This window comes from Bos mutus, chromosome 16, assembly GCF_027580195.1.
Source record: "Bos mutus isolate GX-2022 chromosome 16, NWIPB_WYAK_1.1, whole genome shotgun sequence".
Classification (NCBI taxonomy): domain Eukaryota; kingdom Metazoa; phylum Chordata; class Mammalia; order Artiodactyla; family Bovidae; genus Bos; species Bos mutus.
This window is the reverse complement of record NC_091632.1, coordinates 5,551,362-5,611,041: the sequence shown is the minus strand read 5'-3', so window position 1 is coordinate 5,611,041 and position 59,680 is coordinate 5,551,362. Positions and strand designations below refer to the sequence as shown.

The window sequence follows — 59,680 nt, the reverse complement described above, 5'->3', positions numbered from 1 at the left end:
GCATCTCTTGAGCCCTGGTAACTCAACCGGGGCTCCAGCCTGTGGCCCTTCGTCCTTCCGACAAGAGGTGGCTGTGAGGCTGGTGGGCCGTGTGTCCCCTCTCCTGTGCGGGAGAGCTCGCCGCGCCGGTGACCCTCCCAGGAGCCCAGCTGTGACTAGGAGCCGCTCATTAGCTGTGCTGGAAACTATACCAAGTCGTGTCCGACTCTTTGCGACCTCACTGACTGTAGCCCGTCAGGCTCCTCTGTCCGTGGGATTCTTCAGGCAAGAATCCTGGAGTGGGTTGCCATGCCCTCTTTCAGGGGATCTTTCCGACCCAGAGATTGGACCCAAGTCTCTTACTTCTCCTGCATTGGTGGGGGGGTTCCTTTTGGTGGTGGTGGTGGTGGTGATGGTGGTTTAGTCACTAAGTTGTGTCTGACCCTTGTGACCCCATGGACTGTACCTCCCCAAGCTCCTCTGTTCATGGGCTTTTCCAGGCAAGAATGCTGGAGTGGGTTGTCATTTCTTCCTCCAGGGGATCTTCCCGATTAGGAAATGAAATTTTAAGACACAATGTAGAGAGTTTCCCATAAAGGAAATATGATCCTAGTATGTGCTTCCTAGTTTTACAGTATTAAATACATCTTATTTTTTGAAATGCTTATGGTAGATATTTTGAAATTCCATATATGATCAAAGTTAGTTTTCTTCCTTTTTTTCTCTTTCTTTTCTAACTTACTGGCTAGTGAAATCCAAAAACTTCAGAAAACCACTCTTCTGTGGCGCTGAGGATAGTCATTCAGCACATCTACCTTCAACTTACTCATTCCATTATACGATGCATTTTTGTTGAGCACCTGCATATACCAGCCACTGTATCCTGCATGCTGCATGAGGCAACCAAAGTTTTTTTTTTCTTAATTAAATGTATGCAAGAGGGTAAAAAAAAAAAAGAAGAGGGTGACTGACGTTGAAGCTCCTTGGATTATTAGGAGGAGAGTAGATTTAGGAATAAATAAGATTTTTTTTCTTTTTTGGCTGCAGTGCATGGCATGTAGGGATCTTAAAAGTTCACTGACCAGAGATCACACCTGTGCCCCCTGCATTAGAAGCTCAGTATCTTAACTACTGGACTATCAGAGAAGTCCTGAAATTTCTTTCTTAGGTATATTTTCAAGAAAACCACCTAAAGAATATAGAATTAGTGTAACTCACAAACCCACCAATGGGAAAACATGTGAAAGTGAAAGTGTTGTCAGTCGCACAGGCATGTCCAACTCTTTGCAGCCCCCTGGACTGTAGCCCGTCAGGCTCCTCTCCTTGGGATTCCCCAGGCAAGAGGACTGGAGTGGGTAGCCATTTCCTTCTCCAGGGGATCTTTCTGACCCAGAATCAAACCTGGGTCTCCCGGATTGCAGGCAGATTCTTTACTGTCTGAGCCACCAGGGAAGCAAGGGGAGAAAAAGAAACAAGCTGCACAGGCTGGTAGTCACCCCAAGCTGGGGGAGGCAGAAGTTTGGGATGGGGCAGAGTTCATAAATACCCAGGTGTAGATTACTTATCAGTTTCTAGCTCACACACCGGGAGATGTACCTTATAGCCTCAAAATACAGAAAGCAAAAATTAACAGAATTACAAGGGAAATGGGCAAATCTGCCAAATCTGCCAGTGAGACATTTATACATCCTGCCCAGTAATGAACAGATCAGACAAAAGTTACACTGACATAAAATACCTGCACAAAGATGTCACAGTCTTGGGACTCCCCTGGTGGTCCAGCGGTTAAGAATCCACCTTCCAAAGCAGGGTTTGATCAAAGCAGGTTTGATCCCTGTCTGGGGAACTAGAACCCCACAGGCCTCAGGACAACTAGGCCTGCGTGCCCTCACTGCTGAGGATGGGAGCCCCGGCAGGGCAGCCTGTGTGCTGCAGCGAAGAGCCTGCATGCCACGGTGAAGACCGGACATGCCGCAACAAGGACGTGAGGCAGAAGGATTCAGTAAAAACTTTTTAAAAGTCACCATCTTTACCTAATCAACACACCCCTAACTTTGCATTTAACCATTAGAGAAAACACACAAAATTTACCACAGACAGGCCATGAAAAGCTCCCAACAAATAAAAGACTCAAGGGCACACAGAACATTCCTGGAACCACAGAGCATTCAAGTTAAAACCAACACTGGGACCCAGTTCTCCGTGGCTCACGCGCGCGTCTGCACAGCTGCACAACGAGGTGCCGAACACCGTTTGTTCTGGACCGTCTGGTGATGATGCTTGTAGACACAGCACCTCGTCTGGAGCAGAGGGTGAGTCAGCTCATCGTAATGGTCTGATGGCGTGCAGGATGGGGTGCACAACTCAAGTCCCCAGGGGCCAGGCTGGCACCCTCTGGCTGACGCCTGCCACGACAGAGACAGGGTCTCGCTTTGGAATAAAGGGAGTCATGCTGCCCGTGCAGTGTAGTCTGCGTGATGCCTCTCTCAGGGCAAAGAGAAGGGTCCTACTGCCCACTGCAAAAGCTCAGGGTCCTCTCCTCCAATGCCACCCAGGTCCACCCATGTATCCTACCGTGTAAGACATGTTCAAGCAAGTTCTCAAGACAGAAAGAAGATGAGGCCAGAGAGGAACTTCAGTTCAGTTCACTCAGTCAGTCGTTTCTGACTCTTCGACCACATGGACTGCAGCACGGCAACGCCCAGAGTTTACTCAAACTCATGTCCATTGAGTCGGTGATGCCACCCAGCCATCTCATCTTCTGTCGTCCCCTTTTCCTCCTGCCTTCAATCTTTCCCAGCATCCGGGTCTTTTCAAATGAGTCAGTTCTTCACATCAGGTGGCCAAAGTATTGGAATTTCAGCTTCAGCATCAGTCCTTCCAAGTCAGGACTGAATTCCTTTAGGATGGACTGGTTGGATCTCCTTGCAGTCCAAGGGATCCTCAAGAGTCTTCTCCAACACCACAGTTCAAAAGCATCAGTTCTTTGGCGCTCAGCTTTATAGTCCAACTCTCACATCCATACATGACAACTGGAAAAACCACAGCTTTGACTAGACAGACCTTTGTTGGCAAAGTAATGTCTCTGCTTTTTAATATGCTGTCTGCTGCTGCTGCTAAGTCACTTCAGTCGTGTTCGACTCTGTGCGACCCGAGACGGCAGCCCACCAGGCTCCCCTGTCCCTAGGATTCTCCAGGCAAGAACACTGGAGTGGGTTGCCATTTCCTTCTCCAATGCATGAAAGTGAAAAGTGAAAGTGAAGTCGTTCAGTCATGTCCAGCTAGGTTGGTCATAACTTCTTCCAAGGAGTGTCTTTTAATTTCATGGCTGCAATCACCATCTGCAGTGATTTTGAAGCCCAAAAGAATAAAGTCTGTCACTGTTTCCATTGTTTCCCCATCTATTTGCCATGAAGTGATGGGACCAGATCCCATGATCTGTTTTCTGAGCGTTGAGTTTTAAGCCAACTTTCTCACTTTCTTCTTTCACTTTCATCAACAGGCTCTTTCGTTCTCTTCTCTTTCTGCCATAAGGGTGGTGTCATCTGCATATCTGAGGTTATTGATATTTCTCCCAGCAATCTTGATTCCAGCTTGTGCTTCATCCAGCCCAGCATCTCATGATGTACTCTGCATATTAAGTTAAATAAGCAGGGTGACAATATACAGCCTTGACGAACTCCTTTCCCGATTTGGAGCCAGTCTGTTGTTCCATGTCCAGTTCTAACTGTTGCTTCCTGACCTGCATACAGATTTCTCAAGAGGCAGGTCAGGTGGTCTGGTATTCCCATCTCTTTCAGAATTTTCCAGAGTTTGTGGTGATCCACACAGTCAAAGGCTTTGGCATAGTCAATAAAGCAGATGTTTTTCTGGTACTGTTGCTTTTTCGATGATCCAGTGGATATTGGCAATTTGATCTCTGGTTTCTCTGCCTTTTCTAAATCCAGCTTGAACATCTGGAATTTCATGGTTCATGTACTGTTGAAGTCTGGCTTGGAGAATTTTGAGCATTACTTTGCTAGCATGTGAGATAAGTACAATTGTGAAGCTGTTTGAACATTCTTTGGCATTGCCTTTCTTTGGTATTGGAATGAAAACTGACCTTTTCCAGTCTTGTGGCCACTGCTGAGTTTTCCACATTTGCTGGCATATTAAGCACAGCACTTTCATAGCATCATCTTTCAGGATTTGAAATAGCTCAACTGGAATTCCATCACCTCCACTAGCTTTGGTCATAGTGATGCTTCCTAAGGCCCACTTGACTTCACATTCCAGGATGTCTGGCTCTAGGTGAGTGATCACACCATCCTGGTTATCTGGGTCATGAAGATCTTTTTTGTATAGTTCTTCTGTGTATTCTTGCCACCTCTTCTTAATATCTTCTGCTTCTGTTAGATCCATACCATTTCCGTCCTTTATTGAGCCCATCTTTGCATGAAATGTTCCCTTGGTATCTCTAATTTTCTTGAAGAGATCTCTAGTCTTTCCCATTCTGTTGTTTTCCTCTATTTCTTTGCATTGATCACTGAGGAAGGCTTTCTTATCTCTCCTTGCTGTTCTTTGGAACTCTGCATTCAAATGGGTATATCTTTCCTTTTCTCCTTTGCCTTTTGCTTCTCTTCTATTGAACTTCCCTGGTGGCTCAGATGGTAAAGCATCTGCCTACAATGCGAGAGACCCGGGTTCGATCCCTGGGTCGGGAAGATCCTCTGGAGAAGGAAATGGCAACCCACTCCAGTACTCTTGGCAGGAAAATCCCATGGACGGAGGAGTATGGTACATTACAGTCCATGGGGTCGCAGAGAGTCGGACACGACTGAGCGACTTCACTTCATTTCACTTCTCTTCCATTCACAGCTATTTGTAAGGCCTCCTCAGACAATCATTTTGCCTTTTTGCATTTCTTTTCCTTGTCGATGGTCTTGATCCCTGCCTCTTGCACAATGTCATGAACCTTTGTCCATAGTTCTTCAGATGCTCTATCAGATCTAATCCCTTGAATGTACGTCACTTCCACTGTATAATCATCTGTGCCATAGTCAGCTCCCGGTCTTGTTTTTGCTGACTGTGTAGAGCTTCTCCACCTTTGGCTACAAAGAATATAATCAACCTGATTTCGGTGTTGACCGTCTGGTGATGTCCATGTGTAGAGTCTTCTCTTTTGTTGTTGGAAGAGGGTGCTTGCTATGACCAGTGCATTCTCTTGGCAAAACATTATTAGCCTTTGCCCTGGTTCATTCTGTACTCCAAGGCCAAATTTGCCTGTTACTTCAGCTATTTCTTGACTTCCTGCTTTTGCATTCCAGTCCCCTATAATGAAAAGGACCTCCTTTTTGGGTGTTAGTTCTAGAAGGTCTTGTAAGTCTTCATAGAATCGTTCAACTTCAGCTTCTTCAGCATTACTGGTCGGGGCATAGTCTTGGATTACTACGATATTAAATGATTTGCCTTGGAAACAAACATAGATCATTCTGTCATTTTTGAGACTGCATCTAAGTACTGCATTTCGGACTCTTTTGTTGACTATTATGGCTACTCCATTTCCTCTAAGAGATTCCTGCCCGCAGTAGTAGATATAATGGTCATCTGAGTTAAATGCACCCATTCCAGTCCATTTTAGTTTGCTGATTCCTAGAATGTCTATGTTCACTCTTGGCATCTCCTGCCTGACCACTTTCAATTTGGGTCCATACAAAGAAAAGGTGTGCTAGAAATGTAATCAGTATAGACAAAAAAAAAATCAATCTCACTTTTAATTGCTCTGACAGAAGTTGACACCTTTTTTTCCTGTAAAGGGCTAATATGGACTTCCCTGGCTGTCCAGGGGTTAAGACTCTGAGATCCTGCATGCCCAGAGGCCCCCCCCCAAAAAAAAAAGAAAGCAAACATTTCCTGGCTCGTGCGTCTCTGATGCCGTCACTTAATGCACTGCTCGTCTGGGCTCAGTCACTGGCCACGTGAAGGGGCAGTGCGATCGTGCTCCCGCAGGGCCCTCTATGGACCTGGGACCCTCATGTCATTTTGACGCATCATGAAAGTGTTGTTTTCTTTCAATGATTATAAAACTTTAAATCCATTATTTGCTCACAGATCACACAGAAAGAGGCAGCAGGGTGAATCTGGCCCACGGGCCTCGGTGGCTGCCTTTTGCTCTAAGACAACTGGCCGCTCGAGGCACAAGCAGCTGCTGGCACCGTGCACTACAGCCAAGCACCGCAGGGTGGCGCAGCGGCCGCGCTGGCCGATGGATAGCAGGTCCGCGCGTGGAAACAAGATGGGCTTCACTCAGCTGTACCCACGTGTTCCAGCCTGACTCAGAAATTCACTATTTCATGCCAATTTCACACACAGTGGAAGATACTAAGGAAAAATGAGAGAAGCAGATGGGATCTTTCTGATGGGCGTTTTAACCTTGAAACTGAGGAACTGACTCCATTATTCCAGAAAAACACCTAGAGAAAAATTCCTTCCTTTCTGTATGTTTCCGCGTTTATCTTGGTAATTAGAACAAATTTGGTGATTTTACCTTTTATTCTGGGCTCTTGTACACCAAAATTAGTTTCAGAATATTTATTAAACATTTCAAGTCAGTATTTTAAGATATTAGAATCTATAACCTACCTGGTTTCTACTATTCTCTAAACTTTAAAATAATCACATCTTACAATGCTTATCAATGGATTTCATAAACTTCAATTTTATTAGAAAGCAGGGGACAGGTGACCAGGCAGGCAATGGTAAAGTGTTGTAAAGTCAGTCATAGAATCTAGGTGCTGGGTACACACGTGTTCACTGTGAACCCCAACTTTACAGGTTTGCTATTTTCATTGAAAACATGTTGGGGGAAAGGAGGAGGGGGAATCCGAATCACCAGGAAGCAGCCAGCAGGGTACACGGGCGGGGGTCAGGGGCGGGCACGGGCGTGTCCACCGATGGATGGCCGGAGGACACGCTCCCCTGCCTGGAAATGACGGCACCAGCCTTCCAGGAGGAGACTGAGGGGTGACGCTTGCCTTCCCCCTTGCCCTCCCTCCTCACCCCCCTATCTCTGCACTGGACATGTGAGAGAGGGACCCACTGCCCTCGGGGCCAGCTCCAGCGGGGGAAGGGACGGGCAGGGGGCAGCCAGGCTTTCTGAGAACAGAAGTCCTTCTAAGCCTGGGGCAGACAGAGGTATCCACGGGAAGCAAGAAGCTGGGAAACAACTAGGAAGGTTTCCGGGTTCCCACCTGCCATCCTGCGTGTGGTGGAATCAAAAAGAACTGGTCTTTCATCCTTTTCAAGACTCTTCTCTTCCACCCCACCCCTCATTCTAGAAAATTCATCTGTACCCAAGGATCAGTTCAGAGATGCTGAGATGACCAGTAAAATGGAAAAACATGCCAGCATCACACACACATACCCCAGAGACTCTGAATTCACAAGCAAGGAACTTGCTTTCCAAACCGATGCCCCATTTAAGAGGAATTTTGAGGACCTTAAGAAACATAAAGCATCTTCCCTACATGCTCTCAGCTTTGAACTGTTCTTGTAATAAAGCCTCCTTACATTTACGCCTGGAAGTTAAACCAGCTACAGATTGAAAGACAAACCCCGGATACTCACAAATGGCTAAAAAGTACAGCATCGTCAGTCACCAGGAGAACGCAAGTCAGAACCACAATGAGAGACACGTCACAGGCACTGGCCTGGCTGTAGAGGAAAAACGCTGGCGAGAGTGTAGGAAAGCCGGAGCCCTGCGTACTGCTGGTGGAAATGCCGCGTGGTGCAGCAACTACGGGAGAGCGTGGCGCTTCCTCAGAAGCTGAACAGAGTTACCACACCCACGGCAGTTCCACTCCTAGGAATGTGCCCCGAAGAAAAAGGAGCAGGGGCTCAGGGAGCCGTATGCCCATGTCCACAGCAGCATCATTCAAATGTCCGTCAATGGAAGAATGGAGAAATAAAACGTGGTCTCTGCCTACAATGCAGTATTGTTACTCAACCGTCAGAAAGCATGAATGAAGTCCTAAATGAAGAGCAACACAGAAAGAAAATCCCACAGGTCCTGCTGACATGAGGTCCCCAGAAGAGGCGGACTCGCAGACGGAGCGCAGTCCTGTGCTACCAGAAGCTGGGGAGTGGGGCGGTGGTTACCATCCCTCAGTTTTTGCTCCTGCTTCTGCAGAAGTTCTGGGACACTAAAGGCGGTTGATACACTGTATTTATATTCCACCAAATTGTACACTTAATGGTTAAAAGAAACATGACTTCCTGTGTATTTTACCACACAAACAAAGCTCAACCCAGGATGAGTAAATTAAATGCTTGCTACGTATGTAGCACTGAGCTCACCACACAAGGCAGTCACACCAGGCAGGCAACGGGGAGAGAGCCACAGCCTGCCTTCTGGAAGGCCACGTGGCATTTCCACCACCAGTAAAGTGGCCGATTCTGAACAGCCCATCTGTCTTCTAGTCCCAGCCAGACCCCAAAGGACACCCTTACAAAGATCAGCTTCAAGGACTTGTAACACACTAAAAACCACCTGGACTTTATAAACTTTCCAGCAACAAACATCAGACTTCTCCAGCGCTGTCAGCTGCTCCGTGAACCTCTGACACAGAGCTGGATTTACGGGAAGGAAGCTTTGCTGATGATTAAGAATCGAGACCCAGCAGCCTCGAAGGCGAAGAGTTCGCGTCTTGCCGCCAACACCCATGAACCAGGACGCAGCTGCACCCGCAGAGGGAAGGCCGAGCGGCGCCAGCCGGGCGGTGCGCGCTGTGCACCGACCCACAGGCCACTGCGCCGCGTGCCGTCTTCAGTGGACTCTGCCTTGTCGGAATTTGAGGATGAAAAGTAGAAGTCTACAACTCATCCTAAAAGAGAGAGCAACCTCCAGGCATTTTTTATTATTTGACTAACAGAGCAAAGCCAGGCCGAGAAGCCCCCGAGGAAAGTCACGCTTTGTGGCTGTCTGCCGTGCGGTCCTTCATCTTCTAAGCACTCACTGTATTTCCTTCTAAGGATTTTAGACATTTATTTTGATCACAAATGCAATCCAAGTGTGAATAAATAAATGTAATATCTTTTAAGATTCCCACCCCACCCCACCCGCCACCCCGACCACGTTCCTTTAAATAGAAAAAGGTGCTGAAAGTCTCTTCACAGCCTGTTTGGCCACAGCTGTCCCCCCTGCGGTTTTAGAACCAGACTGAACCTGGTCTTCTGACACCCTTCCTTAGACTGAGCTCACTCTGTAGAAGTCCGGGAGGGAAGTCCTACTGGTACTGCCGATACTCCCCGAAGGGCGAGGCTGGTAACTGGGCGGAAGGCAACTGGGAGGGGTCTTCAGCAAACGGAGGACCTGCAGTTCAGAGAGAATTTAAACGCCACCTAAATACTATGTAGTTTGAAGGAACAAGTCTCTGTAGCGAGCAAATCAATCAACTCAAAAAGAAATCCTGCTACGTTCGAGCTGTAATCGAACGTTTGTGGGGCTGCTCGACTCCCACGAGACCGCCTCCTTGGTGTCAGCATAGGCAGCCCCCCACCCCACACCCGATAGACGGCCCTACACGCTCCGCACAGTCAGATGGACTAACGACAGCAAGGGCAGCACGCCAGCTTTAAAGCAACTGCTGAGCGAGCCGCCGCATCAAGACCGCACCAATCTCTCACCTCCTGACATACTTTTCAGTAGCTATTTAAAATTATTTTCACGAAGTTTAAGTACCTCAGTCATTTTTCAAGAGAACTCAGTAATACAATCTATACAATGACGAATGTAAGAAGCAGGTTCTGCAATGGGAAGACAGGCCCGCCCCGAGCTTACACAGATGCCAAGCACAGCAGCTGGTGCTGCCTCCCTGACCCGAGGAAGAACATGGCTCATTAAAAGAAAGCCTGTAGCAGTGGCCATCACCCCACTTCCCCTGGGAAACGAGAGCAAACTGAAGGGCGGGAGGAAGAGGCCAGGGGGAAAGAGGGCTCTTTCCAGAGCTCCGTTCACTCCAGTGATTGCTTTTCTTCACTCTAAAATATCTGTTCATTCCAGAAAGCTGAAGGAGACACTGGGTGAAAAAGATAAACCCCAAATAATCCTTGTTACCATTTGGATAGTTTTATTTTTTAAGAATTTTTTCATGTAAGTTAATTGGAAACACACAATTAACTTTCCTAATACTTCCGCCCCCACAAAGCTTTTTGGAAACATCTGGGTCTAAGATCAAAAGCATTTCCTTCAGCTATTCCTTCTGAGGACAGAAGCCTAAAGCCAAGGAAACAAGGCTAGATCCCACAAGATGGTGTGACTGACATCTCCTTATGTCAATTTCCAAATTCCTGAAAACATGCAACTTTTCTGATGTTTTATGTGAAATCTTTCACACTAAAGCGTCAAACTGAAAAGCAAAAGCAAAATCACAGTAGAGTATTTAGAAGCGATGGTGAAAACAGAAGGGAGGCGCGAAGCCAGGGCCGCCTGGGTCACCCACTGGCGCGCTGAGCAGGCCTCTGGGAGCAACGCTGCCCCAGAAGACCCCGCATCAGGGAAACCGAACCGAGGAAGCTGTGACCAGCTCTGAGCTCTGTGCCAAATATTTTCTGAGCTCCAAAAATAACTTTCAACTCCCACCCCCACCCAATGATCCTGTGTCTTTCTGCTGCCTTACGACGTCAAGGAATATTCCTGTTTAGACTGCTCGAGTTTTCTAATTCCCAAGAACCTGCGCATGTTGACTGCAGAGCAGACCCTGCCTGGCCACGTCATGGGTGCTGGTGGCCCAGCTGACTGCCCAGCCTTCCACGGTCCCCGGCGCTGGACAGGAGAGGCAGGCAGTAGCATGCCACACTGCCAACTTCAACAGCTCTCCCTGCCGGCTCCAGAGCGAGCCCCCAACCAGGGGTCACCTGCCCTCGAGAAGCACCACCCCCAGGTCTCGCCTCACTCATCTGAGCATGTGCCAGACCCTCGTGCCCACTGCCGCTGGTGGCCAGCACACACGGGCACGCACACACACAGCACAGGACACAGACTGACCACCGTGCCCCTCCCACAGCTGAAGGACCTCCTCCACGCAGCTCTAAAATGAGCAGCAATTTCTTACAAGAAGCAGACGAGCGCTGACAAGGCCCAGGAACTATGAACAGGATCAGGGCAGGCCATCCGCCATCTCGGCGAGCACCGTGCTCCTCTGAACACAAACAGCCCACTGCGCCCACACTGACCTTTGCAAACAGAACTGCCCCTGCGCCCACAATCCTCGCCAAACTCAGCACACGCAACGTAATGTGTGGAGCTCAACCGGCCACATTTTAGCAGGCAGAATCTGTGTCATTCCAAATGCCTGAGCTGTGTGCTAACAGAGAGATGACTCACCGTTGGGAAACTGTGCAGACGCAAAGCGTGTCAACAAGATGCCAGCCCCTTCGATGAGAGCCAGGAGAACGCCACCCACGGCAGCCGACCCGACCATGGCCACTGGTCCGTCTGAGGGCATTGGTGAGGGGAGAGACAGAGATCCAGGTTAACATCAGGCACACTGATGGACAGACCTGTCCACAGGCGAAACCCAGCTCGCGGCCTGCTTATACAAATAGAGTTTTACTGGGACAACGTGCACGTGCGCTCACGTGTGGTCTGCAGTGGCTCTTGGGTGGGACGGTAGAGTTGAGGCTTGTGACAGAGGCGTCACAACCCACGATGTGCACACACTCGCCACCTGGTGACCCCGCCCACCCCCCAGGCCCAGAGGAGTTCCGGGTTGCTCTAACCCCAGGGACCCGGAAGGTTCTGTGCTCTACGCTCCTAACAATGCTGTGCGGCAGGTCCATGACTCATTGCAGACTGAGGAGGGAGAGGCCCGGTCACAGCTGGTCAGTGGGGAACTAGACCGTGAGCAGCTCTGACCACGGCGGTTACTGGTCGGAGCCCCAGGTGCTCGCACGCTCAGCATTCCAAGTAACAGATCCTTCCACTTTCCCCAGCTCACACTTGCACCCACACTAAACCGACTGACACAAGGCTCGGTTCAGCTACTACAGGCGTGCCAGGGTCAGATGGCCCCCCCCCACACACGCATCTTACTTCTTGCCGCCAGGATGGCTCCGGTTAAGGCACCGCTTGTGATGGAGTTCCAGGGGTCTTCCTTCCCTCGGACCTGAACCATACTGCAGTCAATCATGGAAAACAGGCCTCCCCAAACCGCGAAGCTACCTGTTTATAAAGAAACAAAACACATTTCATTGTTCTAATCTTACATTTTAAACTTTATAGTCAAAAACAAGCTTAAATAACAACACTCACTATATTAGAATTCTCGCACTCTAACTAAGGACTGAACAAGAGTCAGAATGCTGGTCTTTTTAATAAAGCTCGGGCTGTATCAGTGAGCAGCCACGGCCCGAAGCCTCAGCAGACCGGGCTCTGCACTCAGAGCCACTTTGGCAGAGCGTGTGCGCCCGCCTTCCGTCCTTTGATACAGCTTCCCCTTTCGTCTCTTCCTTCTCTTCAGTCAGAGCCACCAAGCACCTGCTCTGTGAAAATCAGCAGAGAGAGCACAGAAGACGCCCAGGCCCTCTGCACTGTGTCACGGGCGCGAGTCAGGACACACCCAGAGCAAAGGGCAACGCGAGTGGTGAGAATTATGGAGCTGCGAGGGATGGAGACTGCCTTCCCCACTCCTTTCCACCCTTTACTCCTCTAGCACGAAGCTGAAAGCAACCCTCAGTCGTCAGACCACTTCACACTGAAAGTCTCCCTAGACGGTGACTAGTCCGTAAAGTGACAAGTAGCGCAGGCGCGAGCGTGGACGTGCACACAGAATGCGGGAGGGGGCACCGCGGCCTCCACTGCCAGCGCCATCCAACTGCACACAGAATGCAGGAGGGGACACCACGGCCTCCTCTGCCAGCGCCTCAGGCGCAGATGGTAACGGGCCATCCAACTGCACACAGAATGCAGAAGGTGACACCGAGGCCTCCACTGCCAGCGCCTCCGGCGGCAGATGGTAACGGGCCATCCAACTTCTTTGTGCTTTATTTTCCAAATCTTCTAACGTGAGCACACAGTGTGCGCTCCACAGAAAGGGCTCTTGTACTTACTACAATGTAAAAAGTAAGAAAAACGACCTGAGGAGCCCTCGTGCTGGGATCTTGCACCCTCTGAAACCTCCGGATGCAGGGGTGTGCTGACCAGGGACAGGGTCTGAGCCCGATCAGCAGACCTCTGTTCTCCCCTGCACGCTACCACCAGTCAGCTGAGCAACAGCCTGCTCACCGCTGGCCCTGCACCAGACACCCCAGACGACAGGACTGAGTCACCCCTTCCAGCTCAGGGGGGCCCTGCCCTGCGAGAGATGACGCCCAGGCATGTCAGTCACCTGGCCACACTCAGACAAGGCCCGCCCACTCCACTCCTTCTCAAGGTCTGAACCTCCCACCCCAAGGATGCCTGCCGGAGTGAGCCAGGGGCTGACTAGAGTGGAGACTGGTCCACGCAGACGGGGGCCTGAGAGGGCAGCCGCGGCCAGAGCAGGTGAGCAGGGGTCCACGGGAGGGGCACTCGCAGGCACGGGGGTCCGTGTGCCCATGTGGAAGGGTGTCGGGCAGTCTGACCCTGGCCCTGGTCAGCCCACCCCCGCGTCCAGAGGTTTCAGAGGGTGCAGGATCCCAGCACGAGGGCTCCTCAGGTCGTTTTTCTTACTTTTTAAATTGTAGTAAGAGAGAGGAGAAAGGAGAAGGACTCTGCAGGCCTGGACTGCAATCAGGGCTATCACTGTGAACCCGATTTCCAACACAGACAGATATACAGAAAACAGATCTAAACGTGAGTGCGTACGTATGTGGTCAGAGGGTCCACGTGTATGTATGTAAATACACAGGACGCTCCTAAGAAGGCCTGGGAACGGCTGCAGCCCACAGCAACGATGCTAGGGTCCAGCATCGTACTTGGAAGTACTTCCAAGTCCTGTTCTCAACGGGAAGGAAGGGCTGACTACACTCGGGGCGAGTCCAGGTGCGCAGATGGGCTGGAAGAATGGGGACGTGTCAAAACATCTCGGTTCCGCTCTGGAAACAGAAGACCTTTCAGGAGACAACTATGGCTTTCCCACGCTGCCCTTTCCAGGAGCTCGACTGGAAGAGCTCAGTCTGTACTCCCTGAATTAAATTCCAAGTGTCATCCCGGTATTTGTATTTATTTTAAATGTTTTTTAGTTAATTCATTTTTGGCTGCACGGGGTCTTCTTCGCTGGGTGAGGGCTTTCTCTAGTTGTGGTGGCAGGGCGCCTCTCTAGTTGTGGGGGCTCCTCTCTAGCTGCCATGTGTGGGGGGCTCCTCTCTACTTGTGAGGGGCTCTCTAGTTGTGGGGGGCTCCTCTCTAGTTGCGGGGGCGCCTCTCTACTTGTGGGGGTGTCTCCTCTCTAGCTGCCATGTGTGGGGGGCTCCTCTCTAGCTGCCGTGTGTGGGGGGCTCCTCTCTAGCTGCCGTGTGTGGGGGGCTTCTCTCTAGGTGCCGTGTGTGGGGGGCTCCTCTCTAGCTGCCGTGTGTGGGGGGCTCCTCTCTAGCTGCTGTGGGCGGGGGTCTCCCTGTGGCAGCTTCTCCTGTTGCAGTCTGGGCTCTAGGTACACACACGGGCTCAGCTGCCCCACACATCCCTGACCAGGGCCTGAGTCCACGCCCCGTGCACTGCAAGGCAGATCCCTAACCACTGGGCCACCAGGGAAGTCCCGAACACTGTACATTATTAACTGACGTCCGTACTAAAGTCAGGTTTCCTCAGTGTTTATGTCCGTTTCCAGTCCCACCGCATGTTCAGCCGTCACACGTCCTCAGGTTGATCCTGTCTGTGACAGTCACCTGGTCTTTTGTTCACTGAGAACGCATGTGATGGAAGCAGCCTCTCAAGACCCCTGTTAACGCCCGTAGGACCTCTGCGTTTACTGAAGGTCGGCTGGGGTGTGTGCTTGTTTACCAGTTATCACCCCTGAACAGCGTGGGAACCATTAGACCAGAGGAGAATGAGTCAATGTACTCTCCAAGGTGTCCAACTGTCACAGGGGGGAGAACAGGAAACAGATACACCATCACTTCAACCTTGGAGCCTCCATTTCCTCCATTGGAAGACAGAGTGACATTACTTACCCTCTGTGTTGCTGTGAGGGCTAAATAAAATAAGAGAACACTTGGAGAGTTCAGCACATGACAAGCACTCAGTAAACAACACAGGCCAGCTACCACCTTCTAAAGAGAAAAAACGCTATAAAAACAGAGTGAAAGAGAGACCATCTCCTCTGCCGCACAGACTGAGGGGAGGCTTGGTGCTGGCTCCTCTTTCGTGCTGAACGTGGTCCCTTCAGCCTGACGACGTCTCTGTAAACGAACATAAGCTTCCAGCTTTCCTGCCCTCTCTCCTCCCAGTTTCTGAGTAACCAAGCTTAAAGAACGCGATGAACATCATCTCCTCCACTTCTGCACGGACATCCAAAAAGCTACCTTTGGGGAGGAGCCCCACCAGCGCCATCAAGCTCTCGTGAACCCAGCCTTCCACTCATACCCTCATCAGCTTCACGCTACCCTAGACACGATCACTCCAGACTCACAGACTTAAGCTGTGAACACACCGTCTTCCTTCTGGATAAGAGGGGAAAACAAAACAAAGACAAACAGAAACAGAACACCACCAAGCTTCTGAAGAGCAGAGTGCCACCTGGATGCAACAATTTAAGTTAAGCTAAATCATAAACCAAGACCCCTCAGAATGGGACAAGCAGTTATTTAGACCTAACTAAAATCACTAACTCGTAAAATCTACAAAAGAAAAGGGAAAAAAAAACAAAACAGAGCTTCATCCTCAGGAAAAAAAAAAAAACAGGGAAAAAAGCGTTTGGAGTTCAAACAGCAACACTCTGCTTACCTCCCAACTGCGGAGCCCTGGTTTTAATAGCTGTCAAACTCCCTCGTAGTCTGTGGTTTACTCCCTGTAAAGAAACAAAAGGAGATGTATTAGGAGAATAACATGTTTCCAACGCACTGACAGGCCCAAGTGATATTAGCAAACAGCAATCACGTGATGGTAACATGAGACTGGTCACCCACTTACCACTGGAGAATTGCGGAAGCCTTTGATTGCCTGGAAGATCCCACCGCCTATGGTTCCCATTGTAAAGGCCCCACCGCAGTCGTCCACGATGCGCCAGGGGCTACGAACAGGAAGGAGAAAGGATACAAGATGAGCACAGTTCTCATTTACAAGCCACAGACCCCCTGCTGACCAGGGACACACCAGATTCCAGCGCAGGGCCCACGGCCACCAAACGGCTGGCTGGCCCACGAGAAGAAGGATCGAAGACAGAGCTGCTCCGCCCAGGTCCTCTAAGCTGAGGGAGGGAACCGGTTTCAGCTCCCTACTGTTCACAGCGCTCACTCACTCACTCAACTGCTGGTGCATCTACCCTAAGCTGGCAGGGTGCAAAGCCAATTAACAAGCGTTAGTAAATTACACTGTAACCAAACGGTGACCCAACTGCCTCATGATCAAGCTAAGCTCTCCAGAAGGAGCAAAATTTAAAGCTGAGACCCAAAGAATAAGGCTTCAACAAGTGCAGAGGAAGACACACTATTTAATATTTAAATTTTAAAACTTCTTTTCAGGTTTACTGAGTCCACGTTATTAGCACTTGGAACTTTAGTTTGTATCAGATCCACTTAACACATTGGTAACCTCTAATACCTGATTGTTAGAGGTTAAATTTGTAAACCTGGTCTCCAAATGCAGCTACCTAACTCATGCAGCACAGTGACATCTGATTAATTTGATCAGTGGAACAGAACTAATATTCCAGGAATCTGGCTTACTAAAAGACTTAGTCTGTGAATGGGAATCCCCTGGTGGTTGGTGGTTAGGACTCAGTGTTTTCACTGTGGTGGCCCCGGGTTCCATCCCTGGTTGGGGAACTAAGATTCTGCAAGGCATGGCCAAAAAAAAAACAAGTCGGTGAATAATCCAGTTCATAAATGTCTTTTCTAATCTCAAGGGTGAAGTGGGCAATCCACCTGCTCAAGTAAACATGTGAGTTTAGTGCATCACTGCTGCTGAAGAATCTGAATAATGAGTAATTTCTGACATTGCCAGATAGAAATACAAAATCCTGAAGCTGAAACACCTTGTCCTCTCCAAGCCTAATACAAATCAGAGGCTGGTACAGAATGACAACCTCATGTGACAGATATCCAACTGTCAGCCTGATGCTTCTGGGCCTGGCTACCCCAGGCTTCCTGTAACGAGCCTGAAAGCAAAATCAGCAGATGCAGACTCTGGGCAGGTTCCACCCACAACCCACTAATCAGAGCCTAAGTCAGCACAGCCCTGGGCAACCTGGCTTCCCGCTGAAAGATGGAGAAGCTCTGAGACTAAAAAGGGTTAGGACATTGTCCTCAAAATGGTAGAAACACTAACAGAGGTGAATTCCCTGGTGGTCCAGAGGTTAAGACTTGGTGCTTTCACTGCTGAGGCCCCAAGTTTGATCCCTGGTTGGGGAAGTAAGATCCCATAAGCTACTTGGTGCAGCAAAGAAAAAAAAAAAAAACAAGGAGAGTCACTAACTTTAAAAGGTTAATGATCCTATAATCAGAACGGAAATGAGCATTTAAAAAATCAGTAAAAAGCAGCAGGATTCAGATCAGAGAGCAGCCACAGTATTGCACAAGATGATGTCTAAAACAAATGCAGGATGCAAACAGCTTCTGAACCATGTCTGCGGAAATCAGTGTTCCCTCAGGGATGTGCCAGATGCACAAAAGCAAAGTTGAACCCAGACCCTAAATATAAATGCCAGGCAAACACAGGGCAACAGGGACCAATAATGATTCACAAGATTAAAAGTTAACATTTTTTAAATATCCAATATGGTGGGCTTCCTGGTGGCTCAGTGATAAAGACACAGGTTCAATCTCTGAGTCGGGAAGATCCCCTGAAGATCTACTGGCAACGTACTCCAGTATTCTTGCCTGGAGAATTCCATGGACAGAGGAGTCTGGCGGGCTAAAGTCTATGGGGATGGGGACGCAAGGAGTCAGATAAGACTGAGTGCGCAATAAATGGTTTGGGCGGTTTATAATGCAAATAACCTTACTTTCAAGAAAGCCAGCCTATTTTCTTATGAAGTGAAGTGTTAGTTGCTCAGTCATGTCCAACTTTTTGCAGTGCCATGGACTGCAACCCACCAGGCTTCTCTGTCCATGGGATTTTCCAGGCAAGAATACTGGAGTGGGTTGCCATTTCCTACTCCAGGGGATCTTCCCAACCCAGGGATTGAACCTAGGTCTCCTGCATTGCAGGCAGATTCTTTACCATCTGAGTTACCAGGGAGGCCCTTATAGAGTGCCTAATCTTTTAACTTTGCAAAAGAATATTTCTGTTTCCTCTCCATTTTACAGATGAACAGAGGCTAAGAGATTAAGCACTTTGAGCAAGATCATACAGGTATTGATAGAACCAATTTAAATACAAAAAATGTAGTACTCCAAAACCCCCAAGTTCTTTCTACCACAGGCCAAGGGCTTCTGAGAACACGTTATTAAAGAGTAAGATGATGAAGTACCTATGACATACTTAGGACGGGACTAAAGAGCCTCCTGATGAAGGTGAGAGAGTGAAAAGCCTGTCTTAAAACTCCATGTTCAAAAAACTAACAAGAGCATGGCATCCGGTCCCATCAAACAGATGAGGGAAAAGTAGAAACAGTATCAGACTTTCTTTTCTTGGCTCCAAAATCACTGCAGATGATGACTGGAGCCATGAAATTAAAAGACACTTACTCCTTGGAAGGAAAGCTACGACAAACCTAGACAGTGCATTAAAAAGCAGAGACATCACTTTGCCAACAAAGGTCCGTATAGTCAAAGCAATGGTTTTTCCAGTATTCATGTACAGATGTGAGAGTTGAACCATAAAGAAGGCTGTGTGCTGAAGAACTGATGCTTTCAAATTGTGGTGCTGGAGAAGACTCTTGATATTGAGAGTCCCGTGGACTGCAAGATCATCAAACCAATGAATCCTAAAAGACATCAACCCTGAATATCCATTGGAAGGGCTGAAGCTGAAGCTTCAATACTTTGGCCACCTAATGTGAAGAGCTGACTCACTGGAAAAGCCGGTGATGCTGGAAAAGCCTGAGGGCAGGAGGAGAAGGGGGCAACAGAGGATGAGACGGTTGGATGGCATCATCGACTCAATGGACATGAGTTTGAGCAAACTCCAGGAGCTAGTGAAGGACAAGGAAGCCTGGTGTGTGGCCGTTCATGGGGTCCAAAGAGTCAGACACAACTTAGAGACTGAACACACTGAATAGAGAATGGGAATTTAATATTCCATAAAATCTTTAACCCAACAAAGTCAAATATTTTCCCCTCCTACCACCCTGTGTTTATCACACCGAGGAGAAAGTGACAGCAGAGCTGAGCCCCGCACACCTGAGCACCAGCAAGGAAGGGGGACCACTCTCTTCGGAGAAGATAGATTTAAAGAGCTGGGAGGCCCTGAAACATACACTCTGTCTCATTTCAGAGAGGATAACAGCACAAAGCAGCGGCATGGCTAGCGCAGGCAATGTCACACAGCTGGAGAACACCCTGGTTCCCGCTCTTGCACAAGAACTCAAATAACAAGATTTGATTTGTCATTCATGACCCCAGAAGCCTTAAACCGTGTGAGTGCCTGACTCCTCCACGCTTTCATTCCTAGGACAGACCTCGCTAGGCGCCGAACGGACGGACCGCTGTCGGCGACTTGGAGAGCACACTACTCTCCCTGTTTTCCCGGGCGCGGCGCCCCGTCCCCACCGCCCGGGTCCCCCTCCACCGCCCGCTCCCCACCGCCCGGACCGCAGCCGCCGCGCCACGCGGACCCTCCCAGGACACCGCCGCCTCCCCTCGCAGGGCGAGACGCGCGAACGCAAGGACGAGCCCAGGATCGCCAGCGGGCAGCGGGGATGCTCCCCACACGCCGCCGGGCAGGGGTCGCGGCGACAAAGACGAGCCGGGGCGCCCTCGAGCCGCCGCAAGGTCACCGGGAACAGCTCCGGTGGCCCCAGCCGGCCGCTCACGTCCGGGCGCCCACGGCCCCTGGCGCCGCCCAGTCCGCGGCTGAGAGCGGCCTCGACCCGGGGGCCCGGGGACCCGGGGACCCGGGGCCGGCGGCAGCAGCGGGGCAGGCGGCAGGCAGGCTCACCAGGGCTCGCGTGCGTACTCCTCCATCTTGACTCCGCGGCTCCGCGATGCCGGGCGAACAGAGCGCGGCCCGCCCGGCAGCGGAAGTGATCCCAGGAGTAGAGCGTTAGATTCTGCGAGGATTGGCTCGCCGCCTCCTGCTGAAGCCAATCGGGGCCGGGGACTGAGCTGCGAGGCGGAAGGCGGGGCTCCGGGCGGGGCGGGGGCGGGACCCCGGCGCAGGGGGAGGTGCTGAGGGGCGGGGCTCCGGGAGTGGGCGGGGCTCCGGCGCAGAGGGTGGGGCGGGGCGGGGCGGGGCGGGGCGGGGCAGGGCGCCAGGTACGGAGAGGTACCCATCACTGAAGTCACCCACCCGGGTCTCTCCGCTGCTGCTGCTACTGCTAAGTCACTTCAGTCGTGTCCGTCTCTGTATGACCCCATAGACGGCAGCCCACCAGGCTCCCCCGTCCCTGGGATTCTCCAGGCAAGAACACTGGAGTGGGTTGCCATTTCCTTCTCCAATGCATGAAAGTGAAAAGTGAAAGTGAAGTCGCTCAGTCGTGTCCGACCCTCAGTGACCCCATGGATTGCAGCCTACCAGGCTCCTCCGTCCATGGGATTTTCCAGGCAGGAGTACTGGAGTGGGGTGCCATTGCCTTCTCCGGGTCGCTCCGCTAGGGCTCCCCTAACTCCCGGACGCGTTTCTTTGTTCTAGCACCTGGCTGTCAAGTGTGAAGTAATGCTACCTACTTCGTCTGGGTGGGTGAGGCCCCACCGACTCCCCGGAGCTCCGTGAGGGCAGGCAGTGCCCAGGTCCTTCGACTCTCAGCGCCGGGAAGTAGTGGATGTCCCTTAAATGTTTGTGATAATCTGGGACTCTGTGACCCGTGGGGGTTTCTACACACCAGAGCATGAGAAGGTCACCCTTGGGAAACCGTTGCTACAAGCAGGTCTCCTGACAGGGCTGAGGCAGGACTGCCTCTGGAGCAGGGGTCTTCGCGCTCCAGGACACTGAAGGTACAGCTCCCTCCCCTCTCACTTGAGCAGATTGTCTGCTCTCCAGGGTAACAGCGATGTATTCAAATTGTGTCTACTTTATTCAAGTTCCTGTAGACACTGAGCTCACAGACTGAGGGCATCTTGTATGGAGGATGCAAGAGAGACGCCTTCTCCACACTCACACCTGCAGAGGGATGCACGTTTTCAGAACCGACATCCCCCCCAGTGGGTTGGGCTCCAGTGAGCCAGAGGATTGGGGGCCTCAAGAGCTCCACCCAGCAGGAGGTCACCACCCTCAGCCCCACCTGGCCTGATGGCTGTGGATGAGTGAGGCTGGCACCACCTCCGGCTCTGGGTCTGGGACTCTGGTCTATGACTGGGGCCTGATGGGGGTTTAGGCTGGGCAGGAGTTGGGGAGGGGAGGCAGGCTCTTTTCTGCCCTCTCCCCCCTCCCCCTGCCCTCTTTTCAGGAAGATGTGTACCCTCTGTGCTCTCTCCTGGGGCTCTCCTCTGCCGAGTTCTGCTCCTCCCCGGAGTGTGGGCCAGGCCAGGGGATGGCTTCAGAGACAGAGTCTGCTTCTCCAGAGGAACTTCCCACCTCCCCAACGAGAAGGAAGCTGGGGAAGCTGTAAACTGAGTGCGCACAGGCCAAGTGCTCACAACATTTGCTCGCTTTGTGTGCATCATTGTATTTGGCATCTTTAATAACTCCATAATGCTTGCAGTAAGTATTCTTTCTCTAGGCACTTCTAGGATTCTTGTTTTCCATTTCCTGCAGCTCAGAAAGGGTAAATAACTCACTCAAGGGCACACATTTCAGATTTGAGCCCATGTCATTCGACTCTGGAGCCCACGGCCTTATCTGCCACACTATACTGCCACCCAATAGTCCTGAAAATGTGACTTTCCTGGGGTAACTCAGTCCAGCTGAGAGCCACTCTAAGCATTAGTTAATTGCTTCTAGTTCCCTGTCCGCCACATGTACCACATCTTTTGGGCAGAGTTTGGGGTCCCGGGCCTTTCCTCCCTCTGGTATTGTAGTGCTGGGTTTTCTCTGGGGGCTAGGCCGTCCCATAATCCCGTCACTCTTTGATTAGGAGGCTGTGAGTCCTGCCCTGCAAGTGTGGAAGCTCTGCTTTGTATTTTGAGTTTAGAACCTGGAGGAAGAGACGACTTCTGAAACCAGGTGCCCTGGGCCGAGTGACCCTGCCTCAGGAGAAGGAAGCGTGCCTCGGGGCTGGACAGAGCCGCTTTCACCTGCTCCATGGAGAAGCTGGCTGGGATGGCGCCAGAGCTGGGGTCACAGAAGACGGTGCCTCTTCTGGGTGGGAGAGAGGCCCAGACAGATGGTCGGGGGGTGGGAGCAAGAGACACTTCTAACCACACGGCTCCCGGAGCCCCCCAGGCCAGCCCAGGGCCTCAGTGTGCCCACTGGGGACTGCCTGACTCCCCACAAGATTAGTGTGTCTCCCTGGAGCTCTGAGCAGTTGCTTCCCCTCTCCTGTGTTATTAATACTTTCCCTTATAGCACATGTAGGTGTTTTTTACCTCAATCGATTTCACATTTGAAAGAGAATGACCACACTGTAATTATTCTTGTATCTCTCTATAGGGCCTGGTCGGTGAGGCGGCGGGGGGAGGGAGAGGGATATAAACATACCAGCCTTGAATGAATGAATAAGTGAATAATGAGAACCAGGTGAAACGGCGAGTGTGTACACACATGCGGGCACATGCACGTGTGCACACATTCGTGCGTGCCTGTGTGTTGAGGGTGGTTTTTGCTGAAGGTCGGAGAGACAAGGATGAGAGAGGAGGTGGGATACGGAGAACAGAACCCAGACCCAGAGCAAACGTGCGTGATCGTGACCCCCGTGACCCCCGCAGCCGGTGACTGTGTGCTGATCGTGACCCCCGCAGCCGGTGACTGTGTGCTGATCGTGACCCCCGCAGCCGGTGACGGTGTGCTGATCGTGACCCCCGCAGCTGGTGACGGTGTGCTGATCGTGACCCCCGCAGCCGGTGACTGTGTGCTCACTGCCTGTCAGCTGTACTGACCAGGCGCCTCACATCTGATGCCCACAGCCACCTCCGAGGCTGGCACAGTGCTGTCTTTGTTTGACAGATGATGGAGCTGGATCTCAGAGGAGGAGGTGGCTGGCTAGAACCGGTGTGGGGTGAGCAGTGGGCTCTGGACCTAGGGGACCAGGTCAGCTGCCCGGGGAGCCTGAGCGTGAACCGTGAAACCAGCCTCTTGCCGCCCTTGTGCTTCTCTTCTGAGACATTCTGTGAGCTCTCCGTTTTCTAATAAATTATTTGAAAGTATTTGTCTGTTAACTGTCTTCACTGCTAGATTGGAAGCTCCAGGAAGGCAGGGACACACTGGTTTTCTGTCTTTAGTCACACCCCCTGCTCTTAGACCCAGTCCTGTTACGTGGTCAGCACTCATCAGCACGTGTTCTGAAAAGAAGGAGCCCGGGGCTCTGAAGCCCCTGCCCCCCTCCCCTCTCTCCTCCGCACTCCAGTTCCACCAGCCGGCCCGCTCCCCCGCCCAGCCTCATCCCAAAGTGAGACTAGTGGGCGCTCAACGCCAGGGCCGGTTTTTCTCCCAGCTGGTCACTGGACTCGTTAAGTACCGACGTGTGGCTGTCTGTCTCTGGCTCAGGGTGGGGCTTCACCAGGGAAGAGGGCAGCCGCCACGCAGTGGTGACACCGGGACTTCTAGAGGACTTTGTGACGGGGATGGAATGTCCCTGCGTCTTGTGCAGGACGGCAAGATGGACACGCAGTGAAAGCACTTGAACGAAAGCTGCCAGGCCGTTGCGATAGGATCCCTCTTGACTGCCAGAGTTGAATTTCCCTGAAGACACACCACACCGAGTCGTGCTCCGGATCTCCACGTGCTGGGGGCCTGGGGCTCCTCCTGACGCCCGCACAGGAGATGCCCCAGCAGAAGAAAGGGCAGACCAGCAAGGGAGGTTGGAGGCCTCCTCCTCAGAGCTTCTGGAGGCCGACGGCCCTTTCAGAAATCCCTGACTCCTGCACATCCTGCTTTCTCCCCCAAACACTCTGTTTTCCATCTGGGAACACAGAGGACTTCCTTCGTCCCTCTCTCTCAGGAAGTGGCTGGGGCAGCCTGGAGCCTCTGATGCCGGGCCCACAGGCTCCTGGGCAGAGAAGACTGGGTGGGCGGGGTGGCTCGGAGTTTCTGGAATCGCGTCCCTTTCCTGGGGCTGCAGAGCTGGGGAGTCCCCAGCACATTACCAAATACAGTAGAAAGGAGGCTGTGGACCACACGCTGACCACAGCGCCGTCCACCCTGGCGGGGCGCCACGTGTGCGCTCGAACAGGGCAGGCCTGGCCAGCTGCTCGGGGAGCCTGGGTCCTGCCTGCTCTCCTGGCTCTCTGTGGCTCTCTTCTGCTCCTGCCAGCCTCCACATTTTTGTATCTTTTTCTCATTGCGTGGCCCCCTTGTCTTTAAAAGGCTAAATGCTCTGTACTAAATTTGGTCACACAGCGCTCCAAGATTCCCTGGAATGTCCTCAAGTTTCAAACAGCTCTGACGGAGGGGCGGCCCGCCCCCGCCTGGGGATTGGCTGCTCCTCCCGGGGCCGGGCCGTCGTGGGGCCTTATTGGCCGCTGGCAGGACCAGCCCAGGTCCACTAGCCCTAGGCTCCCTGCTGCAGCTCCCAGATCACACTTGGGCACCTGTGTGGGCAGGGCGGGGGGAGCGCGGCCTGGACCACCGGGGGTCTGCTGCATCCAAGCCAGCACGCAACCTGTCCCAGCACACCCGGACCCCTGCCGCCCCACAAGAGCCGCAGCCCACCTCTCCAAGATGTCCAAGGTAGCCAAGTATCGCCGGCAGGTGAGCGAAGACCCTGACATCGACAGCCTGCTGTCCACCCTGTCCCCCGAGGAGATGGAGGAGCTGGAGAAGGAGCTGGACGTGGTGGACCCCGACGGGAGCGTCCCCGTGGGGCTGCGTCAGAGGAACCAGACCGAGAAGCCGTCCACGGGCGCCTACAACCGGGAGGCCATGCTCAGCTTCTGTGAAAAGGAGACCAAGAAGCTCATCCAGAGGGAAGCGTCCGTGGATGTGAGTGGGAAGGGGGTGGGGTGGGCGGGGGAGGGGGCGTGATGTGGCGGTGGGGGCGCGCTTTCCTGGGAAGCAGACTCCCTGTTGGCAGAGCACTGTCGCCGCCTGCACCCCTCTTCGCCGTCTTCTGGAGCAGAGGCCAGGTGTGCCTGGGCACCAGCACCCACGCATCACGTGAGGCTGCTGGCTGCCTGGGGGCGGAGGCACCCTTGGGTGGGCTCTGTCTGTTGCCTCCTCCTGGCTCCGCACACCTGGCTGTTTCCTCCCGTTCCTCCCACCCTAGACAGTCTCCTGCCAGCCCCTCTTAGTGGAGCAAGGCTCACTTTCCAGCCCCTGGCTGCCTCGCGGCCTGTGGACCATGTGAGGCGACAGGTCAGCTGGGCGTCCCAGGGTGGGCTCTGCGCCTCCACCCACGGCTTCCTTCTCCGTCCCAGGGGCGTGGGGTGTGTGCTTTCTGGAGGGGCCTCTGGAGGGGGCAGCCCCTCTTTTGGGGGTTGGGCCGCTTGGCTGCAGGATGAGCTGTTTCCCAGCCTCTGGGTGTTCAGCGGCCGGGAGGGGACAGAAGAGGGCAGGGGTTGCTGCTGGCTGTGTCTGCCGCTTCGGGCCGGCTTCCGCAGAGTGGCGTTCTGTTCTCCTGGGTCTCTGCCTGTGATCACAGCGGGGCTTTCCTGGGACGAAATAGCCTGGCCTCGCCGGAGGGTGACTTTGTCCGGGTCAGGAGTGTCTGGTGGGAGACCCTGCTCAGCGACCCCCGGCCACCTCTTTGTGCGCCCTCCGCTGAGGGGCCCGCCCAGCTGGGACAGCAGCCACAGAGCCCATGGAGGGCACGTGTGGCCCCCTGAGGGTGGGGAGCTGGGGCCCCATCTCTGCCCTGCTCCCCAGCCTGGGCTCAAAAATTTGCCAAGATACTGGGAGGGCGGGAGCTGTTCTGTGTCATGCAGAAATATCAAATCGTATGCTGGGCACCAGGAACTAGCAGAGCAATAGCATCTTAGGTCAATTATACTTCAGTTTTTAAAGTCGGGGAGCCTAAGGGGAGCCAGGAGCTTATTATCTTGGGGCAAGGTCCAGGCCCAGCTCTGTGGTGCTGGGTAAATGCTAAAACCCCGTGGGAAAGGCGGCGGGGTGGGACATGCTGCAGGGGCTGTGCCTCGAGGGGCTGTCGGGACCCACGGGAGGGGAGTGAGGTGCCCCTGGCACTGGTGCTGCTGTCCAGGCCCCGCTGGGCCCCTCAGTCCCAGGCCCTGAGCTCTGAGCCCACAGCTGCAAAGGTCTCCGGCCGCACAAAACAGTCCTGATCCGAAGCAAGGCGTTCAGGCCGCAGAGCCGGGAAGGGCTCCCATGCACCTGGAAGTTCCTCCGGCGGGAGCTGCCCATCCTGGCCGGCCGTGGGCACCAGGTGGACACTCGTCTCGCGGGCAGAGCCCGAGTCGGGGGACACAGTGGTGCCTGGTCGGGGAGGTGCCCCTGGGCTGTTTACCTTGGGAAGAGGCCCTCAGGCCCCCAGCGCCTTCTCCAGGCTAGGCTCCTGGAGGTGGGCAGAGTCCCCTGTGTCACTTGGGGGTGGGAACATGGGCAGGAACCTGGGGCATGGCTTGGTCAGCATGCTTAGCCAAACAGGAGCCTGGTATGAACGTGGCTTTGAAATACCCAGTCTGAGGACCAGTGTCCCTCGCTGGGACCTGCCTTGGTCTCCTCATCCCCGCCATGGGGGCCAGTGTGACCAGCTGGTCCAACTCCTGGGCCAGTGTGAAGCCAGAGGGACTGAGGCACGCAGAGCACTTAGCGAGCTGGGGGGCCGTGGACACGCGGTAACCGGCGCTCTGACCTGGTCAGCTCGCTGGGTCAAGGGGCCCGGGAGCTGGGGAGCCAGCTGGAGGGTCAGGGGACCGGCAACCGGCGGGCGAGGGCAGGGCTGGGGTGCCTCTGGAGGAGAGAGTAAGGCGCCGACTGCGACTGACCTGATGACAGTGTTGAGGCTGTGGGCGTGCTTGGGAAAGGATGCTTGTCTTCTAGATGGGAATACGAAATACCTACGGGAGAAAGCCTGCTGGGGTCAGGGAACTTGTTTCAAGGACTGTGGCAAGGGGACTGACTGGCAGAGTGTCCACTGGAGGACAGGTGCGCGTGCCGGAGCTGCTGGGAGACTGCGGGGCGCCGTCGTGTTCTCCTCTCTGCTTCTGTAGGTGTGCTTGAGATTTTCTGTAGTAAAATGGTGGCCGTTTTTTTTTTAATAGACAGAAACCAAGAGTGGAAGGCGGGCCCAGCCTGCATCCTAAGCTCTGGCTCTTCCTGGGACAGGGCCCTGGACAGGGCCCCCAAGTTCTGTACGCTGGCTGTCGGGTGGGGTGGGTCTAGGCTGTGGCAGAGACCTTGCTCTGCTTCTCCCGCACCGCCTGCTTCCTCTGGGTCAGCTCTCATCTGTCCTTGGGTCTCAGGCGCCACAGCCTCCAGGGAGTCTTCCCTGATTTCCCCCGCCCCCCGCAGGGTCCGGCCCCCGTCTGATCTGAGCGATCCAATCCCAGGCGTGCCCACCTGATCCCAGCCCATGCTGCCCTCCTGCCACGCTGTTTCTGAGTCTGCCGTCTCATGCAGCTCCTGTGGGTCTGAAGGACAGGCTAGCTCTGTCTGGAGAGCAGGGGTCAGCAGGCCCCTCCCTCCCCTAAAGCCGGGGTGTGGGGGGGTGCCGCCCCTGTCCTCCTGCCCAGGTAGGAGATGGCCGGCAGGTGTGCAGCCAAGAGTTCAGTGAAACCCTAGTCCCAGCTCAGGTTTCGGGAACCGGATCCCACCGGTCAGCTGCGTGCTCTCTTTCCTTCCCGAGGGGGAGGGGACCTCCCACCTGCCCCTTCGCACCCCCACGTGGCAGGGCCGGGATTAGCACCTGCGCTCAGCCAGGAGCGGGCAGCTCAGCTGGCCTGGAGGAGGCCTCGGTGGGTTCCCCCTTGGGGTAAACTCCAGAACCAACCGGAGGCCCCCCGTGAGCCACTGCGCCCACGCCTCCACACTCACTCGGTCGCTGCCCCCACAACCCCCAGCTCCAGACTCAGTCCCCCTCAGTGTCCGCAGTACCCCCGCTGGGGGATGTGGAGGAGCAGCCCTTAGGCTGCCCTTTGCCGAGAGCCCTGGGTGGCACGGCTCCTTGCTTAAGGAGATTAACCCCGATGGGTACACAACCAAAATAGCCTGGAGGCCAGGCAGAGGGAGGAGAGGGGACAGGAGGCGGGCACCAGGCAGGCCCAGGTCCCACCCTGGACCGAGAGCTGCCTCCACCCGTCCGGGCTGAGAAAGAGCCACTGACCATTTCTTAAACTAGGTGGTGGGATCCGGGTGAGTTTGTTTTAATCACTGTTCTCACTCATGTGTTATGTAGTTTCTTCCGTCTATGTAGAATATTCAGTTTAGTGAATTTTGAGCAAGTGAAGCTTGCTCACAGCCTTCGACTGCTCCTGGGGGCTGCTCCTCCCCAGCAGGGGTTCAGCTTGGTCCAGGGGATAGAGGGGCGGGGGCATGACCACGGAGATCTGACGCTGGAGAAGCCCAGCAGTGCTGGGGGCGCAGATGGGCAGGGTGGGATGAGTGTCCCACTGACCAGCAGGAGGTTGCTACCAGCATCGGGCAGGTGGGGGACTCAGAGTCCCCAGGGTGGGAACAGAGCCCACACTCACCGTCTGCCCCCCACCCAGGAGGCCGGAACATTTGTGTCAGACCACAGCTCAGCTGGGCCCAGGGTGCTCGGAAGACGGGGTCCAGGCCACTGCGCTCACAGCAGCCGGGGGAGCAACAAAGCATAGCTCAGTGGAGGGGGCGGCGGGGGGGTAGTTACTGCTCGACGCCTGCCAAGTTGGATGAGCAGGAGTAGTCTTTCCAGATCATTCTGAGCTTGTTTACTAGATCGCTTCTGGTGTAGCTGGTGAAGGAAGAAAGGGTCTGGATTCGGAGTCTGTGCCCCCAGGGCTGACTGGGGTGGGGGGCGCCGCTGGTGTCTGGAGCCCGAGGGGTCTGGGCGTGACTCTGCTCTGGCCCCTGACCAGCTGGAGAACTCAGCTGCTCCCCTTAGGAAGGGAGCTCATACTCAGTGCTCAGAACTTCCTGGACCATCAGTGTGGCTCCTTGAGTCAACAGCGTTACCTGTCAGATGACCTTGGAGGGGACCGTGACCTTGGAGGGACTGTGATGGGCGCTGGACATGGCACAGAGACTTCCCCTCCCCCCCAATCCTGCAGATTTCAAGCCTGGGTTTGCGCCAGATCAACTTTTTCTCAATCTCTCATGAGGTCACACAATGCCCTGCTGGGGGCAGCGAGGGGCTGAGGGTCGGTGTCCGGGAGGCCAGTGGGAGGAGAGTGTTTCATCACTTCCTGCCCCCCCCCCACCCCATGGCCTGGTTCCTTGAGCCTCTGCCTAATTACTTCATGCTCAAGGGCCGAGTCCCAGGGCTGGATGCGAGTGGGGCGGGGGAGCTGGAGGAGGTTTTGACTGTGAGCCCTCCTTGTCTCTGGGATCCCTGCAGCAAAGACCCCCTGGTTGTCAGGACGCTGTTCACAAACAACTAGGAATTGGACACCCTCCTGCCCACACCCTCCGCCCCTCTCCCACCCCCACCCCCAGGGGGGTCCTCGGCCCTCCGCCTGTCACATCCTCAGCCTGTCTTCCACGTCCCACGCGGGGCCAGCAGGACCCCTCCTGCCCTGAAAGGAGGACCATCCCAGCACAGAGGGTGGCAAGCTGGATGTCAGGGCAGGATCTCCAGAGGCAGCCGGACTGGGGCTCAGACCTGCCCTTTGCTCTCTGAGCCCGGGATGCTCACCCACGAGACAGAAGTCATGCCCATCACCAGTCACAGAGGCACGTGGCAGGCTGGGGGCTGGGGATCTGGAGCTGGGGCTGGGGGCGCCACCCTCTCTCCAGTCCCTATAGGCAGGGTTCACGGACCGTGTTTGTGTTTCTAAGGGGGCAGGCAGATTCCACCACATCATTAACTCTCCAGCAACCACGTGAGTTCCTAGCAGGCACTTTCTAAATCCTGGGACACAGTAGTGAGGAAGACGGAGGGGCTGTGGTCCTGAGCTCATGTTCTAGTGGCTGAGATGGACACTGCTTGTACAGACCATTCACAGCATCTTCACACAGCACAGGTAACATCTGTTTGTTGTAAAGAATGACCTAGTTTTAGGAAAGCGTGTAGGACCGACCTTCTTGGTGGGGGAGATTCCAACCAGGCACCAGGGAGACATCGCCCAGAGGTGACAAGCAAGCAGGCAAGGGGTGGACTGAAGGGTCAGCCACAGGCGATCCAGAGGATAGGGCAAACGCAAGGCCTGCAGCGGGAGCAGGGACAGCCGTCAGAGGCCAGCCAGGCCTGTGACTGGAGTAGGGGAGCCCTGGGCCAGGGCATGGATGAGACTGGGAGTAGGCTGGGTTCAGGTGAGGTGGGGAGGGGCTCAGGCGGTATAGGAGGTTCAGGCAATGCTGGAGGGTCAGGCAATGCAGGAGGTTCAGGTGATGCTGGAGGTTCAGGTGAGGCAGGAGGTTGAGGTGATGCAGGAGGTTCAGGCAATGCAGGAGGTTCAGGCGATGCAGGAGGTTCAGGTGATGCAGGAGGTTCAGGTGATGCTGGAGGGTCAGGTGATGGAGGAGATTCAGGTGATGCAAGAGGTTCAGGTGAGGCAGGAGGTTCAGGCAAGGCAGGAGGTTCAGGTGATGCTTGAGGTTCAGGTGATGAAGGAGGATCAGGTGATGCAGGACGTTGAGGTGATGGAGGAGGGTCAGGTGATGGAGGAGGTTCAGGTGAGGCAGGAAGTTCAGGTGAGGCAGGAGGTTCAGACAAGGCAGGAGGTTCAGGTAATACTGAAGGTTCATGCGATGAAGGAGGGTCAGGTGAGGCAGGAAGTTCAGGCAATGCAGGAGGTTCAGGCAATTCTGGAGGGTCAGATGAGGCAGGAGGTTCAGATGATGCTGGAGGGTCAGGTGACGCAGGGCATCACAGGTCAGCCTGGGGAGCTCCCGGTGGGTGGGATGGTGTTGGAGGGTTTTGAGCAGGGGAGAGATGTGATCTGATCTCAGTTTTTGGAAGCATCCATCATTCTGCCAGCTGCATTGTCTGCAGGAGGACAAGACTGGAGCTGAAGGGTCTGGCAAGAGCTCAAGGATGGTTTGGGGAGAAGTGCTTAGATACGGGAAACGCTCTTCAGGTAGCACAGCCAGCCCTGACTGAACTTTTGGGGTCCAGAGAGGAGTGGGGGGCCCAGTCCGGTCTGACTCAGGGGTACATCTGGTGCTGTTTATTGACGTGAGCTGGGATTTGAGGTGAAGGGTGCTTGATGAGTTCAGCAGACCCAGTCGGCAGGTGCAAGTCCGAGCCGGAGTCTGGGAGCCCGAAAGGGGAGGTGATGCCGAAACTCCTGAGCCTGGAAGAGGCACTGAGGGAGCAAATGTGGGCCAAGGACCCTGTCCCTCCAGCAGGGACTCTGACTCACCAACGTTTCGGGTGCTCGAGGAGGAAGAGGGGCCCTGAAGGAGCCTGGGGAGGGAAACGGGCTCACGGGCTTGGGGCGGGCATACCCGCTGCTTCCATTCCAGCTGAGAGACGCAGTAAGAGGAGAACAAGAGGCGCTGTGATCACTGGCAAGACAGGAGCCACCAGCACCCGGACAAGATGCGTGCGCGGGCACGACTGGGGGCTTCCCTGGGGTCCAGGGGTTATGACTTTGCCATCTAATGCAGAGGGGTGTCGACTCCATTCCTGGTCAGGGAGCCAGATCACACATGGCTCTGGGTCAAAAAAACAGAGCGTAAACAACCGAAGCAGTATTGACACAAGTTCAATAAACACTTTAAAAATGGTCCACATCCAAAAAAATCTTAAAAAATAAAATAAAACAAAGAGTGGACTTGAGGAGGATGCAGGGGAGGGGGGAGGCCTGCAGACAGGACCTGAGAAGCTTCCTTCCGACAGGAAGTGAAGAAATGGGCACCAGTCAGGGGTCAACATGGATGCCAGGAGTGTTTGTTTAAAAGATGGGCTGTTACAGCGTGTTCTGTGATATGAGGAGGGTCGGTAGTGGGGGAGACCCTCAGGCACATATGTACTGTGGGGTGGGGGGTCGCCTCCCACACTGAGGGGGCACAGCGCGGCGAGTGTGGGGAGCGGCAGGGGGCTCGGCCTCTCATGTGTGGCCGGGTGCCCGTGCTCCTCTGGGGGGCATGGGGTTGCCGACCAGGGGCGACTGGTGGGCAGGAGCTGGGAGGCTGTGGTCAGAGGCCCCGAGAGAAGTGCTCAGTGGTTCCTGTATGCCAGGAAGACACGAAACGCCCCCAACGGGAAACCCGGCCTGTGAGTGCCAGCAGCACCAGCTGCCAGAGCTGCCCCCAGGCCCAGCAGTCCATCGCCTCCAGGGCACTGATCCCTGTCTCCAGGCCACCATGCCCAGTGGTGGCCAGGGGGGTGGGCCAGGCCCCAGGCTCCCTCCCTGCCGGATGGTCACTAGTACGCAGCCTCGAGGGAGCTCCGAGCCTTAGACAGCTTCACTTTCTTTCTTCCTTTTATTCTTCAGCATCTTGTCTATGTCTTCTGGACAAGAATGGAGTTTTTTCTAGCATGTTTGTATTGAAATATAAAATACATACAGAAGTGTACAAAACATGAATACAGACTTCCCCGATTCTCACATAGTGAGCGAGAGCCAGTGTGAGAGCCAGCCCTCCTCCCTGCCCCGAGGATTTTGCGCGCTTAGAATCATATTTTAAACTGTAGAGTGCGTCCTGTCATCCATCTTCACATTTGTGAGACAGCCATGCAGCTTGGTTTGATTTTCACCGTCACTGCCGTATCTCCTTGTAAGAATTTACTGTGATTTACTTGTCATTGAGCAGTTGACGGGCGCATGGCTTGTCTCCACTTGGATGGTGTTACAGACCATGCTCTTATGAACACTTTTGTGTGTTTTTGAGTGCCCCTATGATTTCATTTCTGTTGGAGACAAGCCTACAAGTGGAATTGCTGGAACACAGAATGCGTAAGGAGTTTCCATCTCTTTACTGGTGAATGGAGGTGATCCTACTTAGCCTGGAGTCTCTGAGCATGGGGCAGAAAAGCTTGCAGAGGTTCTCACCCAGTGATCTGTGGACGGCAGGCATTTAGTCACGCGATGGCCCTGGCTGTCACTTCCCCGGGAGCCCATCTTTGAGGGCAGCCGGATGCCTTTGCATCCTGGGGCACCACCTGCCTCATCCAGGCCAGGCCCTCTGCTCAGACCTGGAGCTGCACTGAGGCCCCGGGGGTCAGTCTCTCCACCCCTGGACTCTCTCGGAGAAGGAGGCCTCTTCATCCAAGGCAGCCAGACCCGCCTCCGCGTTCAGACCCTTCAGCTTCACCTCCTTCCCCGTGTAGCTTCCGTCAGACCCGCCTCCGCGTTCAGACCCTTCAGCTTCACCTCCTTCCCCGTGTAGCTTCCGTCTTAGTCATTCTCAGCGTCGACCTCGCTTCTCACTCTTGGTCCCTGCCTTCCGTCACCCGCCTGGATGAGACTCACCCTCTGGCCCGCCTGCCCAGCTGCGTCTCAGACCTGGAGAGAACCACACGGCGGCTGTGATTGTCTCTTACCGCCCCGCCCCGCCCCAGGGACCCGAGGTCACAGGCTGCATATTTAGCCAGACCCACCGAGTTCTCTGATCTCGGGGCCCCTGAGACACACTGAAGAGGGGATTAGCGACCAGCTCCACTTTCAACCGGCTGGGCCATCGGCACCGTCACCGGCTCGTCCTGAACTGTCTGCAGGGCCTGGCGCTTTGCCTGTAGACCCGGAGCAGGAGGCGGCTCCTGCAGAGAAGCGGCTCCAGGCAGGCCACCCCTAGAGCCCAGCGCGGCCTTGCTCATGGCCTTGCAGGCCTGCCCACGGAGAGGCTGGGGTCCGGACATGCCGGTTCTGACCCAGGCAGGCACGCCGTGCCTCCTGAAGCCAGACGGTGAGGCTGGAGCGAGCAGGGAGCAGGCCCTTAGAGACGAGGATCAGATTTCCCTCCAGGGCTCTGCAGGAGGACCAAGCCCTGCAGAGAATTAACCTCACGACTATTTCCTCAGTTCTCCCAGAGATGCTAAATAGCTGGTCCCGATCTAAACACAGAGGAAAGAAACTAATTCGCTACGTACGCTGGACGCCTCAGGGCATTCTCCTGCAGTCCCCACGGACGTGGGCGGACCATTTGCCTTGACCTTTGATCTCTGCCCCAGAAGGGGTGAGCTGTTTTGCTTGTACCAAATGTCCCCAAGATGGATCATCTCCCCTACTCCAACGGCAGAGGACTCCTCCTTCCACGCCCTGCCCCTGTGCACTATTTGGAGATCATGCGCACTATTGCTGAGCCACCAGGACAGCGTCCACTAGTGACCCAAATGCCGAAGACACCAATGTCCAGCGGCCGGCGTTCCTGAGAGTTGGGGGAGGCGGAGGCTTTGTGTTTTACTCCCTACCCTGTCACTGGAGGTGCTGTTTCTTCAAAGAATAATTTATTTTAAACTTTTTATTTTGCATTGGGTTATAGCTGATTTACAATGTTGTGATAGGTTCAGGTGGACAGCAAAGGGACTCAGCCATGCGTGTACACGTATGCATTCTCCCCCAAACTCCCCTCTCAACCAGGTTGCCGCAAAACATCAAGCAGAGCTCCCTGTGTGCTGTGCGTGGGGAACCGTGCTGGTTGGTTATTCACATTAAACACGGCAGTGTGCACCTGTCCGCCCCAAACTCCCTGAGTAGCCCTCCCACCATCCTTCCCCCAGATCCCTCCCTGAGTAGCCCTCCCACCATCCTCCCCCAGATCCCTCCCTGAGTAGCCCTCCCACCATCCCCCCCCAGATCCCTCAGGCTCCTTTCCTGACCCTGTGAGTCTGTTTCTGTTTCCTAAGGAAGTTCATCTGTGTCATTTCTTCACAAGATTAATTTATAATTGTGGTGTCATAAGGCTTATTATGCTGCTGCTGCTAAGTCGCTTCAGTCGTGTCCGACCCTGTGTGACCCCAGAGACGGCAGCCCACCAGGCTCCCCCGTCCATGGTATTTTCCAGGCACGAGAACTGGGGAGTGGGTTGCCATTTCCTTCTCAATGCATGAAAGTGAAAAGTGAAAGTGAAGTCGATCAGTTGTGTCCGACTCTGTGCGACCCCACAGACGGCAGCCAACCAGGCTCCCCTGTCCCTGGGATTCTCCAGGCACGAGCACTGGCGTGGGTGCCATATAGAGGATATCAAAACACAGGGGAAAGAGAGGAAACAACCCGTGACTCCTGCCCCGTTAGCTCAGCGAGGCAGCTGTGGTCACGTCTCGGGGGCAGGTGTGCGCACACGTTTTCTTTTGTCGCTGAGGTCACTTCATGCACAAACACACACACTCACACATGTGGTCTCCTGCTTATTATTATTACTCTTTGCTTATCACTTGATAGTCATCACTTTCCCACATCACTAAAAGTCCTTCCTGAACATCACTTTCAGGGCCATTACCCTCCATTGTCCAGCTGGGCTGAGCCATTTGCCTATATTTGGACATTTCCATGGTTTCCAATAAACGCACTTTCCCAGTCCCCAAGTGGATCCTGGACACAGGCTCCTTCCCTTGGCCTTTGGCGTCCATCCCTGCAGACACGGAGCCAAACCCCAGGATAAACAGAGCTGCTCACACACTGTTCCCAGCTGAGCCCCGTGGACAGATGGGCGAGACAGACTCGGGAAGGAGAGGAAAAACAGCCTGGACGCGGGAGACTCTGGGGCTGATGCTCGCCCCAGGATGGGAGACGAGCGGCTCCCCCGAGCTGTTGGTAGAGGCTTGAGGTCCTGCCGGGCGGCAGCTGCTCACCCCGGGACCGGGTCGTCTCTGCAGTGTGAAGGGGCAGCCGCCCACCCTGGGACCGGGTTGCCTCTGTAGCTTGACGGGGCGGGCGAGCGGGCTTCTCTCGGTAGTGGGAGCAGAAAGTTGTTCCTACTGACAGAGAGGACAAGGTTCCAGCCTGGGAAACTGCAAGTGTGGGAAGATGTCAAACGGGACACCCTGGACACCCTCCTACTTCTGAGAACCCAAGGGCCCCCTAAGGCCCCAAAGCCCAGGCACCAGTTCCCACCCCAGAGGAGCAGAGGACGGGGTCTCGGCCCCGCAGCCGCAGGCAAGCTCTGGGACGTCCTGGGACGCCGCCTACCAGCCCCAGCCGTCTCCCACGGGCTTCCCCACACACCACCTGAGTTCCCTCCCATCAGTCTTGCAGTGTAGACAGGATAGGCAGGGTTTAGCCTGCTTGTCAGACACAGGAGCCGGGGCCAAGGAGGTCACCCAGCTGTGACGAGGGAGCATCTCCAGTGTTTCCTCCTGACTTCACGTCAGCAGGAGAAAGAAGCCTCTCGACCTCCATTCAGGGCCTTCCCTCGAGCTCGGTGCAGGCGGTGTGCCTGCCGTGGCAGGGGCTGCGTCTGGACCCGCTTGCCCCGCCGCCTCGCCCTCAGGGGTCCTGGGCGGGCTCCTCCCTGATGCAGACCCAGAGCTCCGCCAGCTCCCACCCACCCCTAAGGCCCCCGAGCTGTGGTCGCTCCACTTGCCCCTCCCGTGACACCGGGTCACTGAGGGTCTTTAGGAGTCACACGAGCCCTTGTTACTTAGGCTTTGATGCTCATCACAGATGGGGAGGAGCGGAGGGAGGAAACCGCCCACACCGAGCAGGTGCAATCACTCTGGACTGGCCGTGCTCCGCATGGGACTGGTCCCCGTGCAGGCTGGGGCGGAGGGCGACAGTCATCAAACTCCTAGGGCTCAGTGGGGAAGAGAGTATGAAGCATCTCATCAGGAATTTTATAGTGATCACAGGTAGAAATAATTTTGGGATGGGTTTAAAACATTCATTTTTATTGATGCTTTTAAAACACAGGGTTTATTAGAAAATCTTGTGATCACCCCTTCCTGTGTGTGTCCCTCGGGCATATCTTCACAGAGACGAATCTGCCATGGGCCTGGTGCGCACATGTGTGTGCCCACTGGTGCGTGTTCTCGGGATGCTGGGAAATGGCAGGATAGGATTGATTCAAGGTTGTTCAGTCAATGCTCAGAAACATCGATCTGTAAGGTTAGTGACTGCCCCTTCTAATTCAGGGACACTGACACTTCAGCACACACATTATTCAAGTTCACTTTGCTTGTTTTCTTTACTTTTTTCAACGTGGCTACTAGACCATCGAAGGTCGCTGGTGTGACCCCCATTATGTGTGCACTGGATTTGTTGCCGTTGTTTAGTCACAAAGCCGTGTCCGACTCTTCTGCGACCCTGTGCTGTGGGATTTCCCAGGCAAGAATATTGGAGTGGGTCATGGGCTGGTCTAATATAGTATTTTCAAAAACGGTCCCAGGCACATAGGCTCATTTTATATATTCAGTTCTTTGTCTAGTCTTTATCCTTTAGAAATGAAAGCAAGAGGAGATAAACACAGTGTGTAAAATAAGATTTTGTTCAGTATAACCTTTCTATCATTGTTTCTGTGATTAAGAGGAAGACCTCTTCTAATTATCGTTAAATTTTCATTGTGATAATTCATATACCATAAAATTCAGCCTTTTAAGTGTGCAATTTGGGGGTTTTTTAAACTAATTCACTAAGCTGTGCTACTGACTCCATTCCCTAATTCCAGGATATTTTCGTCAGCCCCAGAATAAACCCCGCACCCACCGCAGCTCCTCCCCAGCTTCCTGCCCCCAGATCCCGGCGACCCTCCCTGTCTCCGTGGCTCTGCCTGTCCTGACGGTCCCTGTAACGGAGACGCACAGCACGGGTGGTCTCGGGGGCTGGCCCCTTCTCCTTACCGAGCTTTCAGGGCTCACCTGCGTTGGATACAGCACTTTATTAGTCTCATGGCTGAACGGTACCGGCTTGTGTGCGGACAGCGCACTGAGTTTGTCCATCAGCAGCGGAAGGATGTCTGTGCTGTCTCTGCTTCTGGCCTCTGTGAGCGGTGCCGGTGGTGAGCGTCTGCGTGTGCTCTGGCCTCTGTGACCGGCGCCGGTGGTGAGCGTCTGCGTGTGCTCTGGCCTCTGAGCGGCGCCGGTGGTGAGCGTCTGCGTGTGCTCTGGCCTCTGTGAGCGGCGCCGGTGGTGAGCGTCTGCGTGTGTTCTGGCCTCTGTGAGCGGCGCTGGTGGTGAGCGTCTGCGTGTGCTTTGTGCGACGGGTCTGCGTGGACTGAGGCTGTGTGTCACCTAGGGCTGGGCTTGCTGGGTCAAAGGGCGATTCGGGGACTGCCAGCGGCCTTCCAGAGTGCTGCACCATGAGCTGACTTTTCCCGCAGCCATCCTAGCTGGGGAGAAGCTCTCCTCAGCGGCTTTGCTGACCTCAGAGGACACAGGTTGACTTCAGGAGACAAGGTGGCCTGCCCTCGAATGCCCGCCCTCTTCCTGGCCCTCCTCCAGTCGCCCCTTATCCTTGTGGCTTCACTCTTGCTCCCACATTTGCCACCCCCAGATCTGCCTCTCAAGCCCAGGCCTCTCTCCCGAGCCATCTGGCTTACAGGTCACACTGGGTCGTCCTGGACCAGGAAGCCATCATTTCATGTTCCCCAGCCCCCACCCCACCGCTACGCCCCCCATCCCCCACCCCACCCCCACGCCCCCCAGCCCCCCTACTCCATCCTCCTCCAGATGGTTTAAAGCATCACCACCTCTCCAGCCAACTGAGATGGAAGTCCTGAGACCAGTCCCCACTTGACCAAAACTTGTCTGCTATGCTGAGTGGGCGTAGAATTCGCCTCCTCGTGGGCACTGCTCAGCCTTAGCCCAGGTCACGTCGTGCAGAACTGTCTCCCTGGCACACAGGCTGACTGGCCCCTCCCGTGTAAACATGTGCCTTTCCGTCGCCTGTCCTGTGAGGCCCACGCGTGCAGTCTGGGGTCTGCAGTGACCTGGCCTCAGGGTGCAGTTCCGGGCTCAGCCTCTCCAGGTGTAAACCCCCAGGCGCGCTGTGCCCCGTCGGACCGTCCCACAGGAGCGTCCTCGCCTGCCTCCTGTCCCAGCCAAGCCTCTGCAGGGGTTCCCTGGGAGGCTCCAGTCCCATCCCCTGCATGACGAACAGCGAGGCTCCCGTGTGCCACAACTAAACAAACAGACTGGAAAACTAAGTGGCCCTCGCCAGTGAGTTCCGGACTCTCGGGTTCAGCCTGCCGGGGGTGGACGTGGGCCCGCGGGGCAGAGGGCAAAGCCACTTGTTTGTTTCTACAAGCGCTTCCCCGGTTTCTCCAAAAAAGGGTTTGCTACAAGCTTCTTGCCATGAGTCACCAGACCAGTTGGCCAGAGACTCAGGTCCCTGAGGACCGCAGAAACACCAGGCCGGGCCTTCAGGGTCGAGGAGCCGTGGCCAGACCCTTGCTTCTGCCCAGGAGGGGGCTCCGAACCGTCCTGGGGGGCGTCCTGCCTGGGGCCGGCCCAGCACAGCCATGGCCCCCACCGACCGGAGCCCCCTCCTCTGCAGGGAAGCGCCCGGTGACACCAGACGGGCCCTCCCTTCTTTGTGAGGCTCTCGGAGCTCCTGGCGGGGGTCAGGCCCCAAAGTTGCCCCGGGCAGGTCTCCCTGCCCGGGTTGGCAGTTCCTGTCTCTCTCATGGAGTGCTGGCCCTGAGGACACCGGGCAGCCAAGGGGTAGAGTCTGCTGAGGTGCTCTGTGTGAGGCCCGGGCCGCCCCCTTTTCCAGAAGCTGCTCTCCTAACCTCCACTCACAGGGCAAAGTGGATGCAGAGCTAGCCTGGCCGCAGGCTAGATGGCGTAGACGGTGCCCTGGGGCCCAGGTCCACAACCTCCCGCCATCCGGGGAAGTAAAAATGAACTGTTTGCACTGGTCTAGGAGGCGGTGCCCACACCCCTCCAGCCCTTCTGGGAGGCCCGATATTTATCACTGACTTCTTAATCACTGGAGCTGGGCCAGGCAAGGGTCGGGCTTCATGGAGGGTCCCGGCACAGTGCGGCCAGGCTGCGTGATGGGGTCACCGGCCACCTTTGTCCCCGCCCACCCCCCGCCCCTGGCCTAAGGTATCTCGGCTTTTGCTTTTTTCTTTTTCTATGAAACTGAAATATTTATTTGACAGCACTGGGTCTTCGTTTTGGCAAGTGGGTTCTAGTTCCCCAGTCAGGGATCACACCCAGGTCCCCTGCATCGGGAAAGCAGAGCCTCAACCACTGGGCCACCGGGGAAGTCTTGGAAACGGAAATATTTAAAGGCAATTTATTTTGTGTGTGAAACAACTTTTGTTTTTTTTCCTGATCATAAAAGTAATTCAGACCTTATCTGTTTGTTTGGAAAAATGTTAGACGGCCAGCTCCTAATACACACCAGATAAACCTGGCGGAACTCAAGGGCTGTACTGAGACCCCTCACGGTTAAGGCTGGGGTGAGAGTTTATCAGCAAAGAGGAGCAGGAGCCTTCCGAGCAGTGGGAGCAGCTCTGCAGAGGCCCATGGTGGTGCCCTCCATGGCGGTGGCAGGTGGGCAGGCGGGGGTCACAGTTTCTCCCATGGGGGCCGATGGGGGGCTGGAAGGTCCGTGCCCAGAGAGGCCCGAGGCTGTAGTGGGAAGTGGGACCTGCGGAGGGCAGGCCCTGGGAGCGTCTGCAGCGACCCTGGTGACGGCAACAGGAGCCTGGACCAGAGATGCACGAGGGGGCTGAGGGGTCGGGGGTTAGGCAGTCGAGGCAGGACCTGGCTTGGGTCCAGCGACGCCCCTTCCAGCTGAGCTCAGGCTCCTGGAGGGTCCCGGTCAGGCAGGTGACCCGCCTCACTCTTGCCCACAAACCTTCCTTGGCAGTGATGGGGTGAGAACTGTCAGTGGAAGGCGGCTCCAGCCCAGAGGGGAGCCCCCGGGAAAGCAGCGGGGAGCCAGCCGGTGGGCGCCTGGCCTAGGGGTCCGGTCCTGAGGTTCACGGGTCTCATTTGGCACACTTGGTCTCTCCCCGCTGCTCTGCCTTTCGGACAAAGCGGTAAAGGCTGAGCATGAAATGTCAGATGGAGTAGGGTGGCTGTCAGGGCCCGGCCTCTGGCCTCCCACTGCGCCTGGGGTGGCTCCTGTTCACAGGCTCCTTCATGGCCGTCCTGGCGGCAGCTCTGAGCTGCTGGCCCATCTGCCTCCCAGCTCCCACCTTCCCCCGGCTCTGAACGTCCTGGAGACTGGGGCCTAGCCAACCCAGGGCCTCTGGGCTTCTGCTGGGCTGGGCCTGCTTGGGGGAGGCCATGAGGAGCACAGCGGCCCCCTAGCTGTCTGTCTTTCCACAGGACTGCGGGCCCCCTGTGTCCTCGCCCAGCAGCCTGCCTCACTCTGCCCACACGTCAGACCCATGGCCTCAGTGGTTCTGGGCTGCAGGAGTGGCGGGTCAGGGTCCTCAGGACTGACCACCCAGCCCCGGTCATCCCATGCGGCCCTCCTTACGCACACAGGCCCTGGGCGTTTCTGTCTCAGCGCCCGCCGTGTGGGAAACTAACACAGGAGGCGGAGATGGGGGCACAGACCCACTCCTGCAGCAGCTGAACAAGAAGCCCGATGGCTTCCGACCTTCGTTCCCACCAGGCTGCGTCCCCCTCTTGCCAACCTACCTTAGCAGAGGCCTGGGCACCCCCCCAGTCTAGACGAGGCCGTGGGCACCCCAACAATAGTCTAGCAGAGGGCATGAGTGCACCCTAGTCTGGCAGAGGCCGTGGGCACCCCAGTCTAGACGAGGCTGTGGGCACCTCCCCAGTCTACCAGAGACTGTGGGCCCCCCTAGTCTAACAGAGGCCATGGGCACCCCCCTAGTTTAGCAGAGGCCGTGGGCAACCCCCCTAGTTTAGCAGAGGCTGTGGGCACCTCCCCAGTCTAGACGAGGCCGTGGGCCCCCCACCCAGTCTAGATGAGGCCGTGGGCACCTCCCCAGTCTAGCAGAAGCCGCGGGCAATCTCCAGTTTAGCAGAAGCTGTGGGCACCACCCCAGTCTAGCATAGGCTGTGGGCACCGCCCTCCAGTCTAGACGAGGCGTGGGCACCCCCCCCAGTCTAGACGAGGCGTGGGCACCCCCCCAAGTCTAGATGAGAAATCCAGGGGGACCAGGGATGGGACTGCCCCCCGCGTGTCCCCCACCCCTCGGCTCCTTGGGGGACTCCCGCCCTGCCATCCCCACACCCCAGGGCTGACCCTCCATGTGTCCCAATCTTGGGAGCCCAGGTACGTCCTGTGCTTTGGCCACTCCAGGAAGGGTGGCGAAGAGGCAGGAGATCTGAGCTTGACTGCCAGCTCCCCTCGCTCCCCTCCTCCAACACGCCATCCGCAGATCCTGGAAAATGTTAGCACTAACCCCCGGAGCCTGCTCACCCTGTGCACACTCTGTTCAAAAGTGGCAAGTGCTCTGTGTTTATCTCTGAGGCTCTATGGTGATGCGACGGTCGTTCGGGCAGACACAGGCTCATGGGGACAGTGCGGCCCATGGGGATAGTGCAGCCCGAGACCCTCAGGGAGGCCATCCCAGGTGAGGCTCCCGAGTGTCCTCCTGCTGAGCCTGAAGCTCAGCTCACTCTGCCTGCCTGGACAGACAGCTGGACAGAGTGCTCAGGAGTAGCTGGACGGACGGCTGGTGTCAAGGCCTCAGTGCAGAGTTTGGGAAGCAGGATGCTGGGTGGAGGGGAAGAGGTTCAGACCCCAGGGCTGGAGGCCTGGCCTCCACGGGGGACTGTGTGGTCTTGGGCTTCAGCTTCATCTTGTGTGAACTGGTGACAATGGCAGCCTCACGGAGCCGCGCTGGGGCGGGGGCAGCCACCGTCTGGACAGCGGGTGTCGGAGGTTCCCTGGCTGAGGGTTCGGAGAGCAGGGTGTGTGTGTGGGGGGGGCGACAATGCCCTCCACACGTGACCGAAGCTGGGAATGCTGCCAAGGTCCTCACTGGCAGGACGCTGGGGGTCCCCCCCATCCTGGCCGGGCAGTCCCCAGGTGGCCCTGCTAAGCCCAGCCCCTCCAGGGCAGCCCCTCTGAGCCCCTTGCCCGCAGTCCCTGGGCTCAGAGCCCGCCAGGCTCCAGGATGCCCTGGCACGAGGCTCTCCTCTGTGCCCGAGGGGCACACATTCCAGGGCAGGCCCGCGGGTGGAGCCAGCACACGGCCTGTCCACCCACGGGCGGCAGGCTGGGCCCAAGCCCTCCCCTGGGTCCACGTGGACTGCTAGGGGACGATGCCCCCAGCCGCCCTCCTGACAGGCCCTGACCCGGTGCGGCCTCGTGCCGGGAGCTGGGAACGTGGGGCATCCCGGGCCTCAGACAGTGAGGGAAGGCTCCATGACCCACAGTGCGGGCCCCAGAGCCCAGCCAACCATGGAAACCCCACTCCCTGCCCCGCTTGCGGGGGCCAACCAGCCGCCAGTTACGGGCTGGAGCTGAGCATGTGTACAAGCCCTGAGCGCCCCAATTATGCTTCCAAGGAGAATGCCCGCCTTCCCTGGGGTCCCCCAGCTCCAAGCCGGTAGGGTTTCCTGCAAAGCCAGCGAACACTGCCCGTGCAGCAGGCAGAGTTTTTTCCACAGCCCCCGGGCCTGCGGCTTTCTCCAGGAAGCTCAGCTGTGGCAGAGCCACAGTTCGGTCCAACGAGCTGGCCTCGGCCTCCCCTGAGGCTCCTGCCCACAGACCCCCAGGGACATGGGCACCTCCGCCCCCCCAACCCCCAACCCCAGGAGCACCCGGAAGAGCTTCCCCCAAGGCAGCGGACTCCCTCGGAACTGAACTTCGGGCGAGCCCAGGCTCCCGTGCCTGGAAAGCAAGGGGGCTGGAGGGAGTGAGCACCCCAGGTCCCCATAAGTCCCGGCCCTGCGCTCCCCCTTCCTGTGGTCACATCAGCCCTCCAAGGGAGCTGCCCTCCCAGGGGCCAACAGGCCCCCCAGCCTGTGGCCAGCTCCCCCATCGCCCCCGTCCTGCCCTCCCGCGTAGACAGACGACCCTGCTCCCCCATCGCCCCCGTCCTGCCCTCCCGCGTAGACAGACGACCCTGCTCCCCCATCGCCCCCGTCCTGCCCTCCCGCGTAGACAGACGACCCTGCTCCCCCATCGCCCCCGTCCTGCCCAGCTCCCCCCATCTCCCCCGTCCTGCCCTCCCGCGTAGACAGACGACCCTGCTCCCCTATCGCCCCCGTCCTGCCCTCCCGCGTGACAGACGACCCTGCTCCCCATGCCCCCGTCCTGCCCAGCTCCCCATCGCCCCCTGCCCTGCCCAGCCCTCCCCCATCGCCCCCGTCCTGCCCTCCCAGCGTGACAGACAGACCCTGCTCCCCATCGCCCCCCGTCCTGCCCTCCCCATGCGCCCCATCCTGCCCTCCCGTGTAGACAGACGACCCTGCTCCCCCCATCGCCCCCGTCCTGCCCTCCCGTGTAGACAGACGACCCTGCTCCCCATCGCCCCCGTCCTGCCCTCCCGTGTAGACAGACGACCTGCCCTGCCCCGTCCTGCCCTCCCGTGTAGACAGACGACCCTGCTCCCCCATCGCCCCCGTCCTGCCCTCCCGTGTAGACAGACGACCCTGCTCCCCCATCGCCCCCGTCCTGCCCTCCCGCGTAGACAGACGACCCTGACGGCTGCAGGGACTGACATCGGGGTCCTCAGGGGCCAGAGCCTCACAGGAGAATGGGGTGGGGCGGACATGAGCCGAGCTGTGAGACCCCGAGGGGCTGGTGGGGAGGGCGGGAGCAGGACAGGAGGGAGAGCTAGGGGGGTTGAGCTCGGAGCAGGAAGGCCCCCGGGTGCTCTCCCAGGGCGGTGGAGCCAGAAGCAGCCCGGAGAAGAAAGGCTGACATCTAAGGCACCCTGCCCTACCCCGAGGCTGTCAGCGCCCCCAGGACTTCGGCGAAGGCTGGGGACAGAGAGCTGGCAGTCGAGTCCCTGCCCCTGACACAGACCCTCAGGCCCCCACGGCCCTGGGGACACAGAGCGTCTGGGCAGCGTCTCCGGGTCCTGCTGGGAGGGAAGGGCAGTGGTCAGCCTCGCGGCCGTGCCCCGCCTGAGCGAGCAGAGCTGGTCCTGCACCCCTGCACTCCCACTCGCTTTGGAGATGTTCCCCAGGCTCTCCTCCCTCTGGGGGCCTGCAGACGTCTCCTGTAGGTGTCTCGGGCCAGGACCACTCCTCCTCAGGGGACAGGTCACAGGAAGGACAGAGGACCTGGGCTTGCAGGGCACGTGTGGGTGGCCAGGCCTGAGAGAGGGTGGCCGTGGGCAGAGGAGGGCTTGGCCTCTGCCCCCAGGGTTCTCACCTCTAGGGACCTCCTGACAGACAGGCTCCCTCTGTCTCCTACTTTGGCAGTGCAAGTGGGAAAGGCTCCCTGTCCAATCAGACAAGACTCCAGGAGACAGGGCAGCTGGGGCCCGAGGGCGCAGACACTGCGTCCCGCCTGCCGGAGACCTGTCGCCGGGTCCTGGCCAAGCGAAGGTGCAGACCAAGGGCCTGAGGGACTCGGGAGCCAGAGCTGCTTCTGACCCTGACCCTGACCCACTGCAGGCCTCTGCCACGCTTCACAGGGCCTCAGAGTTTTTCCGAGGTCATCCTTTCCACTCTCCTGTCTCCAGGAGGAAGTCCCAAATCACCCCCGTGGCTTCCCTCGACCCGAAAGCATCACTGCCTAGCCTCGTTCAGAGGCCTGCAGACCTTTGCCCATGGAGGTCCCGTCCCCCCACCCCACCCTCCCAGTGGAGGGGCCCGGGGCAGAAGCACAGCAGGATGCACCCCCAGCTCTGGGCTGGCTTCTCCTCAGATAAGCGGGGAGGAGCTGCTGCCCAGAAACCAGCCCTGCAGGGCGCGGGCCACTTCTCCTTTTAAGGCAGCATCTGCGTCCTCAGCCCCAGCCCCATCATTCCTGACTGTGTGGAGGAAACGATGATTAATCAGTAACCCCCGCAGCCCCCGCCACCGCCTGGTTTTCATTAGGTTCTTTTTAAAGGGCTGGTGCAGCCCCTCTGGAGCAGACACGCAGGACCCAGCCCAGGAGGTGTGGGGGAGCCCGTGAGGACAAAGGCAGGGGGAGTCAGAACACGGACCTGCTGGGGGCGGGCGTGGGCACCAGGAGGCAGGCTCACCCCTGCTGGCAGCGGGGATGGGGGGCTTTGCCCCACAACCCCTGGGGAAGGTCGGAGGTTACATCAACTTGGGGGCCGCTAGTGAGACAGGCTGCAGCCTGGGTTCTCCTAAACACGGGGTGAAGCCAGCCAAGCTATCTCTCTGGATCCCCAGGTCCCCCTCCCTAGGTGAGGCCCGTGAGCACTGTGGGAACTCTGGGGGCAGCAGGCAGCGGGGCTGCCCATCTGGGGGCCTCACCTCCGTCTGGGGCCAAGGGCCCCAGGCCCAGCCTCAGCCTAGGTCTTCGAGTGGACAGCATCCGTGATGGAGCCACTCTGAACCTGGGGGGCCGGGGGGCCAAGGAGCTACCTGGCCAGGCTGTAGGTGGGTGGTCTGAGCATCCTAAAAGGGTGACTGCAGACACCCCCCACACAGCAGGCCCCTCGCCCACCTTGTATTTGCAAGCTTCTCTCCCCCTTTTGAATCAAGGCACGGTCACACCCGTCCTGCCCAGGCTGAAGCTGCTCTAAAGGGTCACCTGGTTCCGGGAGCCCAAGAGTGAGTGGGTGGAGGGGGGGCCTCCGGGCTGTGCGGTGACCCAGGCCTGAGGGGCAGGAGGAGGGAGTGTGCATTCCAAGGCCCTGGCTCACCAGGCCCCGTGCTGCACAGAGGAGCCAAGGATGCCGGCTTCTAAATACACCCCGGGCCAGTCCCCTGAGGGCTGTACTCACGGCCCAGAACACACTGTTTCCACGGGACCGAGCAGTCCCCCTCTGGGGGCGTGGCGGGGTGGGGAGGCTCAGAATGCGGTGGTGGGCTTCCAGCCCCTCAGCGGCTCCTAGAGACAGCACACGTCCCAGCAGTCAGGCCATCGTCTCCCTGCTAAGGGCACGGGGCATCCAGGGTGCCAGCTGCTCTGGAGTCCATCACACTCAAACAGTAAGCCTAATAATTCATCCTAGGCAACTCAGCTGCTCCCACGGCTCTCAGAATAAGGTGCTGACTTCACGCCCCCGCCTCCAGCTCAGCACAGTGGCCCCCAACGCCGCCCATCTCAGCAGGACCCAGTGGATCCCAGGCTCCTCACAGACAGCAGTGGTCCTTAGCAAAGTCCTTACTGGGAAAAGAAGGGAAATAATGTGGGCTTCTCAAAAAGCCATATATATGTGATATAAAGGAACATCTCATATTGTTACCGTCAGACCACAGTCTTCAGGTTATAAATAACCAACCCCTGAAAACTTCACAATGTCTAACTTTTTTTTTAAAGATGTCATATGCACTTGGTTTGCTTTTAAAATAGTAAATAAAAACTTAATAAGGTCACCTGGAGAAGGAAATGGCAACCCACTCCAGTACTCTTGCCTGGAAAATCCCACGGATGGAGGAGCCTGGTGGGCTACAGTCCATGGGGTCGCAAAGAGTCGGACACGACTGAGCGACTTCACTTTCCCTTCGTAAGGTCAGCTGAGTCAGGAGGTTAACTTCCTTCAGGTAGGAATGCTGGTCATAACAGATTTGATTTTCTGTGGATTCTGTTTCCTTGGGCACTGCCAGCTAGGTCGTTTGTCGTCTGAGGTCACTTAGAATCCACACCTGTGGCGTTTTCTGGGTCAGCGTGAGGGGTGCGGGGCTGTACCTGGGTGGGCTGCCCCCCTGTGCCCTGTGGACGGACTGGCTGTCCCTGTTCTCCACTCTGGATTCTTACAGGCGTCTCCTGATGAAGGTGCTTCATGATAGCTCTGAAGGAAATTTCTAAACAATAAAATGTGTGTCGCAAATGGAAAACAAAGAAACAAAACCACGGCCTGGGAACCGCGTCTGGGAATGCGCCCCTTCCCTCCTCTGACCCCAGGCCCGGCTGCCACGCTGCTGGGGCTCGTGGGGACTGTGGGGCACAGAGCCCCCTCCCCTCCCCTCTCTCGGCTCCTGAGCTGGGCGACTGGGCAGAGCGCCTTCCAGGGCTGAGATAGGAGGCGTGGCGACCATGCCTTGACTCAAAAGGGAGAGATGTGCTCGAAAATACACACTTCTTTGTTGTTGGGTTCCTATTTCTGCGAAATGAGGATGGTAGGCAGGATCTGTAAATATCCCTAACTGAGAAAATAAAGCACGATCGGGCCTTTGTTGCTCTCTCCAACCATTTTTTCCTTTGGAAAAGTCTTGGCTGTAAAACCCCAGGACCTGAGACTCACTTGACCTCCTTGGAGCCAGGCAAGGCCCCGGGGCTCCTGCCCAGAGCACAGGAAACACGGATGCCCATGAACCCAGAGATCAAGACAACTGATGCGTGAATGAATACTGTAAAAAATCAAGTGTCATGCAAAAAAATCCAAAGATGGACAAAAGAGTAAAATCTCAAGGAAACATAGCAGCAGCCTTGGGGACGTTCCCCTTTGCCTCAGGTTGCAGCAAGGCCGAGCAGGTCCCCCGTCCCAGCTGCCCGAGACAGAGAGGGTGGCTCTGGGCCTGAGGTCTGGGGGTGAGGGCTGCAGCCTCCAGGGCTCCCTCCGGGACCTCACAAGGCGGGGTTTTGAGTCCGATGTCAGCGGGGGGCTCCGCACGCGACCCCAGCCCCACATGGGGCTGTCAGCGGAGACCGTCCGGAGGTCCCCACACTGTCCCTGGGCGCCTTCCTCTCTCTCTGCAGCCAGCTCCTCATGTTTATTTTTCTTTTCTGCATTCTTAGGAGGGCAAGCAAGTGGAGACCAAGACAGACGCGAAAAAGGGAGAAGACAAGAGCAGAGATGCTGGCAAGAAGCCCCTGGGCCCCAGACGGGACTCAGACCTGGGGAAGGAGCCCAAGAAGGGTAGCATGAAGAAAAGCATCTCGAGGGACAAGGACGAAGCTGACGGCAGGAGTGCAGAGAGGCCCAAGGAGGAGAAGCTCGTCAGGGGCCTGGAGAAGGGCAGGGTCAGGGCCGTGGTGGACAAGAAGGAGGCCGGGAAGGAGGGGCCGGCCGCCCCCCGGAAGGACGAGGAGAAGCAGAGGAATGTGAGCAGAGACAAGGGCAAGAAGGGCGAGCAGCCCGAGGCGGCGAGCAAGACGGCAGCGCCCGAGAAGGCCAAGGGGCTGCGGACGGGCGAGGACACCCGGGCGGAGGCCCAGGAGTCGAAGGGGGGACGCAGGGACAGGGCCGCCAGGCCAGAGGACGAGAAGGCCAGGAAGGAGGAGCCCCACGAGGCAAAGGCCCCCCGAGAAGACAGCAAGACCCCAGTGCCAGAGAAACCCACCCCTGGTGCCCCTGCGAAGCCTGCCGACGGGCCCGCCAAGGCCGAGGAGGAGGCGACCCCCAGCATCTTCGATGAGCCCCTGGAGAGGGTGAAGAGCAACGACCCGGAGGTGACTGAAGTGAACGTGAACAACTCGGATTGCATCACCACGGAGATCCTGGTGCGCTTCGCCGAAGCGCTGGAGTTCAACACGGCCGTCAAGGTCTTTGCCCTGGCCAACACGCGGGCGGACGACCACGTGGCCTTCGCCATCGCCATCATGCTCAAGGCCAACAAGACCATCACCAGCCTGAACCTGGACTCCAACCACATCACCAGCAAGGGCATCCTGGCCATCTTCCGGGCCCTGCTGCAGAACAGCTCCCTGACCGAGCTCCGCTTCCACAACCAGCGTCACATCTGCGGCGGCAAGACCGAGATGGAGATGGCCAAGCTGCTCAAGGAGAACACCACGCTGCTCAAGCTGGGCTACCACTTCGAGCTGGCCGGGCCCCGCATGACCGTCACCAACCTGCTCAGCCGCAACATGGACCGGCAGCGGCAGAAGCGGCTGCAGGAGCAGCGGCAGGCGCAGGAGGCGCAGGCGCAGGAGGCCCAGGCGGGGAAGGCGCTGCTGGAGGTGCCCCAGGCCCGGCCCCCCGCCCGGGGCTCCCCCAGGCCCTCCCTGCAGCCACCCCCCAAGGCCGCTCCCAAGAACTCGCCGGGCAAAGGGGGTGCCCCGGCCGTGCCCCCTCCACCGCCGCCGCCCCTGGCGCCCCCACTCATCATGGAGAACCTGAGGAACTCGCTGTCCCCGGCCACCCAGCGGAAGATGGGCGACAAGGCCCTCCCCGCCCAGGAGAAGAACTCCCGGGACCAGCTGCTGGCGGCCATCCGCTCCAGCAACCTCAAGCAGCTCAAGAAGGTGGGCGCTCCTGGCCACAGGGCGAGGCTGGGGGGTGGACCTGCACTCCCTCCAGGGCGTCTGTCCGTCCTCCCAGGAGCTTCCTCTAGCCCGTCCCCCATGTTTCTCCCGCAAGTGGAGAAGCACCTTCAGACACTTCCTCAAAGTCTTCCCATTCCCCAGGCCCACATGGCCTTTGTTTTAGAGGGGTTCTAATCCCCTCTTAGAACCAGTCAGGCCCTAGAGGTCAGGTCACCCCAAAGGTCTTCAAGAGATCGTCCGTCCCTGGAGAGCCGGCTTCTCAAAGCTCCTCCTCCAGGCTGACCCCGCCCCTCCTGACCAGGTCCCTCCTGAGACACAGTGCAACCTCGACAGTCCCCCAAGTCATCGGATGGCGTCAGGTTTTTACAGAAAAGGGAAAAGGCCTCCTCTGCCTGCAGCTCCTCTGTTTGAGAGCCCAGGAGGAGAGGAGGGCAAGGCATCCTGGGGCCCCCTCCTCTAAGCCGTCTGCTCTGCCCTGACAGGTGGAGGTGCCCAAGCTGCTGCAGTAGGCCCGGGCTGCCGGCGCCGCCCGCCACGCCACACCTGCCCAGGCCCCGCTTCCCAGGGCCGCATGGACCCCGCCCACCACGCCAGCTGCCCTGCTCTGGACATCCCTGCCCTGCTCTGGGGGAGCTGGAGGCCGCGGCCACTCCACTAAGGGTATCTTCTCCCCTCGCTTCTTTTCTTGTCTCTGGCGCTCTCCACCACTGTCTCATCCCTGGAACCGGCGGTTCTGGACGAGAAGAGTCCTACTAGCACGTGACCGAAAAGACGACACCCCTGGAGCCTGAGTGGCTGGCCAGCTGCCAAGGCCTAGGAGCTGAGAGGGGGGGTCCCTCAGGGGTCATGCGACGCATGGGCCCACTGCCCCCAGGGCCAGGATTCAGGCCTCTGAGGAGCCCTGGGGGCAAGCCCGCTGGGCTGGTGGCTCCCTGTGTGGGGCAAGGGTGTAAGACTGGAGGGCCAAGGGCTCAGGGGAGAGGGTGGAGGCGCTGAGGATACCCCAAACCCCTCCCCGCTAAGCAGAGGACTTGAGGGGCATGGCCTGGTGGGGGGTGGGCTGCGGCAGGGGGAGAGGACAGACAGCCGCTGTACCTGAAGACTGGATGCCAAAGCAGACGTTCCCTCACACTCACCTGCTGCTGTTCAGATAGCTGTGATCTGTCCTCCGTGAGATTTTATAATATATACGAGCCTTCAGCTGTGAGTGGCCGTGCCCACCTGGGTGCTGTCCCCAGAGTCCTGGCGCTGACCCCTGCTCGGGAAGCGCAGACTCCCCACCCTGTCGAGCCGCCCACACGGGAGCTCCTCGCAGGGGCCGGACTCAGTCAGGGGGTCCTGCCCGGGGTCCCTGGGCGCAGCGCTGAGGCGGGTGGCGGAGCCAGGGCCTCAGTGGCCACATGAGGCGAGCGGTCCGCGCCGCTCCGCGCCTCCCGGTGTGGGCTGGGGGCCGGCGCCCCGAGCAGCCCAGGTCAGGAGGGCCGAGGGTGAATGACCGCGGGGCAGTGCCCAGCGGGTGTGCCCCCAGGCCCGACTCCCACTGTCTGGATGCCAAGGGCGTCTCTCCGCTTTGGAGCTGCCGGCGGGCCTGGGGCCTCGTCCCCCGCGTCCACCATGCGCCTGACCCCGGGAGCCCAGTCAGGGCCTAAGGCGACGCCTGCGCGCGGCCCCCGCCCCTGCCCGCCTGTCCGTGACCTACAGCGGACACGGCCGGGCCGGAGGGCGACTCCAGCCGGCCGCACGGCCCCGCGCGGCGCCCAGGGCCTCGAGGCCCCGCCCGGCCGCCGCTTCAGGGCACGAGGCTCCCGAGGGGACGACCCCTCACGCTGTGCCTGGGGGTGGGTGTGGGGGGCCAGGCCCCGCCCTCCGCGCGCCCTCTGTCCCTCTCCCGCCTACGTCGTCCCCTACGCCTCCCCCGCCGGCCTATGACGTCCCCTTGCCCCGCGGCTCCGGCAGACCAATGACGTCACCCTTCCCGCCCCTCCCCGCAGGCCGATGACGTCACCCTTCCCGCCGCCCCCGCAGGAGAATGACGTCCCCTCCCCCGCCTCCCCGCAGGCCGATGACATCACCCTTCCCGCCGCCCCCTCGCGTCCCTTGCAGGCGGATGACGTCCCCATCCTCGGGCGGCGGCGCGGCGCCTCCTAGCGGAGACGCGGCCGGGCCTTGTGCGGCGCGCGGACAGAGGGCGGGCGGCTGTACCGAGCGCGGCCCGCCCCGCGGGAAGGCCGGGATGGCGGCGGGGGCCGCCCTGGGATCAGCCGTGTTGAGGGGAGGGCTCGCTAGGCGGGGCCGAAGCCCTCGCTGACGGGTCCGGACCCAAACCTGGGCTGGGATTCCCAGCCGCCTTACCCTCTCCGCACCCCGCCCGGGGGCCGGCGGAGCCCCAGGCCCGGCCCGTCCGCGAAAGAGCGCCCGGACGGGGGCGGCGTGTACGGGCCCGGGGTCTCCGGGCTGCAGGGCCCCTCGGCCCGCTGGCTCTCGCAGGAGGCCCGGGCCGGGCCTGGGGCCCAAGGCCGCTCAGGCGGCTCCTCTAAGAGGCGAGAGAACCGAACGCGGGTCACCCACCAGGACCACCCGGCCTGGGGAGCCTAGTGGGGGCGGCCCGCTGGGGAGGTGGTAGAGGGGCAGGCGCTGCCCACCCCACTGGGCACACTTCTTCCGGCCTCCCCTCCTCTGCGCATCGGGCTCTCAGCCTCCTCCCGCTCCTGACCGCCCCCGCCCCCGCGCTCCGCTGTCTTGCTAACCCCTGGCTCCCGGCCCTGACTGTACGTTCCAGGCACCTGGGCCCTAGCCCGCTCCCCGCCATCCTCTTCTGGACTCAGGCTCCCCGGCACCGCAGGCCTCGCTGACCCCAGGATGCGGGCCCTTCCACCTCCGCTTCCCTGACCCCCCAGCGTCCTGCTGCTACCTCCGAGCTGAGCAGGACCCCCACTTAGACCACTGCTGACCCAACCCCTGAGGGTCACGGCTCCTTCTACCCAACACCATCTTGTAGGGCGACTGCCAGTTTTCAGGGGTGCTGGGGGAGCAGCTGTGCCCGGTCCCCAGGTGAGGTGTTGGGTCCCAGGAGAGACTAGGGCGGTGCCCTGTTTACCAGCTAGACAATGTGAGGGGCCTCCTCTCTGCTGCCACCACGTGAAAGCTCCACTCCAGCACGATTTCCCCTTTTTCTTAAAATTCTCTTTTTTGCAGTGCTTTGCAGCAACTTAGCAGCAGCAGCAATTGATTGGAAATGTTGGAGGGAGGGGGTAGGGGGCTCTTATTGGGATAAACTGTCTCCCATCCTAGACTATGGAGCAATTTCTAATTGGCCCCAGGCTGCTGACTTAAGGAAGCTCATTCCGGATGGCATGGCCCTGCATTCATTAACATCTCATCTTTCAGGGAAATGCAGAAATTTTGTCCTGGAAACCTCCACCTCCCAGCTTCAGGACAGAGAGAGGGGCTGTCCAAACCTTGGGATGACTTGGTGACCCCTCTCCCAGCATGCTGGCAGAAGCTATGGCCTGGAAGCCAGGACACCCGCGGCCCACCTCTCGTCCCCATCCTCGGGAAAGGTGGACTTGCAGCACAAGCTTCCCCTTTACCCAGGTCAGGTCCAGAGGTGGAGGTCTGGCCCCGGCCCCAAAGCAGCTGGCCCAGAGCCCCCGCCCTTAACGTGAAAAGAGTCTCCATCGGGCCCTGAGCGCCACCGGCACAAGGGCCGGCCCTCCAGACAGGCCGCAGAGCCCTGAGGCCTGAGGAATGGAGCCAGCAGGTTGCAGTGGGGCTGGAGGGCAAGTGGATGGAGGGGAGGGGACTGAGAGAGGGCTTGGAGGGCTTAGGGGCTTTCCAAGCTGACTTGGTGTTTTCCCCGCGTGAATTAAAGTCTATCGAGCTTCCTTTCCTGGATCTGTCACCAGGCCAGGGGGCGGGAGGGGACCGGCCTGACACAGCAGAGGCACTGAAGTGGGCCTGGGGGTCTCGTGTCTTGGGCGCCTGTGATGCTCTGAGGCGGCTGACAGCACCTGCCCAGCCGGGCTCCTCTCAGCCGCTGGTCCAGGGAAGGCCCTCTGACGGGGAAGGGCAGCTCCAACAAGCTTCCTGTACCCCTGAAGCAGTGCCCTCATTCTACAGATGAGGAAGCGGAGACCCGGCAACCTTGGGAAACACACCTAGGTCAGTCGGTGGGGGACAAGCGCGAGTCCAGGTGTCTCAGATAGGTGGAGGGAGGTGCCTCTCACGCCGGACCCACGTGTGGAATCTGGGACCAGGAGGACCCGTCCCCCCACGGTGGCAAGATCTGCCTCCCCAGCTCTGGCAGCCTGGCAGCCCTCAGCCCAGGGCTTCTGCCTGTGCTCGGGCACCGGCCCTGCCCTCCCCCACGGAGTCAGGAGGTGTGGACGGCCCAGCGGAGTTATGTCACCACGGCTTTAATCCCCCGGAGCGCGGCCCGTGGGGCAGCCGGGGGCTTCTGCCCGTGGCTGGTGGAGCCTCCCCACCCCCAAGTCCACGGCAAACAGGAGGGGCTCAGCCTTCCTGGCCCCGGGTCCTGGGAGGAGAAGGGCTGGAAGAAAGCAGGGGCCATGCAGGCTTTCCCGCCCTTCCCCCACTCCTGATTAAAAATAGTCCACATGTCCCAGGCCCTCCCCACCCACCCCTCAGTCACGGCCAAGTTCCAGCTCAGCTCCTGTTCCTCCTCTCTGGGGCTCCATTCCCAGAAGGTCTCAGAGCGCAGCTGGGCCTGGGGCCTGGCAAGCAGACGCCCCTGCCCACCCCCTGGGCCGGGCGGAGGCTCAGCCTCCTGAGGGACGGCAGAGACGCAGCTGGCTCCTCAGGCTCCGGGGTAGGAGGGCTGGGGTGGCACGTACGGGGGAGGAGCTGTAAACCAAGGAGACGAGGTGAGGGTCGGGGTGGCCCAGGAGTGCGCGAAGGAACCCCAACCCAGGCTGCAGGACCCCCAGGGCAGAGCAGGCAGGAGGCGGGGCCCACTCACCTGCAGGGTTGTAGACTGGGGGTCCGGCCGGGTAGAGTGGATACTGGGGTGCAGGACCGCTGGGTGGGTACATGAAGCCGGGCTGTGGGGGTGCGGGGCCGGCTTTGGGGTCCTGGGGGTATGGGTACACTGGCTGCACAGGGACGCCTGTCATGGGGATCTCCTGGCCTGGTTGGGGGACAAGGACCAGTACTCAGGGCACCGCCTCCATGGGACGCCGTCCCTGCCCCTCTGCCCCAAGATCCTGCTGCTTGGCCGAGTCCAGCAGGGCGCCCGCAGGTGGCCCCTGCTGGTTGGTCTGGGTTCAGCAGTGTGCCCACTCAGGGTTTCAGAGACCTCCTGGGCCAGACAGCACTGGCCTGGGGGGCGTCCCGCCCTGCCCCGGCCTAGCAGAGCTGCCCCCGAGGGGTCCTCTCACACTGACCCCCACACAGGGTCACCGTTCCCACACCCACCAGGCCTGGGCCTGTGTGCAGGCACACGATTTTGCACACGGAGCGCACCCGACGTCGCTCACGCTCCAGGCCCGGCCTGCTGTTTCCTGAGAGCCATGTGCACGCGCACGGCCCAAGCTGCAGGTACATCGGTATACTCAGGGTTCACACGTGTCCCTGCGCTCTGGCTTCTGGGGTGACGGGCGGGCAGGTGTGTGTCCAGAGGGGCCCGCTGCTGCCAACCACACCTCCGGACCTCTGGTGCCCTCCGAGGGCACCCCCGCCCCTTCCCGCGTGGACAGACGGACAGACGCACCTTCAAACGGGCTCTGCAGCTGCTGGCGCCGGCGGTAGAGGTAGCAGCAGGAGCAGAGGAAGCAGCAGATGGTGGTGGCCACTACAGCCACGAAGAGGATCACGGCCGAGGCGATGCCCGCTATGGTTTTGGGACTTGGACAAAGAACAGGTCTCCTCACCTTCCAGCCTCATGCGGGGAGTCCTCGCCACACAGACCGCCATGCTGGCTTGGACCCCCGGCCAGAGAGACGCGGGGCTCTGCCCGCCCCGCTGGGGAGAGCTTGGGGACCGCGCTTCCCTGAAGGCTGGGCAGCCTCCTGAGCAGCGGCCTCCCTGCAGGGGCTGCTGCGTGCACCCGAGTCCAGGACTGAACAGCTTGGACTCCAACACAGGAGGCCTGACGGGCAGAGCTCCTTTCTCAAACCGCGCTCGGTCACTGCCTCCCCATACATGTTCTGTATGTCAGCGTCTCCTCCTCCCAAAACAAGTTTGAAAGCCCCTTTTGTGCGCCCCCCTTAATGAGGAGGAAACAGTGACCCACCCGGGACCTGTCCTCCCCAAGATCACACAGCTGGTGAGCGGCGGACTGGGGATTGGACCAGTCCGGCCAGAGGCTGGAGCGCCGCTGGGCCAGGGGCTGCCCCTGCCCCCGCCCTGCACAGGCCCGGGCGGGGGGAAGGGCCCGGCCCAGCCCCAGCCCGCGATGACCACATGACGGTCACCGGCCGGCCCCTCCTGGAGCTCCTGCGCCCTGGAGCTCCAGCCCCGCTTCGGGCCCAGGCAGGGTGTCGGCTGAGAGCCGGAGGGGGTGGGGAGGGGAGGCCGGCGCCCACCTGAAGGCCAGGCAGTGCTTCTGCTGCCTCTCGGTGATGAGCAGGCTCAGGTCCCGGCAACAGTACCGCTGGTAGCAGGTCCCGCAGCAGAAGGTGAAGAACTCGCAGTTGAAGCCCGGATGCCAGGAGCCATTCCGGTCCAGGTACCACAGGCAGTCCTCGCCAGCCAGAGCTGCGGGCAGCGGTGGAGGTGCCCAGTGGCCAGCGGGCCGGGTTTCGGGCCGCCCCAGCCCCACTCCACTGCCCGGAGCTCCACCCTGGTCCCTGCGCCCGGAGGCCTCGGCCTCGACCCCCAGGGTCGGGCCCCCAGTCCAGCCCCCGCACCTTTCCCACGGACCCTAAAACGCCGAGGCTCCGCCGGGATCTCCCGGGCGCCCCCGGGCCGCGCGCCGAGGCCTCCCGCCGCGCCCCCGGCCCTTACCCAGGGGCGCCCCCAGCACCAGGAGCGCGACCGCGGCCAGCGGCGCGGCCCCGCGGAGCCCGGCGGGCGGCATGGCGCGGCGCGGCGAGCGCGGGGCGCACAGGACAACGCCGCCGCCCAGCTCCGCGGGCCGGCTCGCCCGCCGGCTCCTCGGCTCCTCTCCGCCTGCTCGGGGCGGGGCTCGCCGGCCTGCGCCGACCCTGCTCCCGCGCCCCGCCCTCGGGGCTCCGCCCCGGCCACGCCCCTCGCGGGGGTCCGGGTCCGAGCCGCCCCCCCAGCCCGCCCCGCGCCGGCGGCCGCTGGGCCCTGCTGCGGAGGGCCTCTTGGCCCTCGGCCCGCTAGCTGCCTCGCCTGTCGGCGTCCCCGCCCCGAGAAGCCCTGCTCCTGGTGCCACTTCCAAGCGCTCAGGCGCAGGGGCCACCCCTGACGCAGGACCTCCTCTACCCAGCGTCCAGCAGGACGTCCTCCGCCGGCGGCGGGGAGGAGAGTCGGGGGCCGGGAGTCACCCCGCCCCCACCCCAGAACACAGGGGCCCATTGAGAGGCTGCTCAGAGCAGCTTTGTCCCCGCGGGCCGGCGGACTTGGACCCTGCCAGATGCGCTGGCTCCCTGAGTGCCCCTTCCCCCCCCCCGAGTGGCCAGCCTAGGGCCTCCGAATACGGATGGCAGGCCGCGGGGACCACCTGGGCCCGTCCAGTCGGATGCCCTTGGCAGTGGAAACCTCTTTCTTCACAGAGCGACCCCACAGAGAGACTACGGTAGTGCAGAGCATAGGGTGGCCCCTCCAGGGGTCATAGTCTCCTTGCACGTTTGTCAGTGGCTGTGCCCCTGCTCTGGGGGCACCTGACCAGGAATTTGCAGGGCCTAAGCTAGGGAGAAAATCCAAGGCCCCCTTAGCCCCTCTGCGTGCAGCCCTCAGGGTGTTCGGACAGGCCCCTCCTTTGCGGCTCCCCAGAACCCCATGAGCTAAATCAAGCTCACTGGTGTTATCAGTTCATTTTATAGACATAAGCTGGGACTCAGGGCAGTTCAAGGATTTGTTCAGGTAACAGAACCCGTAAGTGGGAGAGGCAGTCTCAATCTAAGTGGCTTCACCTGCTTAGTGGGTGACGGTGTCTGCAGGTGGTATATCCTGTAAGGGTTATACCTTAATGTCCAAAATATACAAAGAACTCAGACAACTCAACATAAAAAAAAAAAATACCCACAGAAGACTTGACTAGACATTTTCCCAAAGAAGATATATAGATGGACAACAGGCACATGAAGAGATGCTCGGCATCACGAATCATCAGGGAAATGCTTCAAAACCACAATGAGGTGTCACCTCACACCTGTCAGAATGATAGTCCTCAGAGACAACAACCAACAGCTTTGTTGGTGAGGATGCAGAGAAAAGGTTCGCACCCTGGAGCGTCGTTAGTGGGGATGTGAATTGGTGTGGGTACTGGAAAAAGTACGGAGGTAACAGAAAGAATCACCGCCCATTTCGGCCAATCCCACTCCTGGGTGTTCACCTGAATGCAAATCCACTAGTTGTAGAAGACATATTTCAAAAGACATACGCACCCTTCCGCTCACTGCAGCATTATCCACAATAGTCAAGATATGGAAGCAACCTAAGTGTCCAACAACAGATGACTGGATACGGATGTGTACGGATATACAATGGAATGCTACGAGGCCATAAACACGACCTCCGTAGTGGTCCAGTTGTTTAGATGCTGTACTCCCAGTGCAAGAGGCCCGGGTTCGATTCCTAGTCAGGGAATTAGGTCCCATGTGCTGCAACTAATTAAATATTTTTTAAAAAGAACGAAATGTTGCCATTTCCAACAGCAGGCTGGACCAGGAGGGTGTTATCCTACGTTAAACAAGTCAGAGAAAAACCAGTAGTGTATGAAATCACACATGTGGAATCTTAAAAAAACAAAAACAACAAAACCCAAATGAGCAAACATGAAACAGAAATAAGAGTTGTAGATACAGAGAACCCACAGGTGGCTAGCAGAGGAGAGTGCGCTGCATGGAGGCTGTGCAGTACACTGAGCACCAGGCTGTGGAGTGCAGCGCGCTCAGTACAATGAGCGCGGCGGCAAGTCACATTGAGAAGTCGGCAACACAGCAAGGTGTGGGGCTCCCTGGTGCTCAGTGGTAAGGAACCCACCTGCCAGTGCAGGAGACACAGGCTCAATCCCCGATCCGGGAGGATCCCACATGCAGCGGGGCGACCAAGC

The 59,680-nt window shown here is 57.8% G+C and overlaps 3 protein-coding genes across 3 annotated transcripts; 1 reads left to right on the top strand and 2 right to left on the bottom strand.

Moving 5' to 3' along the window:
• Positions 1–8,835: 8,835 nt before the first annotated feature.
• TIMM17A (translocase of inner mitochondrial membrane 17A) lies at positions 8,836–20,348 on the bottom strand. The gene is made up of 6 exons (XM_070384628.1): positions 20,192–20,348; positions 16,064–16,163; positions 15,878–15,941; positions 12,050–12,178; positions 11,342–11,452; positions 8,836–9,328 (listed from the first exon to the last, which is right to left on the bottom strand). Exons 1-6 carry the CDS (start codon positions 20,215–20,217, stop codon positions 9,243–9,245), a joined length of 516 nt encoding a protein of 171 aa, XP_070240729.1. The 5' UTR covers positions 20,218–20,348; the 3' UTR covers positions 8,836–9,242.
• A 4,479-nt stretch (positions 20,349–24,827) lies between these two features.
• Positions 24,828–51,688, top strand: LMOD1 (leiomodin 1). The gene is made up of 3 exons (XM_070384626.1): positions 24,828–25,267; positions 49,012–50,460; positions 50,964–51,688. The coding sequence occupies exons 1-3, from the start codon at positions 25,007–25,009 to the stop codon at positions 50,988–50,990; spliced, it is 1,737 nt and encodes a 578-aa protein (XP_070240727.1). The 5' UTR covers positions 24,828–25,006; the 3' UTR covers positions 50,991–51,688.
• Positions 51,689–54,880: 3,192 nt separating this feature from the next.
• SHISA4 (shisa family member 4) lies at positions 54,881–57,615 on the bottom strand. The gene is made up of 5 exons (XM_070384627.1): positions 57,445–57,615; positions 57,024–57,195; positions 56,210–56,343; positions 55,460–55,627; positions 54,881–55,344 (listed from the first exon to the last, which is right to left on the bottom strand). The coding sequence occupies exons 1-5, from the start codon at positions 57,515–57,517 to the stop codon at positions 55,298–55,300; spliced, it is 594 nt and encodes a 197-aa protein (XP_070240728.1). The 5' UTR covers positions 57,518–57,615; the 3' UTR covers positions 54,881–55,297.
• Between the last annotated feature and the right edge of the window lie 2,065 nt (positions 57,616–59,680).

Excerpts from the sequence above, each read along its gene's own strand:
- TIMM17A (XM_070384628.1), bottom strand. The coding sequence starts at position 20,217 with ATGGAGGAGTACGCACGCGAGCCCTG. Across the intron at positions 12,179-15,877 it reads CAGGGCTCCGCAGTTGGGAG|GTAGCTTCGCGGTTTGGGGA; the intron begins GTAAGCAGAGTG and ends CTTTATAAACAG. Across the intron at positions 11,453-12,049 it reads AGCCATCCTGGCGGCAAGAA|ACGGACCAGTGGCCATGGTC; the intron begins GTAAGATGCGTG and ends CAATGCCCTCAG.
- LMOD1 (XM_070384626.1), top strand. The coding sequence starts at position 25,007 with ATGTCCAAGGTAGCCAAGTATCGCCGGCAGGTGAGCGAAGACCCTGAC. Across the intron at positions 25,268-49,011 it reads AGAGGGAAGCGTCCGTGGAT|GAGGGCAAGCAAGTGGAGAC; the intron begins GTGAGTGGGAAG and ends CTGCATTCTTAG. Across the intron at positions 50,461-50,963 it reads ACCTCAAGCAGCTCAAGAAG|GTGGAGGTGCCCAAGCTGCT; the intron begins GTGGGCGCTCCT and ends CTGCCCTGACAG.
- SHISA4 (XM_070384627.1), bottom strand. The coding sequence starts at position 57,517 with ATGCCGCCCGCCGGGCTCCGCGGGGCCGCGCCGCTGGCCGCGGTCGCG. Across the intron at positions 56,344-57,023 it reads AAGCACTGCCTGGCCTTCAG|TCCCAAAACCATAGCGGGCA; the intron begins GTGGGCGCCGGC and ends TCTTTGTCCAAG. Across the intron at positions 55,345-55,459 it reads CCCAGTCTACAACCCTGCAG|CTCCTCCCCCGTACGTGCCA; the intron begins GTGAGTGGGCCC and ends CTTGGTTTACAG.